The sequence below is a fragment of the Arachis ipaensis genome, chromosome B05 (genome assembly GCF_000816755.2).
Source record: "Arachis ipaensis cultivar K30076 chromosome B05, Araip1.1, whole genome shotgun sequence".
Classification (NCBI taxonomy): domain Eukaryota; kingdom Viridiplantae; phylum Streptophyta; class Magnoliopsida; order Fabales; family Fabaceae; genus Arachis; species Arachis ipaensis.
In genome coordinates this window covers 10,682,353-10,735,877 of record NC_029789.2, presented here as the reverse complement: position 1 = coordinate 10,735,877, position 53,525 = coordinate 10,682,353, and the positions used below count along the sequence as shown (strand labels likewise).

The 53,525-nt window shown below is 36.3% G+C and overlaps 4 protein-coding genes across 6 annotated transcripts; 1 reads left to right on the top strand and 3 right to left on the bottom strand.

Annotated features, from left to right (window-relative positions):
• Window positions 1,112-2,302, bottom strand: LOC107640129 (probable DNA-3-methyladenine glycosylase 2). Its single transcript, XM_016343678.2, has one exon. The coding sequence runs from the start codon at window positions 2,130-2,132 to the stop codon at window positions 1,284-1,286; it is 849 nt and encodes a 282-aa protein (XP_016199164.1). The 5' UTR covers window positions 2,133-2,302; the 3' UTR covers window positions 1,112-1,283.
• On the top strand, window positions 23,585-28,134 carry LOC107642876 (sugar transporter ERD6-like 6). Its single transcript, XM_016346375.2, has 18 exons — window positions 23,585-24,075; window positions 24,154-24,216; window positions 24,305-24,394; window positions 24,474-24,533; window positions 24,617-24,682; window positions 24,777-24,842; window positions 24,949-25,024; window positions 25,890-25,954; window positions 26,084-26,176; window positions 26,318-26,398; window positions 26,472-26,556; window positions 26,640-26,686; window positions 26,774-26,836; window positions 26,978-27,037; window positions 27,133-27,198; window positions 27,298-27,357; window positions 27,462-27,576; window positions 27,784-28,134. Exons 1-18 carry the CDS (start codon window positions 23,863-23,865, stop codon window positions 27,894-27,896), a joined length of 1,482 nt encoding a protein of 493 aa, XP_016201861.1. The 5' UTR covers window positions 23,585-23,862; the 3' UTR covers window positions 27,897-28,134.
• LOC107642877 lies at window positions 29,390-35,164 on the bottom strand. 3 transcript variants are annotated; one of them, XM_021123018.1, is made up of 5 exons: window positions 34,921-35,164; window positions 31,243-33,120; window positions 30,402-30,491; window positions 30,261-30,328; window positions 29,390-30,148 (listed from the first exon to the last, which is right to left on the bottom strand). In XM_021123018.1, exons 2-5 carry the CDS (start codon window positions 31,504-31,506, stop codon window positions 30,016-30,018), a joined length of 555 nt encoding a protein of 184 aa, XP_020978677.1. In that variant the 5' UTR covers window positions 31,507-33,120; window positions 34,921-35,164; the 3' UTR covers window positions 29,390-30,015. The 3 variants fall into 3 exon arrangements, with proteins under 3 accessions (XP_020978677.1, XP_020978678.1, XP_020978676.1); XM_021123019.1 differs by having other exon boundaries at window positions 34,933-35,164; XM_021123017.1 differs by having other exon boundaries at window positions 31,243-35,164.
• On the bottom strand, window positions 51,405-52,067 carry LOC110271912. Its single transcript, XM_021123597.1, has one exon. The coding sequence runs from the start codon at window positions 52,065-52,067 to the stop codon at window positions 51,405-51,407; it is 663 nt and encodes a 220-aa protein (XP_020979256.1).

The window sequence follows — 53,525 nt, the reverse complement described above, 5'->3', positions numbered from 1 at the left end:
AATTTTTATGTAATATATTACTAATAATTTTTATATTTATATATTATATATTTAAATCCTCATTTTCTTGTATTACACTTGTCTAACCTTCATGGAAATTAAAAATAAAAAGCGATTTTTAGAGGCAGAAAGCAGAATCAAAGAGAAGGAAATTGAAAAACATCTTAATCAAATGCAATGGTTAGGGGTTTGGGGGTCACATCAGGCAGTGCGCGCGGGCACGTGGGTAAATACAAATAGCATGATTATTAATTTTGTAATAAAATTAAAATAATACAAATAAAAATAAATGTGCCATTTTTTTTTTAATTTTAAGTGCTTACAACATTATTCTTTAAATAACAAGTATATTAAATTAGTAATTTAAATGATTAATTTAGTAATTATTTAAAATTTTTATTTATATAATATATTAAAAATACAGATAAAATATATCCTAAATTCGTACCTTATTTTATCTAAATATATCTGTTCTAATTTAAATTCCTAATATTTATTAATAAACTAATCATTAGGCCAATCCAACTTAATTTGCAGACGTTGAAATCTTATTAACGCACACATATCATCACCACTTAGCAATTTGGCTTTATAGCTTTATTTCTGTAACCACTAGCCACTAATAGTGTCATTGGCTAAGCTTTGCAATAGGCTGCCCTAAAGTAAAGATTCTTTAATTTGTTATAACAACATTACGTCAAACTGTAACCTTAGATATTGCATCACATTCACATGCTATAATAGTGTTTGTACGGGGCAATGGCATTTATTCGGGTAACGCAGGAAGGACGTCCCACGTCCGTAATATACGAGGTTCATGCGTGCATTTAACCCTTAACTTGATCATTCTTGCTCATTGCCAGTTGTCTCTATTTCTTCTGCGGCTTTGCTTGTGTAACGTAAATACGTAAGACAAAGATAGATTAGCATTTTGCAGCATCAAGTTTATTGGCACGCATTAGTATTGTTATCATTAAAGCAAGAGAACAAAACTTTAAAACATGAATGAATGATGCATCATCTTTTGTCGTCTATTGCTTTGTCTCATAGTGCTAAGCTCTACTCTATCTATCCCAAGATATAAAGTGCCCCATGTCATGCCTTATGATCCTCACCTTTTGTCTTTTTCTTCCAATTAGCACAGTGAGTAAAGAAAGAGAATATGTTTCATTACTGGGACATAATAGAACAATAAAGCCTTCATTAGCTTCGTACACTTTAAGAAGGCCCAAGTAGTTTCATTAATGAGGCCCAAAACAAAAAAGAGCAAAAACTTATTAAAGTCAAAGTAGGGATGTTGGTGGTGGCAATGGCAATATTCCTTTTGCTTCAACAAGCCTATACATATACCAAGACCCAACAGACCTATAGGGCTTCCACTTCTCGCAAAGCTTCTCCATTTGCGAAGGCTGAGGCAATGGCTTCAGCCCATACAACCGCTCCACACCTCTCCTAACAACAAGGTCTCCAACTGGCAGAACATCGGGCCTGTGAAGTGTGAAGATCATGAACATGTGGACCGACCAAGGCCCAATTCCCTTCACCATCGTCAGCTTCTTGTAGAGAGTCTCGTCGTCCATTTCCAGTATGGACGAATCCGACAAGAGCCCATCACGGTACTTGCTTGCCAGATCATGCAGGTAGGTGGCTTTGGGCCCTGATATCCCGACTCCGCGGAGCTGTTGGGCCGAGAGAGCCAGGACGGAGTCAGGCCCAACTGAGTGTGGGCCGCCGCAGAGGGCGACGAAACGGTCCTCGATGGATTGGGAGGCCTTGTTGGAGAGCTGCTGGGAGATGATGCTCTTGACGAGGGAGAAGAAGGGAGAGCGGTGAGTGTGGAAGTGCGGCGTCGGGAAGGCGTCGATGCAGGCGGCGAGGGTGACATCGGCGGCACGGAGGTGGTGAAGTGCGAGCTCCATTTCCCCTGTAGAAGTCAACGGTTTCGGAGTAGGTAGTGGTGGTGGTGTTGAATCTTCGGGAATGAGGGTTTCTTTGTTCTTGTTGTTGTTGGAGGAAGAGGGGAGTCTTGGGATCTTTTTGGCGCGAAATGGGAGTTTGGAAGAGGAAGCGGTTAGGGATTCTGATTTGGAGACGGAAATGCTTTCTTTGGTTTGAGATCGAGTTCGCTTCATTTTTTTCCTCCTGAAAAATGTAGGGGTGAGTTTTCAGAAACAATTGAGAAAAAGGAACAACAGAATGAGGATGAGTCAACACTACCTTGCAACCAAAGGTCTTTCTATTTCTATTTATGGGGATAGGCTGTTGGTATTCTATGCACAAGGCAACTTTTCTTTGTCCATTATTTTGCTTTCTTGAAAAGATTGTTAACTATTAACATTGATTTTTTTTAATTAAAGATTAAAAAATTGTTTATATTTTTAAGGTGAAATTACTTGCAAAATCATAATAAGGGGGGAATCAACAACTGGTCTTTTCATTATCTAGGAAATTCTTATATTTCCAACAACTGCAATTTTTAAGTTTTATTGTGCTGATAGTAAAACTATATAAATATGTATTACGATTCAGTCTATTCTAGTAAAAGTATTTTATTTTTATAATTATCAACTCAAAAGTACAGGAATACAGGATTAACTATTAATTTGGTATCCGAAAGATTAAACTATTGATAAAAAAATTTATATCGATAAAACAGTTGATAAATAATTTAAAAATATGACAAAAAAATCAATAAATATTATATTTTTTAGGGTAAAAAACCAAAATAAGCCATGATTAGTTTAATATTACACGAATAAGCCAAAAGAAAAATTGATTCAGCAATCAACTAATGTGCATTACTATGTAATTCGAATCACCACGTTTCGAACTCCATTTGAATGTAATTCGAATTAGTGCAATTCGAACTACTTAGACCCATGCATTCTACGTAATTCGAATTTGTGCAATTCGAATTAGCTTCACTTAATTCGATACAGGCTGATTCGAACTATGCACGTTTCGGCACTAGTAGTAATTCGAATTGGGGTGTTTCGAATTACACTAGATTTTCCTATAAAAGGAGTTCGAATCCATCCCATTCGAACCACTTCTCCACTCTCAGACCCCACCAAATCTCAGAGAAAACGACCCAGTTTCGCTCCGATAAAGGCTGGAGCAGAGTATTTAGCTGATGGAGGACGATCCAGGTAGACTATATCGATTGGATGGAGTGTCTCATATTGTCGGGGTCATCAACGAGGAGGTTAGTATTTTTTTTTTGGTGGTTTATTTTTGTGATGCTGCACGTGGTTTTTGTTGGTGGTATTGCATGTGGTTTGTTGAAGTGGTTTTGTTTGTGGTTTGATAGGCGGTTTAATTTAGCAGTTTTCGTTACTGGCTTTGCATGTGGTATTGGTAGTGGTTTTTGTTCAGTGGTTTTGCATGTTGTAGCGGTTTAAGTTAGCGGTTTATGTTAGTGATTTTTTGTTAGTGGAATTGTCAGCGGTATTGTATGCGGTTTATGTAAGTGGATTTAAATGCGCTTCTGTTAGTGGTTTATTATATTACTTTTGTATGTGGTTTATTATATGGCTTTTGTATGTGATTTATTATATTGCTTTTGTATGCGGTCATTGTTTTGACAGCCCCAGCGTTGCATCTCGAGCATGCGGCGGCAGCAGGGCATGCCACTCGATGAGAGATACGTTCCATACTGCAGATGGCCGGATTATACCATCTTGCGAGACTGAACGATAGATGGTTCCGATTATATGAGGGTGATGGGGACGGCCGCCCTGGAGGAAGACGACGAGGCCACGGAGGCAGACGGAGAGGGCGTGATGCGGCCGACGATCACGGACACCATGGTCATGACGACGACGACGATCAGCACGGGCCTGTGGGTGGGGACGCTGGAGGGCATGCTGCAGTAGGGGGTGTTAGTCCCCATCATGTAGGGCATGGAGGTGAGTGGTACGGCTCCGGTATGGGTGACGGGACAGATCAGGGTGATGGTGGACTTGGTTCAGGGCCGCTAGGCGATTATTTTGTTGGTGTCCCTGCCGATGATCAGACACTTCAGGAGAGTACGCCTTGGGTTAGCCCGGGTTCGATGTTTTCAGACTTCTTGGCAGCTGATGGGCTTGATGTGGCATACAGCGGTTCACACTTTCTAGATGAGCTTACTGCCATCGTGCAGGAGGATGATGCGGCCCGTCGGCGTGGTCAGAGTTCCGGCACGCCTGCACCTTTAGCTGTCGATCTTAACGAGCCTCCTACGGTGCCAGCTGCTGACCCTTTTGCATTGGGTGGTACTCCTCCTTTTGCCTATACTGCTGCGTCACATTCAGGTGCCGGGTCGTCTGGGGCCTCCGTCCAGCCTAGGCCACCTGCACAGCCTGTCCCAGACGAGGAGGATGATGAGATTGAGGACAAGGAGCCGCTTATCCGAAGAGGCCAGAGGACACGGATACCCCGTTGTTGCTTGATAAACCACTATTTTATGGTTTATCTTGTGGTCAATTGAGTGGATTTTATCAACTCTTTACCCACTTATTCATACTATTTGCATGGTTTTACAACTCCTTCATGATTTTGTGCTATGATTGAAAACATGCTTCTTTGATCTTATATTTGCTTATTATTAATCCTCTCTTATTACCATTAGATGCCTTGATATGTGTGTTAAGTGCTTTTAGAGATTATAGGGCAGGAATGACTTGGAGGATGGAAAAGAAGCATGCACAAGTGGAAGGAGTACAAGAAGTTGAAGAAACTGCAAAGCTGTCAGCCTGACCTCTTCGCATTCAAACAGTCATAACTTGAGCTACAGAGGTTCAAACGACGTGGTTCCAGTTGCGTTGGAAAGCTAACGTCCGGGGCTTCGATTTGATATATAATATGCCATAGTTGCCCTGACGCTAGACGACGCGACCGCGTGCTCCATGCGGACGCGTCGCAGTGACGGAAATTCAGCATGTTGAATTCGCAACCAGCGAATTCTGGGTTGTTTCTGACCCCGTTTTCGGCCCAGAAAACACAGATTAGAGGCTATAAAGTGGGGGAATGCATCCATTCATAAACAAGCTTTCAATATTCACAATTTTAGGATTTAGATGTAGTTTTTAGAGAGAGAGGTTCTCTCCTCTCTCTTAGGATTAGGATTTAGGATTTCTCTTAGTTTTAGGAGTGGCTCTCAATCCCAGGTTCTTTATTTTTATTTATTTTCCCAATTTAATTTATGAACTCTTTCATGTTACATATAATTTTCTTAATTAATGTTATTTGAGGTATTTTAGATTTAAGATTGCTTTGCTCTGTTTAAGATTGCTTTCAATTTAATTTAGATATTTTTCTCCCTTTTTGGCTTTGGTCAAGTGATTGGTAGTACTTGAGTTATCAAACTCAGCAAGTGATTGAAATTGGCAGATTCTGCTTGAGCTAGGATTGCTCTAACACTAGTCTCTCCACAGGAGTTGACTAAGACTTGAGAATCAAGCTAATCAGTCCACTTAACCTTCCTTTGTTTAATAAAGGCTGACCAAGTGGGATTAAAACCCAATTCTCTTCACACCTGATAAGGATAACTAGGATAGGAATTCCAATTCTTATACCTTGCCAAGAGATTTTATTATTATTATTTTATTTTACTTGTCATATAACATATTCCCTCCTTACTTCCAAAACCCCAATTTACAAACTCATAACCAATAATAAGAACATATCTCCCTGCAATTCCTTGAGAAGATGACTCGAGGTTTGAATACTCGGTTATCAATTTCAAAGGGGTTTGTTACTTGTGACAACCAAAACGTTTGTAAGAAAGGTTGATTGCTTGGTTTAGTAACTATACTTGCAACGAGAGTTTACTATAACCTCTAAACCATCAATCTTCAGTTCTTCAAAATGGCGCCGTTGCCGGGGAATTGCAAACGTGTGCCTTATTATTGGTTATTGTAAATATTTGCTTTTTACTTGTTTATTTGTTTTTATTTTTGTTTTTATTTTTTTATTTTTCATAAATTAAGAGGTTATTGGTTTTTATTTAGTTATTAAAAAAAAAATTTTCGAAAATTTTTTTTAGTGTTCATCTTGATCTTCAAGTTGTTCTTCGTGTTCATCTTGACCTTCAAGTTGTTCTTAGTTGTTTTCTTCGTTTTGATCTAAAAATTTTAAGTTTGGTGTCATTTTATTGTTTTTCTCTTTCCTCATTAAATTCAAATTTCAAAACTTTAAAATTCAAAATTTCAAAATTTAAAATTTAAAATTCAGATTTCAAAATTTAATTTTCAAATTCAAAAATTTAAATAACCTTTTAATTTAAATTTATTTTTATTTTCGTTTTTAATTTTTATTTTGCTACTATGAACTCTCACCCCTTTGGCTATGAGTCTGGTTACAATTATGTTGCAGGAAGAAAAAATTACAATGAGAACAGGCATCAAGGTTGGAACAATCAAAGATGGGAGGAGCCACAAGGATTTGATCAACCCTCATGGCAACAACCACCTCCAATGGACTATCAACTACCACCACCATATGCCTATAAACCCCCTCCTCAACACAGCTTTGAACCACCATACTCACAAGCCACCTACAACCTTTCACCTCTATATGACCCTAACCCGTATCCACCATACCAACCACCCTATGAACCAAATGAACCCTCCTATCCACCCCAAACCTCCATGGAGAAAGCACTTGCCGATCTAAACTCTACTATACAAGCTCTCGCCGCCCAAATCATACCACCAAATACCTTTAACAATCAACCCTCAAGCTCTAGTGCACTTCCATGTCAACTACAGAATGATCTCTCTATCCCATCACCACTATCCATGGAAGAGCACCCACATCCATCAATCCAAGAGCAACATAATCTCAATGATGCTATTGGAATGGAACAAGAGAGAAGGGATCATCTTCGCGAATCCACACTTCATAAGGAGCTAGAGGAGGCCCTAAAGGTGAAGGTAGTAAAAACCCTTGAAGTCGAAGGAGTGGTTGAAGAATTAGTGAAGGAAGAATCAAGGGATAATCTCAAGGAAGCAGCGGATCGATTTCATGCAACTCTATATCAACTAAATCAAGCGATAAGTCAATTAGGTTCCCGACGCTCGGACACTCAAAGTGCTCCCATGGCTTCATGTGGGCAATCTAATGAAGAACGTAGCATGAAGGAGATATTAGAAACTCCAGTGAACAGTACGGAGCATGACTTTGTACTGGAACAAGTGGAGGAAGCTATAATTATCGAAGAAGAAGAAGTGGTTGCAGACTTAGGAGATGCTGAATCTCCATGGAAAAGTCAAGACATAGAACCTCCTTCCAAGACGATTGCATTTGATGTTAAGGAGGGTGTACAACCTCCAAGGCATATCACAGTTGAAGACTTGGAAGAGGTTGATCAAGAGATGGAGATTCAAGAAGAAGAAACACAACCTCTCATGCCTTTAGAAAGCAATGAAGAGGAGATTGAATTGGAAGAAAGCTACCAAGAGGAAGAGGTTGAAATTAAAGAAGCTTGCAAAGAGGTGGTAATTATCAGAGAAGAGCACAGGGGAGTGGAGCTTGCAATTTCATTAAAAATACCTCCCTCTAAGTTGCCATCATCCTTCACAACATTCAAGTGGGTAAAATTCATATCCCTTAGCTTTCTAATTTCACTTGAATATGGGCTACTAGAGACGGATGGTCAACTTAGAGCTCTTTGTGGCATTAAGAGTAAGAGGAAGATGGTCAGTGGTAAGAACTGTCCTGCAAAGTTCATTATGGTTGGAAGCTTTAAGTTTAAACGCAAAGGTTGGTGTAGAGCTCAATTGAATGGGTCTAGGAAGTTGTTTGGACGCTTCAGTGAGAATTCTAAAGCTGAATCACCCGGATGGAATCATGATAATCAACTTGAAGACGGGTGCAAAAGCAAGATTTGGGACCCCGGAGTTCATTCTGGCAATCAACACTCTTGGGGCCTTGTAACTTGCTTTAACTTACTTGAAGGCTTTCTGCGCCTAATTTGGGACCCCGGAGGTTACTGGAATCACAAACATTAGTGGAGATTCTTGGATGAGTTCAAGCACAAGCCACCATAACAGGGAGCTCACCAAATGTCCAACTTAAGGACTTTAACTAAAAGTGCTAGGTGGGAGACAACCCACCATGGTATGATCGTTTCTTTTTCAATTTTATTTCATGTTGTTTGTTTTTATTTTATTTTAATTTTCATTGAACTTGGAAGTTTTCATAGCATTCACATTAAGCATTGCATTCTGCATATTGCATTAAAAAAAAGAGAAGCACGCACGCGACGCGGCAGCGTCGCTGACGCGTCCGCGTCATGTGGGAAAATGGCTCCCACGCGACCGCGTCCCTCACACGGCCGCGTGACCTGGAAGTCGACGTACGAAAGGTGCACGACCGAAAGTTGTGCGAGAGTGGTGCTGGACTGGTGCTGACCGCACACGCCTTACCACGCGGACGCATGGCTCATGCGTCCGCGTCATATCCCCATGATGGCCACTCACGCGATCGCGTCGACCACGCGACCGCGTCACCCTGGATTTTGGCAATACCAAGTTTCGAACAGAGAGTTGTGCGACCGCGAGGCTGCACTCGCGCCACTAGCACAAATCAAGTCACGCGATCGCGTAGACCTTATTGCGCACCACGCGACCGCGTCACCCACGCGACCGCGTCACTAGCGTCACACAACCTATCCAGATTAGTGCCAATTTTCTTATCTTTTCTTCTCTAATCCTAATTTCTTCTATATTTTCTTCTTTCTTCTTTCTTTCTTACTTTATTTCTTCCCCTTCTCATTCTTCTTATCTTTTATTTTATTTTATTTATTTGTATACTTTCATTCATTGCATATTTTTATTTTTCTAAATTTATTATTTTATCATTGGTGTTCAAATGTTCTTATTCAACTGTTACATCTTTTCTGGTATTTTTTTGGTGCTTAATGACTTGTTTAATTCTGATTGAGTAATATTATTTAAATCAATGCCAATCTTTTATATCTGTATTACTTTTGCATTGACATGAATTTATATTATCTCTCCTTCCCCACTCTCTTCCCCATTGTTGTACATTTTGTACCACTGGCATGCCATGGCTTCTATTATTTTCTCACTTGCATGTTGTAGCTACCATGTAATTGAGACCCTTATTATTTGGCATTAACCCACCCATGCTGTATTTATTTTCCTATCTTTATTTCTGGGTTACTCTTCTTCCCTTTTTCTTTCAGGATGGCCACCCGGAAGAGAACCGGAAGACGTTTACATGGGAAGACAGGCAAGTCAATCTGCACAATCTATAGAAAAAAGCATCAGTTGAAGCCACCCGTCCACTTGCACATCTTAGCATGCACCGAGGACGGTGCAATCTTTAAGTGTGGGGAGGTCGATACCAATCTCCATGGGTTAGTACCTTTCTGTTTCAACACCAATGTTTAAATTTTCTTTGTTAAATTAGTTATTGCATTTGCATATTTGTTTGATTTTGTGCATTTAGTTACTACTTGGTTAAAGTAATAAATTTTTTTTAAGACCCTATTTTTGAAAAATTTCACTAATTTAAATTGAAAAATTTTTGTGTTAAATTTGTTTGAAGTTGTATTTGGAACATGGTTTTTGAGTCAAAGAACACACAACCTGTGAGATTTTGAGCTTATTTACATGGTTACATTATTTAACCATAAATTTTTATTCCTGTGTGTTTTCTTCTCTATAATTGTAATCTATATTTTATTCCAATCTATATGTCCATTATTTAGTGTATTTACATGCTTGCATATGATTGAGGCCATTGTTTGATTTTAGCTCACTTATCCCAAATAAGCCTACCCTTTAAATCACTCTTGTCAGCCACTGAGCCTTTTAATCCCCATTTGTTCTATATTTTACCACATCACTAGCTTTAAGCGGAAAACAAATTAATTATCCCAATTGAATCTTTGGTTAGCTTAAGATAGTGTGTTAATTAAGTGTGGGGAAACTGTGGGAACTTGGGTTAATAAGGAAATGTATCATGTTTCTAATTTTGAATATTGGAAAATTTGGGTACCTACTCATGTAAAACAGAAAATTAAAAATTCCATATGCATTGATATGTTATTCTAGTTTTTATGTCTCTCTAAAAAAAAAGAGAAAAAGAAAAAAGAAAAAAATATATAATATAAATAAATAAATAAGGGGACAAAATTACCCCAATGTTAAGTTAATAAAAGATCAATGCATATGTGATAAAATTAAAAAAAAATTGATACATGAGTATGTAATGTAAAAGTGAAGACTATGGGTAGCTAGGCATGATTTTAGAGTTATATAGAGTATATGTATGTTAGGTGAAAGTTTAGGTTAATTAAAGATTCAATTTATAAAGCTCACTTAGCCATATACATATACCCTTACCCTTACCTTAACCCCATTACAACCTTGAAAAGACCTCATGATGTTTGCATTGGTATATTAAATATTGTTGATTGGTTAGGTGAAAAACAAATTTTAGAAAGCATGACTAGAGAAGAGTAGAGTGATTGACCCTATACACTTGAGAGATTAGAGTGATATACACTACTGATGGTTTCAGTGGCTAAGAGAAGGGGGGTTGAATCTTAGCCCCCTTTTTGCTTAGAAACACTTGCTGGCCTTTGAAATAACTTCAGGAGACTTTTCTGTTTTTATCTCGTCCCTAGCCACAAGACTTTTTAGTTTTGTCTCGTCACTTAGCACGAGATATTTTTGGTTTTAGCTCCTGTGCAGTAGAAACAGAAATGGAGTAGTAGAGAAAGAAGATTACACCCAGATATATCCTGGTTCAGCTGCTAAGTGCAGTGCAGCCTACATCCAGTCTCCATCACAACAATGATGGAATTTCACTATAATCAACTTGATTACAAACTGTAAAGTGCTAACCCAACTTACAAGGGGATTCCCACAGAATCATGAAACACAACATAGATGAACAAAAGAACGCTAAGACATCTATGGCTTTTTCTTTTAATTTTGCACTCTCTGCCTTTTTCCGCTCTATGGCTTTTTCATACAAACCTCACTGTTTGCCTTTTTCCATGAGACTCAAGACATGACAAAATTAAACAGAAAAATTACAAAACTGAATACATTGAAGGAGAAGAGAAAATTGTTAGCTCAGGTAGCTCTGAGAATTCTGTGCCTTGCACTCTCAAACTTTCTCCTTGCTCCAAACAGTGGCTGTTCTCTCTTTTTATAGAAGAGGAAAGCCTCCACCTTTGAAGCCAAAAACCAAGCCAACTTCTTCTTCTCCAAGAAACAGAACCGGTTCGGCCAGAGAGAGAGAAGAGATAATCCATGCAATAACCAACATGCAATTACCTCTAGTCCTTTCTTGGTTATCACTCTTCATCAATCTGAGCTCTCCATCCTTGGCTTGCTCTCCAAGATGGATTTCTGGCCCTTGATGCTTCATGATGATGATGACTTCATCTGCTCCAATCTCTGCCTCTTCTATCACTTCGCCACTCTAGCTACTTCCTGTGGTGGTTGAGCAGAATCAAAGACAAGCCATGCCTCCAAGAATTTCTACCTTGCTGGCCGAATCTTCTTCTCCATTTTTGGTATGGAGAAGCTAAGATCTCATCACAAAATCTTACTACAAGTGATAAGAATCTCAGCCACTATATTTTTTATGTTTTCTTGCCATCGTTGTGATGGTCTTGTAGCTTGCCTTTCCTTATTTTTGATAGCTCAAAGTCTCCATGGTTTGCTGTGTAAGGACCGAAGAGAAGGAAAGAAATGTGAGAGAGAGAGAAGAAAGAGAAATTTGAACATTAACTCTTGGATTTTGATAAAGCAAATTAAATGTTCACTTCCCTTTGTTTCTTGGTGGCGTGCAGCATTAAAGAAGCCATCAAATTAATTGACAATTTCTCTCTCATAGTTCCCAAGGTCTGTAATAACTCTAATTAATAAAATTTGGATTCCATCAAAGGATAAAGGTGATATCCGTTGGAGCATGCAGCAACATAATCAAAGGAATGGGTTTCTTTTGTTGAATGAATAATAACAATATTGTGCCCCATTTCCTTTTAATTTCGGACCAAGCATATTTGGTCTCATACCAAGACTTTTAATTGGGCTTTTATCACAATTGCTGGCCCAATTAATAATACCATTATTTCAGCCACCATGATCTCAATAATTTAACATCAAGGCTGAAAGAAAATTATTCCAATGGGCTTGTTTAAATTTGTTCTTCTCTGTTCGGCCCATAAAGGAAACTGCACAGCAAAATTATTTTAATTAAACATATATTGATCAAGAATAAATTAATAATTTTGCTGTTAATAATGTTTGATCATCATCAATTTAATCAATCTCCCCCTTGATGACAAACATTATTAAAATTGAAATGGAAAGAAATTTAAAGATTTGAGTATAAAGTACTCCCTTTGAAGATTTGAATTTCTCCCCCTTTCTAATTGTCACGTGGCTCCCCCTTAATATATGCTGTTTTTACCAATGGAAGCACTAACCTGTAACAATTTTAATCAAGCCTCAAGTAACAATGTTATTCAACATATTAATTTTGAAAATGTTGAATGCTTGATTTATGAGCAGAATTGGATGATAATCAAAACTCATTTGTTATCAATAAATTGATTTTCTGCTCAAACTATAATCAACCAAAAAGTCTTTTGAAAATAAATTGCTGTTTAAAATATTTTCCATTCAAATAAGAGCAAAGTAATTATGATAAGGAAAATATTTTTAATCAAGCTTGATCCTTTCAAACCATAGCAATTTTCAAACTTCATGTTTATATCACAGTTTAAAGGAACTGCCAAAGACAATTCAAAACAGCAACCTAAACAACAATAATTTTATCAAGGTAAGTCAAATGTCACACAACAAACATTTTACCAATATAAATATTAAATTACAAACTTCAAAGCTTCAAGCATCAACTCAAAACAGCAAGCATCAATCAGATACATTATTAACATCAAACACATAACAAAATATTGAAACTTAAAACGAGAGAGGTCATGAATCCAAACAAAAATTTCATCCATGTTTTGTTAATTTCAATTTTCAGCACTTTCTCCCCCTTTTGGCATCAAGGGGCACTACAAAATAAATGAGAACAACATACAAAAGGCAAAATATTTGTTTTTCACCAAAACACAATGGTCCAGTCAGCACACATGCATTTGAGCAAATGACAATCAAAGCTTAACTCGAAATTAATCCACTAACACAGAGTGTTCAAAACAGAGCCAGATCAGAGCATAAAACAAAGCAAAACAAGTTAATGAAACATAACAGTTTTAATTCAGCCATTTTTCTCTTCTCCTCCTTTTGTCATTAAGGAGGGACCCTGCAAAGCAATGCAATCCATAATAATTCAAGCATAAAACAAAACAGCATCGAGTTAAGTTTGGTACAGTCATCCAAGACACATGAAAATAGTTCCCCCGAGTCAAATACACATAGAGCAAAATAACAGAGCATTCAGCAGCAGCAACAGGTAACCAAAACTCAACATGTTCAAAAATATTTCTTGCCAAATAATTCAATCAAGCAAAAATATCCAGCAACATAAAGTTCAGCCAACATATCAGATCAAATAAAAATTGGCAGGCAATAATCATCAGAAAATTCAGAGTATCATTAGATCAGTCATTCTCTTTTTCTACTATCCTCCCCTATTAAGATATGATGTGATAATCTCCAAAAATTATTATTATTATTATTATTTTAATTTTTTTTAATAAAAATATGATGAAGAACTTAAACGGGCCAGAGTCATGGAGTGGGTAAAAGAAATTGGTTGGGCCCATGATTATTAATATCAGAATCTGTCTCCCCCTGTATCAATGCCAGTTCATCACGTCCTCAATTTTTTCTCCTGATTTCCTATGAGACAAAAACAAACAGAATCAAAAAATTTACAAATTCTCAACAGAACTTAATTCTATCATTCCCAAACTATTTCTCAAGGTACAGAATCTGTCTTCACAAAGGGGTTTTGTAAAAATATCAGCAATTTGGTCTTCAGATTTTACAAATTGAATATCAATAGTACCCTTTTGCACATGCTCTCTAATAAAATGATATTTTATCTCAATGTGATTGGTTCTTGAGTGCAAAACAGGATTTTTTGAGATGTTTATAGCACTCATGTTATCACAAAATAAGGGAATACTATTGATTTTTAATTTGTAATATTCTAATTGTGTTTTTAACCAAATTAATTGAGAGCAACATGCAGATGCGGATATGTATTCAGCTTTAGCTGTGGATAAAGCCACTGTGGCTTGCTTCTTGCTTGACCACATATTGAGTGAGCTTCTAAGGAAGCAACACATGCCTGATGTGCTCCGTCTATCCACTCTATCTCCTGCATAATCTGCATCACAAAACCCTACTGCACAAAATTCATCAGATTTAGGATACCACAAGCCATAATCACAAGTTCCCTTAATGTATCTAATGATGCGTTTAACAGCCGTAAGATGGGATTCTTTTGGGTGAGATTGAAACCTTGAGCATACACCCACACTTTGAACAATATCCGGTCTAGAGGAGGTAAGGTACATAAGTGAACCTATCATTCCTCTATACCTTGTTTCATCCACATCTTGGCCATCATCATCCTTTTCAAGTTTTGTATTAGGATGCATTGGTGTACCCATTGATTTGGAATTTTCTAGGACAAACTTTTTGATAAGTTCTTTTGCATATTTTCCTTGGTGAATAAAAGTACCACTAGGAGTTTGTTTAATTTGGAGGCCAAGAAAGAAAGTTAGCTCTCCCATTAAACTCATTTCAAACTCGCTAGTCATGAGTTTTTCAAACTCTTCACACAAGGATACATTGGCCGATCCAAATACAATGTCATCAACGTAAACTTGAACAAGGAGTATATCATCATTAGATACTTTAATAAATAAAGTAGTGTCGGTGGTACCCCTTTGAAAATGATTTTCCAACAAGAAGCACTAAGCCTTTCATACCAAGCTCTTGGAGCTTGTCTAAGACCATAAAGAGCCTTAGTTAACTTGAAAACATGATTTGGAAACTTTTTATCCTCAAAACCGGGGGTTGTGCCACATACACTTCTCTATCAATAAAGCCATTAAGGAAAGCACATTTAACATCCATTTGAAACATTTTGAAACCCTTATGGGCAGCATAGGCAAGAAGCAACCTAATTGCTTCCATTCTCGCTACCGAAGCAAAAGACTCATCAAAATCTATACCATCTTCTTGATCGTAACCTTGGGCCACTAATCTAGCCTTGTTATGAACAACTTGTCCATCCTCACCAAGTTTATTTTTAAATACCCACTTAGTACCCGTAACTTTCTTACCATCTGGATGAGGTACTAGTGTCCAAACCTCATTCTTGTCGAATTGAGCAAGCTTTTCTTGCATTGCTTTAACCCATGATGGATCTTCAAGAGCTTGTTTGACATTGTTGGGCTCCATTTGTGACAAGAGAGCAAAATTGCTTGGTTCGGATTGTCTTTTGGTTGAGGATCTTGTTGTTACTCCTTGAGAGGGATCACCAATTATGAAGTCATGAGGATAACCCCTCATAGACTTCCATTCTCTAGGCTTCCGAAGTGGTGTTGAGCTTTGATGAGTTTCTGGTGGTCTCACTGTTTCAGTTTCTCGTGTCTGCTCAGGAGATAAAATGGAAATATCTCCTCCAATCTGACGAGACAAGACTGGACTGGCAGATTCTTCATTTTGAGCAGATTTGAGATTTTCTTCACTTGTTCCAGCCTCTTCACCATCTGAATCATTATCTATCACAGCACTGGGAATTAAGTTAGAATCACAAAAAGTAACATGTATGGATTCCTCTATAGTTCTATATTCCTTGAGATAAACTCTATAGGCCTTGCTTGTGGTGGAATATCCAACAAACATTCCTTCATAAGATTTTGGATCAAATTTTCCAAGGTTTTCTTTATTATTAAGTACAAAGAATTTGTATCCAAAAACATGAAAGTACTTAAGATTTGGAGGGGTTCCTTTCCATAGCTCATAAGGGGTTTTCTTCAACCCTTTTCTAATGATTGTCCTATTCAAAATGTAACAAGCTGTATTCACAGCTTCAGCCCATAAAAATTTAGGAATCTCATTCTCACAAAGCATAGCCCTAGTCATCTCTTGAAGGCTCCTATTCCTTCTTTCAACCACCCCATTTTGTTGGGGGGTTCTAGGGCATGAAAAGTTATGAAAAATTCCTAAGTCATCACAGAATTTTTTAAAGTCTTGGTTTTCAAATTCTCTTCCGTGATCACTTCTTAAATGGGCAATTTTTAAATCCTTTTCATTTTGAATTTTCTTGCAAAGAGTGGAGAAGGCATGAAAGGCATCATTTTTATGAGCAAGGAAAAGTACCCAACCAAATCTAGAGTAATCATCTACCACCACAAGACTATAGTGTTTACCTCCTAAACTTTGAGTTCTTGTTGGTCCAAAAAGATCAATATGTAACATCTCTAATGGCATTTTGGTTGAGATTCCATCTTTAGATTTAAAAGAGGATTTTACTTGTTTGCCCAATTGGCAAGCATCACAAGTAAGATCCTTATCAAATTTGATTTTTGGAATTCCTCTAACCAGATTTTTCTTAACTAGCTTAGAAATTTGGTACATGCTTGCATGACCCAACTTTCTATGCCATAGCCATTTTTCAGAATCAAGAGATGTAATGTTCTTTTAGATCCTCAAGAGTCAATCCATACACATTATTACATCTTTTAGCTTCAAATAAAATATTCCCAGTTTTCTCACAAACAACTAAACAAACAAACTTCCTAAAAATAACCTCAAAGCCTAAATCACACAATTGACTAACACTAAGTAAATTATGTTTCAAACCATGTACAAGAAGAACATTATTTATACAAGATGAAAAATTTTTACCAACTTTCCCAACAGCCACTATTTTTCCTTTTGCATCATCACCGAAAGTGACAAGTCCTCCATCATATTCATCAAGCTTTATGAAGAAGGTTGTCTTTCCGGTCATATGCCTAGAGCATCCGCTATCCATATACCACATATTTTCTTTCCGTTTGGATGCTAGGCACACCTACAAAACAAGCTCAAGTGACCTTAGGTATCCAAATTTTCTTGGATCCTTTCACGTTAAACCATCTCCTATGTCCTAAGCCATTGTAATAAAAAACAACTTTATAAACTTTATCACCAATCATTCTTTCACCAAAAAAATATTGAATAGGAAAGTATCCATTTCGATTGCATAGTCTACAAAATCTTGGAGTTGCTGTTTTGTTAGAGTAGGTGGGGTCTTGAAATCTTGTATCATTAGAAGATGATGCAGAGTTTTCAAAATGAGATTTTTCAGCAGATTTATAAAACCCCAACCCAGCCTTGTCATAAAGAGGCTTTTGACTAGCCAAGATTTGATTCAGATTTTCAGAACTTTGGGTGAATTTGGCTAAGTCTTCCTTAAGCCTTTTAACCTCTTTAAGTAATTCTTCATTTCTTTTAAAACAATCTACATATGCAAGAACGGAATGATCACTTTCACAGCTCTTAATTTGGGCTTTTAACTGCTTATTTTCTTCAACAAGATCACAAGCAGTTTCGGCCTCCCTTACTTTTTCTTTAAGAAAACTGTTTTCAGCTTTAAGAATGGTGATTTGTTGTTCAAGTTCTTGATTTTCCAGCAGAAAGCATCTTATTTTTTCAGAAAGGTGGTCTATCATAAGATGAAGATCTTCAGTGTTAGGAATATGAAAGACTACCTGATCTATGTGATCTTCCATGAGACAAGGTTGTGACTTGGTCTCGGATTCTTCATCATCATCATCTGAGTCATTTTCCAAATCTTCCCAAGAGATAATTAAAGCTTTTGTTTCCCACTCTTTTGTGAGACATCTCAACACTCTTCTCACTAGCACAGATTCAGGATACTTGATTCCCATAGCATCCAAGCCAACAATGATGGTGTTGAAGCGTTCAAACATCTCATCAATGGATTCTCCTTCCTTCATTGCAAATATTTCATACTCTCTATTTAACATATCAATCCTGGTCTTTTTCACAATGGTTGTTCCTTTATGAGTAACTAGGAGTTTATCCCAGATTTCCTTTGCTGTTGTGCAACGTGATACCCGTCGGTACTCCTCAAAGCTGATAGCACGGTTGAGCAGATTGATGGCCTTGGCGTTGAGTTCCACCTTTTTTCTATCTTCATCCGTCCAACTTGCTTTAGGTTTAAGAGAAACAACTCCTTCGGCACTTGTAACATTTGGATATTGAGGCCCTTCCAAAATGATCTTCCACAGTCTGTAATCCACTGCTTGCACAAATATCTTCATCCTCTCCTTCCAATAGGTATAATTTTCCCATTGAAAAGAGGAGGTCTGTTGCTTGATTGTCCTTCGGTCAGATTGTAGGACACCACATTTGAGCCACTGTTTTCTGCCATGAGGATCTTTACTCCAAGCTGCAAAGCTTGATCTTTTTGAGACCAAGCTCTGATACCAATTGATGGTTTCAGTGGCTAAGAGAAGGGGGGGGTTGAATCTTAGCCCCCTTTTTGCTTAGAAACACTTGCTGGCCTTTGAAATAACTTCAGGAGACTTTTCTGTTTTTATTTCGTCCCTAGCCACGAGACTTTTTAGTTTTGTCTCGTCACTTGGCACGAGATATTTTTGGTTTTAGCTCCTGTGCAGTAGAAACAGAAATGGAGTATTAGAGAAAGAAGATTACACCCAGATATATCCTGGTTCAGCTGCTAAGTGCAGTGCAGCCTACATCCAGTCTCCATCACAACAATGATAGAATTTCACTATAATCAACTTGATTACAAACTGTAAAGTGCTAACCCAACTTACAAGGGGATTCCCACAGAATCATGAAACACAACATAGATGAACAAAGGAACTCTAAGACATCTATGGCTTTTTCTTTTAATTTTGCACTCTCTGCCTTTTTCCGCTCTATGGATTTTTTCATACAAACCTCACTGTTTGCCTTTTTTCATGAGACTCAAGACATGACAAAATTAAATAGAAAAATTACAAAACTGAATACATTGAAGGAGAAGAGAAAACTGTTAGCTCAGGTAGCTCTGAGAATTCTGTGCCTTGCACTCTCAAACTTTCTCCTTGCTCCAAACAGTGGCTGTTCTCTCTTTTTATAGAAGAGGGAAGCCTCCACCTTTGAAGCCAAAAACCAAGCCAACTTCTTCTTCTCCAAGAAACAGAACCGGTTGGCCAGAGAGAGAGAGAAGAGATAATCCATGCAATAACCAACATGCAATTACCTCTAGTCCTTTTTTGGTCATCACTCTTCATCAATCCGAGCTCTCCATCCTTGGCTTGCTCTCCAAGATGGATTTTTGGCCCTTGATGCTTCATGATGATGATGACTTCATCTGCTCCAATCTCTGCCTCTTCCATCACTTCGCCACTCTAGCTACTTCCTGTGGTGGTTGAGCAGAATCAAAGACAAACCATGCCTCCAAGAATTTCTACCTTGCTGGCCGAATCTTCTTCTCCATTTTTGGTATGGAGAAGCTAAGATCTCATCACAAAATCTTACTACAAGTGATAAGAATCTCAGCCACTATATTTTTTATGTTTTCTTGCCATCGTTGTGATGGTCTTGTAGCTTGCCTTTCCTTCTTTTTGATAGCTCAAAGTCTCCATGGTTTGCTGTGTAAGGACCGAAGAGAAGGAAAGAAATGTGAGAGAGAGAAGAAAGAGAAATTTGAACATTAACTCTTGGATTTTGATAAAGCAAATTAAATGTTCACTTCCCTTTGTTTCTTGGTGGCGTGCAGCATTAAAGAAGCCATCAAATCAATTGACAATTTCTCTCTCATAGTTCCCAAGGTCTGCAATAACTCCAATTAATAAAATTTGGATTTCATCAAAGGATAAAGGTGATATCCGTTGGAGCATGCAGCAACATAATAAAAGGAATGGATTTTTTTTGTTGAATGAATAATAACAATATTGTGCCCCATTTCCTTTTAATTTCGGACCAAGCATATTTGGTCTCATACCAAGACTTTTAATTGGGCTTGTATCACAATTGCTGGCCCAATTAATAATACCATTATTTCAGCCACCATGATCTCAATAATTTAACATCAAGGCTGAAAGAAAATTATTCCAATGGGCTTGTTTAAATTTGTTCTTCTCTGTTCGGCCCATAAAGGAAACTGCACATCAAAATTATTTTAATTAAACATATATTGATCAAGAATAAATTAATAATTTTGCTGTTAATAATGTTTGATCATCATCAATTTAAATTAGAGTTTTCCAAACTCATCAACTACTAGTAAGGGTTCAAGGCTTAATTCTATGTTCCCTGCTTTCATGAGCTATCTTCTTACAAGTTTACTTGCTTTTTATTGTATGATTTGAATTAGTGAAATCTGATTTATGTTTGTCTTGGAGAACTTGTTTGCTTTTAACCAAATAGGTAGAAATATCTTAGCATATAGTTGCATTAGATAGGTTGCATTTCATACATTCTATCATTCCTCTTCATCTTTATAGCTTCTCTTGAGCTTAGCATGAGGACATGCTATTGTTTTAGTGTGGGGAGGTTGATAAACCACTATTTTATGGTTTCTCTTGTGCTCAATTGAGTGGATTTTATCAACTCTTTACCCACTTATTCATACTATTTGCATGGTTTTACAACTCCTTCCTGATTTTGTGCTATGATTAAAAACATGCTTCTTTGATCTTATATTTGCTTATTATTAATCTTCTCTTATTACCATTAGATGCCTTGATATGTGTGTTAAGTGCTTTCAGAGATTATAGGGCAGGAATGACTTGGAGGATGGAAAAGAAGCATGCAAAAGTGGAAGGAGTACAAGAAGTTGAAGAAACTGCAAAGCTGTCAGCCTGACCTCTTCGCATTCAAACAGTCATAACTTGAGCTACAGAGGTTCAAATGACGCGGTTCCAGTTGCGTTGGAAAGCTAACGTCCGGGGCTTCGATTTGATATATAATATGCTATAGTTGCCCTGATGCTAGGCGACGCGACCGCGTGCTCCATGCGGACGCGTCGCAGTGACGGAAATTCAGCATGTTGAATTCGCAACCAGCGAATTCTGGGTTGTTTCTGACCCAGTTCTCGACCCAGAAAACACAGATTAGAGACTATAAAGTGGGAGAATGCATCCATTTATAAACAAGCTTTCAATATTCACAATTTTAGGATTTAGATGTAGTTTTTAGAGAGAGAGGTTCTCTCCTCTCTCTTAGGATTAGGATTTAGGATTTCTCTTAGTTTTATGAGTAGCTCTCAATCCCAGGTTCTTTATTTTTATTTATTTTCCCAATTTAATTTATGAACTCTTCCATGTTACATATAATTTTCTTAATTAATGTTATTTGAGGTATTTCAGATTTAAGATTGCTTTGCTCTGTTTAAGATTACTTTCAATTTAATTTAGATATTTTTCTCCCTTTTTGGCTTTGGTCAAGTGATTGATAGTACTTGAGTTATCAAACTCAGCAAGTGATTGAAATTGGCAGATTCTGCTTGAGTTAGGATTGCTCTAACACTAGTCTCTCCACAGGAGTTGACTAGGACTTGAGAATCAAGCTAATCAGTCCACTTAACCTTCCTTTGTTTAATAAAGGCTGACCAAGTGGGATTAAAACCCAATTCTCTTCACACCTGATAAGGATAACTAGGATAGGAATTCCAATTCTTATACCTTGCCAAGAGATTTTATTATTATTATTTTATTTTACTTGTCATATAACATATTCCCTCCTTACTTCCAAAACCCCAATTTACAAACTCATAACCAATAATAAGAACATACCTCCCTGCAATTCCTTGAGAAGACGACCCGAGATTTGAATACTCGGTTATCAATTTCAAAGGGGTTTGTTACTTGTGACAACCAAAACGTTTGTAAGAAAGGTTGATTGCTTGGTTTAGTAACTATACTTGCAACGAGAGTTTACTATAACCTCTAAACCATCAATCTTCAGTTCTTCATTGCTTCACTGGTTCGCATCTTTTTAGATGATTGATGTATCTTGTATGGCTTTTTTTCATGTTCGTTGTTGTATTTTAGCGAACTTTATTATTATAGTTTGACTATTTATGTTTTGGTTCGTTAGAACTTTATCATGATGTTGTACTTTGAAAACGGCTTTTCAATGCTACTTTCAGTAACTATGTTATTGTCCCCCACATGTATGCATTTAATTTGTAGAATTTTTTTTGCCTTGTGTTTTCAACAGACTTCTCGAATAATTTTTTCTCTTAATCGATCCTCTGTGGTGAACCAACAATACAAAACGTGCACATCCTCACTAATTCGAACTAGCACAATTCGAATTGACCAATGTGTAATTCGAAACACCCCAATTCGAATTACTACTAGTGCCGAAACGTGCATAGTTCGAATCAATGAGATTCGAATTATATAGGATTGCAATCTCATGCTAATTCGAATCAGCCTGTATTGAATTAAGTGAAGCTAATTTGAATTGCACCAATTCGAATTACGTAGAATGCATGGGTCTAAGTAGTTCGAATTGCACTAATTCGAATTACATTTAAATGGAGTTTGAATCGTGGTGATTCGAATTACATAGTAATGCACATTGGTTGATTGCTGAATCAATTTTTCTTTTAGCTTATTCGTGTAATATTAAACCAACCATGACTTATTTTGGTTTTTTACCCTATTTTTTATAAATAACAATAACCTTTTATATTTAGTAAACGATTTATCTATTAGATCTAATTTTTTGCGACAATATTTGAATAAATATTTGAAAAATATATAAAAAAATTCAAAATAAAAAATTTATAAAAGATAAAATTTCAAAAATGAAACGATTTTATTTTTCTAATTATGATTTACAAAAATTTGCATCAAAATTTAATATTTAAAATTATTTTTTAAAATATATATTTAATATCTAGTTTTTTTTATCATTTTTTAAATTTTTTGAGAACTTATTTATCGTTAATATCTTGCAGGATTTGTTTTGTCTGTTATGCGAATTTTTTAGCACCATTTTAATAATTTATTCTAGTATATAAATTGAATAGAAGTGAACTTGTCAAGAATCTTTTATTTAGATAATATAGTATATAGAATGAATTTCTTGAAGTTATGATATCTCAAAATATTTATTTTAAAAATACAAGAATTATATTTTTTTTATTTGAAAAAAAAAATAAATGTGGCTTTAAGTACAGCTGAAGGGTTACATGAATTTCTCGTAACTTTACTTTCTTATTTAATTATGGATAAGATTAAAAGATTAGCAGAATTTATTATTTTTTATTAATAGTTAAACAACAATATTTAAAAGTGTTTATTACAAATATGTTATTAAGCTATTAAAATAAAAATATTAAAATTGTGGTGAGAAATATTGGTCAATATAAAATAAAATTGTTGGCCTTAATTAATACTTTTTTTTTTAGTTTGGTCGAATTAATAAGTGGTAAAATTGGATGGAATGGTAGTAGGGTACCAGATTGTTCTAGGTCCAAGTCAAATTAAGGACACTGAATATAAAAATGAAGCAGCTTTTAAATAATGTTATCCCATGTGTTTAATTAGGATACTTAATTATTAGTGGGTCCATAATTAATTGGATGGATCTAATCTTCACAAAGCCAGCAACTCCTCGTGACATATCACCAGAAAGATGGTTTGTCTCTTGTATTCATCTTGCATAAACCGAAACAGGACATGATTTGATGATGGTGAAATGAAAATGACAAAGGCAACAACCGTGTTAAGCTTTTTGTAGTTTGTGTGTCAATGTGTGTCAATGTTTTGTTGTATGACTGTCACTTGTCAAATAACTTGATTGTTACAAACATCACACACAGCAGTTATAGATTGTTGATAGATCCAGTTTCCACATTCTTAGTATGAGAGAGGCGAAAGAAGATAGCAGTAGCGGTGAGGATGGAAACAAGGAGCTTAGGAAGCCATTCCTCCACAATGGGAGTTGGTACAAGATGTTGGGTTCTAGACAGTCCAGCATCATAGGATCTTCAATTCAGGTGGTGCGAGATTCCTCTGTCTCCATTCTCTTCTGCGTCCTCATCGTTGCTCTGGGTCCCATTCAGTTTGGTTTCACGGTACATAAACATTCACCATCAAATTCTGCTCACTCTTTGGTATACACTCCGTAATGTTCTCCTTTTCGCATTGTACAGTGTGGATATTCTTCCCCCACTCAGGAAAGTATAATTAGTGATCTCAAGCTCTCACTTTCAGAGGTTTGGTTGGTTCTGTTTTCTTCTTAGATTTTATTCGGATCATGAAGACATCTAAACCGTTTTGCTTACTTGTGCTGTGATGGGGCAGTTCTCTTTATTCGGATCATTATCCAATGTGGGGGCGATGGTGGGAGCTATAGTCAGTGGTCAAATGTCTGAATACATTGGTCGCAAAGGGGTAAGAAACTAAATCATTATTCTTCGAGGTTGACTTTATACAGGAATGAATTGTGATGCTTTTGGTATGTTGAATGCAGTCATTGATGATTGCTGCAATCCCAAATATAATAGGATGGCTCGCAATCTCTTTTGCCAAGGTAAGTGTTAATAAGCAACTAAGTACTAACAGATTGGGGTTTAATACTTTAATGGATGTATTAATTTGTTGTTACTGATATAGGACTCGTCTTTTCTGTTTATGGGGAGATTATTGGAAGGTTTCGGCGTTGGTATAATATCTTACGTGGTAATCTTGATGTCCCTTTCACCTTTTTCTTGTTTGGACTTTGATTTCTAAGTGAAATTAGTGTACTATGAGTTTTCCTTTAACTTGTGTTTAGGTTCCTGTTTATATAGCTGAGATATCACCTCAAAACATGAGAGGTACCCTTGGATCGGTCAATCAGGTACCACTTACTTTTGCTTCTCAAAACTTCACTTCTTTTTTCTCACCTCTTACATTTATTATATATTATTATTTGAGATAAAAGTTGTGATATACTTGTTGATCAGCTCTCTATCACAATTGGAATAATGTTGGCATACCTCTTAGGCCTTTTTGTTAACTGGAGAGCACTTGCAGTTCTAGGTAAATTTCTAAAATGAATTCTTTTCTACCTTCTCTAAAATAAAGGATAATTTATTACTTGTAACATATTTAATTATTATTAGATAAAATAGGTTGATTTATCATACTTAATATTAATTCTTAATTTAACCTAAATTATAATAACTTAACCAATTAACCAAAGTATAACCTTTTTTAAACAATTTATAAGAATTATTAGAGAAGCTCCATTTTGTAATTATGACGAGCGATTAAATAAGGTCAAATTTGTTATTCTTTGTGATTATGAATCGAAGATAATAATACAATAGTCGATTAAAAGCTGAGTTTGGTTATTTTGCAACCGAAACAAAATCTGTTCTAGTATTTTACATTTTTTATTCTTCCTCTTGCTCCCCTTAATAAATGCATTTATTCAGTAAATTTTTAAATGTAAAGTCGTTTAAAGTTTAATTTCAACGGCAAAAAAATAGTGATGAGATTCCTAGAGTGAGAAATGCATTTAACTAACATTAGTTATAATTAGTTTATAAGTTCTTTAATTTGATCTTTGGTCGTTATCACTTTTTTTTTTTTAATTACTAAATGTGCATGATATTGCCAAATAAAATCATAGGGAGCTTATGATTTATGTTTAATACTATAGCTATATTTAAAAAAAAATTCAATTATCATAACTTAGGTTAAATTAGGAGTTAATGTTAATTAGGACAAGTCAACTCATTTCATCCAACAATAATTAGACATATCATAAGGGTAATTTATCCTTTATTTTGGAGAGTTTTGAGTAAAATTGACTAATATCTAATTATTTGTCATAATTCCAATCATGCCGAAAACTATGCCTTGTAACAAAGAGCATTTTTTGTTCCATTTTCAATTGCAGGAACTTTGCCTTGTACAGTTTTAATACCCGGATTATTTTTTATACCGGAATCTCCCCGATGGTTGGTATGGATCACATGTTGTCTGTTATACTAATTGAATTTTCGCAATCCTGAAAAAGGAAAGAAGAAGACAGTGTTATGCTCTAGATGAATATATTCATTTATTTTCTTCTGGATTGTTGTGGGAATTTAGGCCAAGATGGGGATGACAGAAGAGTTTGAGACTTCTTTGCAAGTGTTGCGAGGATTTGACACAGATATATCTATTGAAGTACACGAAATTAAGGTATTTTCTTACATCATAAGATTAAGATTCATGTGCATGCGTCACAGTAATAAGAGCATATTCAAAATATGGCTTTAGTCTTTTAGACTCAGTATACTTGAAGAACAAGAATAACTGCTGAACACACTTATATTTGTGTAGAGATCGGTGGCGTCGACCGGAAAGACACATACAATCCGGTTTGCAGATCTCAAGATGAAAAGATATTGGTATCCTTTAATGGTATGCTGTGTTTGTTCCCTTGTTCTGTGTTTGTCCCTTCCCTGAATATTCAAAATCTTATATATACTTGCAGGTAGGGATTGGATTACTAGTACTCCAACAATTGAGTGGTACCAATGGGGTGTTGTTCTATTCAAGTACCATCTTTGCAAACGCAGGTTATGTATCTTCTCTATGTACTCATCATCTCTTATTAATTGTAGGCCTGTTTCCTTCACTATAAAGTATTATTTTGTAACAGGAATTTCATCTAGCAATGCTGCTACAGTTGGACTTGGAGCTATTCAGGTTAGATACTAATTATTCATGTAAATATCAAATAAGAGATACAATTATCATAAATCATTACCAGCTTTGAATTCTCATGTTCATCAGGTCATAGCTACTGGACTGACTACTTGGTTAGTCGACAAAAGTGGCCGGCGGCTGCTTTTAATAGTGAGTAATTAATTGATCCTTCAATATTTTCATACTCTTTATTGTGTTATGATATGCATGATATGTGATTCTATATTTCTATTTCCTTTCTTTTCTTTTCTTCAAGGATATATCTCACATCTGTTATGCTCTGATATGCAGATATCTTCATCTGTAATGACAATTAGCCTTCTTATTGTTTCTATAGCATTCTATCTGGAGGTTGGTACTAGTAACTATATAAGATTGTGATTCGATTTTCATCATTTTATTGGGTATGTTTTTAACTAACTAGTTGATTTTATTGAAATTGTCAGGGGTTCACATCTGTGGATTCTCATCTTTACAGCATTTCAGGAATAGTTTCTGTTGTTGGGTTAGTGGTAAGCATGTTTTGTTGGCTACATTGAACATTTAAATTTATTTTCATTTGATATAATGTGTTTCAGTTTTTATCGGCTTGATCAATCATTTCTTTGTAGACTATGGTGATTGGTTACTCTCTAGGTGTTGGACCTATTCCTTGGCTTATAATGTCTGAGGTACATAGTAGGGTAGCTTAGTAATAATGTAAATAATTCTTTTTTTAAAAAAAAACTTGAGACAGAGAATGTCACATTAATATGTTTAATTATGATTCACTCAGATACTTCCAGTGAATATAAAGGGCCTTGCAGGGAGTATAGCCACTTTGACAAATTGGTTGACTTCCTGGATGATCACAATGACCGCAAACTTGCTTTTGACATGGAACAGTGCAGGTTTGTGACTTATGCATGTTTTAAGGTGTAATTCTCAGTATTAAGGTGTAATTCTCGTATGTATACCGAGGTAGAGCAATTTTCTTCACGCTAATTCATCATCACAAAATAATAAAAAAAAAATATAATAAAAAAAAAATCATTGTAAAACAATAGAGTATATATTTTATTAATTAAATTACTAATTTTGTGGGTATTAACAAACAGGAACATTCGCAATCTACACCGTGGTAGCTGCTTTTACTGTTGCTTTTTCGGCAATATGGGTTCCTGAGACTAAGGGAAGAACTTTGGAAGAAATTCAGTTTTCTTTTAGATAGTTGGAATAACGTGCCTAGCTTCTTGTTATACTATTTGTTGGGCTACTCGGGTGAACTCTCTATTGGAGAAACTTAAGAAAGAAAGTAAGTGAGAGAACACAAAATGAGAAGACACCATATCTAACTCAAAATCTTAAAATATCAAGTTAATGATTCTCTCGTCTTATAAATTCCTTGTTTCTTTTTGTTTTCTTCCATGTAGAATTAATTTATTATACTTTTCATATTTGCTGCTTAACCGTTTCTATATTTTCTACAAAATTATACGTGATATTTGTAATTTTCAACATAGTTATATAGATCATGAAATGAGAAAACCATACAGGGACATTATTTGAAAAGAGAATTTACTAAACATTAAAAGTACAAAGAAAATGCATTTAGGTAGATTGGAATCCTCCAAAACAATGTTTAAAGTGGTAGCTAGATGCATGAAATATGACAACTTTGGACAAGTGATCTCAATCCCATTTATTTGAACAAGTTTAAAGAATCTCAATGGAATTTATTTAACTGTCTAGCTTGTTCAAGAGCCACTTTAATCTCTAAACATAGATAGAGCCGAAGATAGTTGTGAAATGGAAGATTAATTAGGAGTTGGGAATAAGAGGGAAGAAAGAAAATGGTTGAGAGGTATTGAATGCACAGGATCTCTCCATATGAACCAAGTGACCCGTATTCTTTATGCCTTCAAATGTTGTCTTATTTTCCAGCAGTATGTATGTCATGTCATGTACATACATGTTACCATGTCTTTTCAATCACCAGCTAATGAAGGAGGGTAAAACAATAATAAAAGTATACGCAGGCTCTATGCATATATGATTCTTACTCTTTCATGTTGTGTGCAAGCTCCTTTTTGAAGATCTTATCATTCTCACCCCACAAAAGATGAATTCGCTGCATGCAAAGGAAAGAGAACATGGAATTTATAGAGGGGTTAGGAGAATGAGAAATGAATAAAGAAGATTACCTGAGAAAAAATTGGGATGTTGATGTGTTTGTAGCTAATGAGTAAAGCCTCCAAGAGCTCACATCTTTTTTCCTTGTTGCTGAACATCACTTGCGAATTCATCTTATGTTATGCGTTGTCCTTTTCTTTTTAAGTTTTTCACTTTATATATAAACTTGTTCCGCACAGGAGCAAAAACCAAAAATGTCTCGTGCCAAGTGACGAGACAAAATGAAAATGTCTCGTGGCTAGGGACGAGCTAAAAACGAAAAAGTCTCCTCTGAATCCATCAAGTGTTAACAAACAAAAAGGGGCTAAGATTCAACCCCCCCCCCTTCTCTTAGCCACTGAAACCATCACGTTGTCCTTTTTTTTTAAGCTTTTCACTTTATATATAAACTTGTTCCAGACTTCATTTATACTTAACACTTTTTTCCAACTATATAATTTAACACAAACTGACACATATTAAAATAAAAAAAATGATTATTTGCATAATTAATATTTATGAATATATTTTTAGTTTAATTTGTTTCGAAGGTGTATTTTATACTTTAATGTGTATTTTATATGGTTGTGTTAAAAAACTAATCAATTTGTCATGCACAAATCGTATTGATTTTTTTTAAATCACAGTAGTGATCACTGTTTGCAATTTGGAAGTTGTAAGGTATTAGAAACCAGAGAGAGAACATCTAACTCAAAATCTTAAAATATCAAGTTAATGATTCTCTCATCTTATAAATTTCTTGTTTCTTTTTGTTTTCTTCGATGTAGAATTAATTTATTATAATTTTCATATTTGCTTCTTAACCGTTTCTATATTTTCTACAAAATTATACGTGATATTTGTAATTTTCAACATAATTATATAGATCATGAAATGAAAAAATCATACAGGGACATTGTTTGAAAAGAGAATTTACTAAACATTAAAAGTACAAAGGAAATGCATTTAGGTAGATTGGAATCCTCCAAAACAATGTTTAAAGTAGTAGCTAGATGCATGAAATATGACCACTTTGGACAAGTTTAAAAGATCTCAATCCCATTTATTTGAACAAGTTTGAAGGATCTCAATGGGATTTATTTAACTATCTAGCTTGTTCACGAGCCACTTTGATCTCTCAACATAGATAGAGCCGAAGATAGTTGTGAAATAGAAGATTAATTGGGAGTTGGGAATAAGAGGGAAGAAAGAAAATGGTTGAGAGAGGTATTAAATGCACAGGGTCTCTCCATATGAACCAGGTGACCAGCATTCTTTATGCCTTCAAATGTTGTCTTATTTCCCAGCAGCCTGTATGTCATGTCATGTATATATATGTTACCATGTCTTTTCAATCACCAGCTAATGAAGGAGGGTAAAACAGTAAAAGTATACGTAGGCTCTATGCATATATGATTCTTACTCTTTCATATTGTGTGCAAGCTCCTTTTTGAAAATCTTATCATTCTCACCCCACAGAAGATGAATTCGCTGCATGCAAAGGAAAGAGAACATAGAATTTATGGAGGGGTTAGGAGAATGAGAAACGAATAAAGAAGATTACCTGAGAAAAAATTGAAATGTTGATGTGTTTGTAGCTAATGTGTAAGGCCTCCAAGAGCTCACATCTTTCTTTCCTGTTGCTGAACATCACCTGTCAATTCAACTTATGTTATGCGTTGTGATGAGTTTGGAAAACTCTAAATTAATATGTGTGATGACTAAACATTATTAAAATTAATTAATTGCAAAATTATTTGATCTGAATTTTTATTCAATACATTGATGATTATAATTTTGCTGCAGGTTTAATCATGGGCCGGAAACAAATGTATTGTGCTAAGCCCAATTTACACTCAGCCTTGGTTTTAATAACAAAAATAAATGTGGCTGTTTTAATGTTACTTGGGCCCAAATAATTTTCTGCTCTAAGCCCAAGTGGGTTACATGCTTTCCACTTGCTTTATGCATGTTCCAAATTTTATCAGGAAAGCAAATGTTATTAATGGGCCAAGATCAAATATTGTTGCTACCAAGCCCAATGTTGATGAATGTTTCCATGCCTTATTCGAATCCATGAAGCAAATGAAATGCCTAAATGCTTCCAACGGAGCTCAGAGAGAGAGAGAGAGAGAGAGAGAGAGAGAGAGAGAGAGATTTCAGTTTTTCATTCACACACATTGAGATTTATTTGTACAAGATATTTATACTCATTTTCAGCTTTTAGTTTTACTGAGCGCGAGAGTTAGTTATAGGAAGTTTACACTCTTCTAATTTTTAACTACTCCTTGTTTCTAACTGCTTTGCTGAGTTAGTTTTTGATGTATTCTTATATTCTTCTCTAACTACACCTACATCAACCCTGCTGCTTCATGATTTTCATTTTGCTTTGGAGGTGTACTTACATTAACCCTGCTAATGTGGTCTCTTTTAGCTACTCTGATTTTGGCTCTGAGCCTTAGAAAATTTGATGCTGAGAGTGGCTCTATTAGCATGTCAGAAATCTGATCTTGGGATAGAATATGCTGGATGGTGATTTTCTTTTGCGTAACATAGTCTCTGATAAAATGTTGATTTAGTTCAAAGTGCTTGCTTTTGTTGTGCAGTACAGGATTAGCAACCAGTAGTACAACACTTTGGCTGTTGTTATAGAGACTCAATTTAACCATACAACATGCATTTCAATCAGGAGGTTCTGAATCCAAATAATTTTCGTGAGCCCTGCTGCAAGGCCTCTGTACTCTACTTATATTGAACTCTTTGAGACCGTTGTTTTCTTTTGGCTAGACCAATAGACAAAGTTCTCTCTTAGTACACACAAAATCCACTAGTTGATTTCTTATCATCCATATCACTTCTCCAGTCGGAGTCACAAAATCCGTAGAGTCTATAATCTGTTGACTTATGGAATCGGAGACCATGATGAATAGTCCTGGAAAGATATCGCAATATTTGCTTTACTGCCTTTCAATGGCTCTCAAGGGGATACTGCATGAACTGGGAGGCTTTGTTGACAACATTGGAGATCTCAGGGCGGGTGATTATAGCTTACTGAAGTCAACCTACAATTGATCGATACAAGGCTGGTTTGGGGAAGGGTTCTCCTTCATGAGCTGAGAGTTTCAAGTCAGAGGTCATGGGGGTAGGCATAGGTTTTGCAATGGACATCTCAGCTTTATGGAGAAGATCTTTGATATATTTGGTTTGTAAAATGTGAATTTCTGCTTCATTGTGTCTCACGACCTCTATTGCCCAAAAAGTAGCTCATTTCACTAAGGTCTTTGAGAGAGAAGGTGGAGTGTAACTACTTGAATTTCAGAGTCAGAGGAGACAGTGACCAGAATGTCATCAACATACACATGGATGAATGTGGCTAAGGTGGCTGTAAACTTGGTGAAGACGATGGTAGTGTCTAATCTGGTGTTGTGGAAGCCAAACAAGTGAAGGGTGTATTGTAATTTGGTAAACCAGACTCTTAGGGCCTGCTTTAAGCCATAGAGGGATCTCTGGAGTTGGCAAACATGTTGAGGATGAGCAGACGAAGTGAATCCCTTAGGCTGGGTATAAAGACCTCTTCCTCTAGATCACTGTTGAGGAACGCGTTATTGAAGTCATACTAGCGAACTTTCCATCCTTTTGCAAGTGCAACACTTAACACGACCTTGACAGTGGCTAGTTTAGCCATGGGGTTGAAGACCTGATCAAAGTTGATGCCTTCTTTCTGATGGAATCCATTCGCGCCAAGTCTTGCCTTGTACTTCTGCACCATGCCGTCAGGATACTTCTTGATGTGGAATACCCACTTACAGCCAATGACAGGGGCTGTGTGAGTGGGCCTGCCTGTGAGCCACCATGTATTCTTATGAATTAGGGCTTTATATTCCTCTTGCATCGCCTCACGCCAGTGGGAACTGCTCAATGACTCAGCCATGGAGTTAGTCAACCACCACCACAAGAGCACGATCACAAACCCGAGTGCACGAGTAAGAGTCTGCGTCTGCTGTCGCTATAGGAGCACGATCGCACCGGCCAAAATCGCCAGTCGCCGTAGTCACAAGAGCCAGAGTGCACAGAACCCAAGTTCCCAGACTAGAATTGGCATCAACCACTACCATAGAAGCATGATTACGCAGGTGAATCCCCTCTCTAACTACTGTAACATATGTTTTTGGCTTAAAGATCCCTGATTTGCTCTTGGTTTGCATTGAGTGGACATTTGATGTAGGGACTTCCACAGACGATTATGGCAGCAGCACTTCGACAGACAGTAGTGGCAACGGTTCCTACAAAGATCTCAATTCAACACTTGCAAGGGAGTTCTAATAAGGGGAAACATCAACAATAGTATCAGAAAATGCAGGATAAGACACAGACGCAAGAAGTAATGACTCAGGTATGCAATTAACAATATTGGAAGCATTATATAATGGATGTATGGAATTAGGTGTTCGATTGTGGGGTGGGGAACAGGTAGGGTGGGTCGAGGGCTGTTGTGTAGGTGTTGAGGTTGTGGGAAGATGGGAGTGATGGTCAAGGGAGAGGCTAAAAGGCTGAGTTGAGGACTGCTGTGCTTGTTGCACAACTGAGGATATAGTGAGGGTGGTATTAGAAGGGAAAGTAAGAGAGGATTTTGGTTGGATTGGGCTATAGATGGTGATGACGGGGAGTGATAGAAGGTATTGAAGAAGTGGGGATATGGGAATTCGAATTCGTTGAAGATGATGTTTCTGGATGTGAATTCCTTTCTTGATGGAGATAAACATTTATACTCTTTCTGATTTCCTGTGTACCAAATGAATATGCATTGGTGAGACTTGTGGTTGAATTTGTGAGGGTTGTAGTGTTTGAGTAGGGGGTAGCAGGCACAACCAAATGGTTTAAGGAACGAGTTGTTAGGTTTGCAGCCAATGAGAAGCTCGAGAGGTGATTTGTAGGAGAGTGTTTGGCTAGGCAGTCGTGATGAGATAGATCGCAAAGAGGGTGGCATCTCCCTAGAAAGATAGAGGCAGAGAAGCTTGGGCCATTAGTGTGAGGGTGATTTCAGTGATGTGGCAGTGTTTTCTTTCAACAGTACTATTTTGTTGGTGGGATTATGGGCAGGTTAGTCTGTGATGGAGTATTGGAGTCGAGATAGGCTTTGAATGTGGCTGAGAGATATTCACAAGCATTGTCTATTTGGAGGGATTTGATCTTCAGACTTATCCTATTTTCAATGAGCGCTTTAAATTTCACAAAAGCATCAAAGGCTTGGTCTTTTGTCTCTAACAGATAGGTATAGGTACATCTGGTACTTGAATCAGCGAAACAAATATAGTATTTGTGGCCAAGTCTACTGTGAACAGGGGCTGGTCCCCAAATATCTGAGAATACTAATACAGCATGCATGACAAAGAGTAGGAATGCAATTTTCTTTATTTATTGATTCATGAAGAATATTACATTCTTTTGTGACAAGGCTTACTATTTTGTCACCTGGGTGACCAAGCTTTTGGTGCCACAGCTGCATAGCAAGGTCATTACTTTTACATGTAATGTTTGCATGTACATTTTGAGTGTTTTGTGTTCAGGGTAGGTTTCTATAGAGATACTGTTATTTAGACTTTTATCCTCATTTGTGATTGCTGCAGTGTTGGAAACACTTTGCACAACCATGCGTTTAGCATCAAATTCAGAAGTGACAACAATATGTTATGGGAGCTCAGAGGTCACAGGGGAAGGTATGGCTATATTGCTATTTTTTGTAGGTGAAGGCGGTTCTTGAGTAGTGGTGTTCAAACATGTTGGTATATAGAGAGGTGGAGGGTTGGTGTATGTTGTGTTGTGTCTTGCATTTACTGAAATTCCTTCAAACTTGTAGAGACCATCCTTAAGAAGTCCTTGCAATAGTCTTCCTGGTTATCTAACATTGCACATTGTATATATAAGGCCAAAATTCAAAGAAAACGCAATTGTTCAGGGTAAATTTAGCTACACTTATTAGATTCTTGGAAATGTTGGGAACATGGAGTAGGTTTTGTAGCTCAAAAGGTCTATTTGATGGAATGCATGCATTATAGAGCTTCCAATATGTGTAATTTTCATACCTTGGCCATTACCTCCATACACTTTTTGATCCATTATAGTTTGTCCTGCGTTGAGGTTGTTCTAATCGAAGGTGATGTGATGCGCCAGAGTCTGGGTACCATCCTATCTCTGGGATTGCAGAAGGCAAGGCAAGCGTGAAGGCTCTGAGCAACAGATGGATGCGAGCTGGATTGTTGTGAGCTTTGTGGTGCTTGTCTAGTGTTGTGAAATTCCATAGAGGGAAGAGGTGCTACATTTAGTGATTGCTGTTGTGGATTAGTGAAGTTCTGGTTGAAACGGTGGTAGTATTGAAGTGCAATGTGCCCTATCTTTCCACCCACTTTGGCATTGGGGCCTGTTTTCTTGCCACCACGAAGATCTACCACCTCTTCCTCTAAAACCTCTGGTACGTCCACCTCTAAAGCCTCCTCTGAAGGTTTATGAACTATTGCAATTTTCATAGTTTTCTCCTTGCCTTGTGTTGTTTGGTGCATCGTTCTTTTGAGTGAGGTTTGCTTGGATAGATCTAAGCTCTACTTTTCTGAACCTCTCAATTAATTTTTCTTGTGTTTGCAGCTATGATTCGAATTCACTTTCATATATTTGATCTATTCTTGCATTAGTTATGGTGATGAAGGCACTGCACTCCTCATCCAAACCTCCAAGCGCTGCCTCAATGTATTCCTCCTTTGATAGTGGTACTCCAGGAACGTTTAGAGAATATGCAACTTGGTTTATCTTTGCCATATACTCTGACACTGAGGAGCCGAGCTTCTTGAATGCCTTCAATTGTGCTTTTAGTTGCTTAATTTTTTACTTTACACATGCAGCAAAGTAATCTTCAAGAACATTCTAGATCTGGTAAGAAAACTCACACTCTACCACACGATTGACAAAGGTTGCTTCCATGGATGACGTGAGCCATGCTACTAAGCATTGATCCTGCACTTCCCAGGCAACATATGCTTGATTTTCTGTTTTGGTAAGTTCAGCTTCTGAGTTGAATCTTGAATGAGTTTTTCATGGATCTAAGTGATTTTGCAGTTTATTAACTTTGATGCATGCTAGGGCTTGCTTCCTCCAAGCTTTGAAATTGTGTTTTGAGTTTAATTGATGAGAACGTAGCAAAGGTGTTTTGGATGAAGAGAGTCGTTGGAGTTCGTGGAGTAGCACTTTCATGGCTTCAGATAGGGCTGAAATCAGGTTCTATGGATCAAATAGCTCTGACACCATATAAGGCATCAAAAACTGTTGGAGAGAGAGAGAGAGAGAGAGAGAAGAGAGATGAGAGAAAATGATGGAGAATTCTGTTAAGAGATTTCAGTTTTTCATTCACACACATTGAATTCTATTTGTACAAGATAATTTAGCTTTGCTGAGCTGGAGAGTTAGTTACAGAATATTTCTACACTCTTCTAATCTCTAACTATTCCTTGTTTCTATCTGTTTTATTGAATAATAACAAAATAAAAAAATCTATAAAAAAATTCTTATAAAAATATAATTTATTTTTAAAAATTATATATTTTTTAAATAAATATTTAATTATCTATAAAAAATTTATTTTCATCACTTTTTCACTCTCCCATGCACTTTTTTTCATAACTACCTGTTCATATCCTAACCCAATAATAAAACCAAGTCCAAAGTATATAACCCCAATGCACAAAAGAAAGGCCCACAAACCTTTCTTCATCTGGCCAACCTACACGAGAAATGGATCCATTGATCCGTCATAATCTTAACTACACCAATAGATCCGCCCAACAATTCAAATATGAGACTTTAATAACCCCTAGATAAAACATAAAAGGAAGAAATAACTACCCACCAGAGTAGGAAGGGAAGTTACAAGAGTGATGATAAATCCATAATTCTCACTATATAAATACTGCTCAAATCTCAGGTATCTCTGAATCCCAATCTACTAAAAATCTGCCTAAACCTTGCTAACTTAAGCATCAGAGTACCTTGTAGGTACCACTCCCATTCTCACTCGTAGACCTCAGATGACTTCGCCCCATTGAAGGAGACGTCAACACCACCACAAAAAGCGTATGAATCTCACGTTTAGACCCAAATTACCAATTTCAGGTAATCCTTAGAACATTGGCACCATGCCGGAGCCTAGAGTCAACACCCAATCATGGCAGACAACTACTTAGAAGACAGACGAATGACATCTGAATTAGAACCCCAAAAAGAAGAACAGATTAACGATGACCAAGTAATTGTTCTACCTCCTCCTCACCAAGAGGTATGGGGACTAATAAAGGAAGAGATTGAAACGACCCAAGAAAAATAGGATCAAAAGTCCATAGACCTAGAACTTCAGGAGACAGAAACACAACGAAATTAATGAGGTTGGTTCAAGGACATCAAGATCGGTTGGAACAACTCGAGATTGAGCTGGAACGACAACGTGAGTCTGAAAGATCCCTATGACATGAAGTACAACGACGAAGGGAATTGAAAGAAAAACTAGAAAGGTTGGAATCCAACCTCATGGGTAGGAGATCCTGAATTGATCGAGAAACTATGCCTTTAGGGAGTGAAGATCCATTCTCAAAAGAAATCATGCGAGCTAAAGTTTCTAGAAACTTTAAAAGTCCAGATATAGACATCTACAATGGAATGAGAGACCCACAACACCACCTAAGTGTAAGACCCTGGATTTCTAAAAAAAAATAAAAAATATAAATTTATTTATAATTTATTATATTTAATTAAGATTATATTTTTAAGAGATTTTATATATAAATTAAGTAATTTCTTATTTATGATTTAAAACTTTAATAATTGAATAATAACAAGGATTTTATATACCTTAAGTTGAATAATTAGATTTTTAACTTTATTTTATGATTATAAAGAAAATTGATTTTTATTATTTTTAATAATTGAATTAGAGTATTTATTTGAAAATAAATAAAGTTGATAATTAAATAGTACTTTTATAGGTATTATTATTGAATTAAGATTGGTTTTTAATTATTCTATTACCCTTAATTCTATTAAAATTACCTAAACTACCAAAAAATTTCCAAATTGAAAATCCTAACCCTAATCCTTTTACCCCACCACCTCACCCAGTGCCATCCCACCCCCATTTCTCCCTCTCAGCTACAACACACACACACAAAACCAAGGATGCGAGAACCGGATCAATCAATAAACCAATGAGGTGACTGGTTTACTGGTTCAATGGTTCGACCGGAGTTCAACCGGTTTAATTAAATATTAAATAAAATTATTAAAAATTTAATATATAATTTTAAATATTTAAATTTCAATAAAATTTAACCTAATAAAATTTAAAATTTTAATTTATAACCTAATAATAAAAAATAACAAACAAATCAATAATAACCACTAACCATTGAGTCTGCAAACATAATCATAATTTAAATTTGGAACAAACATAATCATAATTTGGAACAAACAAACAGAATTACAAAAATATATGAAATCAAACAAACAGACTATGAAATCAAATTGCAGTAACAAATTAAAAACAGAAAAAAACATAATTTAAAACTTACAAAAACAGAATAAAAAAACCTGATTAATTCATTTAATTAACAAAATAAAAAAAAGCTAAAAAGCAGAAGACAGTAGCACTCAACATAAATTAAATGCAGAAGACAGCAATGAAAAAACAACAATTAACCCAGACAAACAAGCAACAATTAACATAATCAAATCCAAAAACCAGCAATTAACTCCCAAAAATGAAAACTGAAGCAGGATAGGGATCTGCTTACAAACACAGAAATTCATAAACTCAAGCTAAGCAGAAATCAGCAAACTCAAAATCAGAAATCAGAAACCAAATAAAAGTACAATAAAACAAGCAAAAGTAAATTGACGATCGACGGCGAATGAGGAATCTAAGTGACGGCGATGGAAGAGGGAAAGTGAGCTCGGGCACAGAGGGGATTGAAGACAGGCTTGACGCGCGAGAGAGAGGGATTGACGATGAGGACGGACCGATGGAGATACGATTTCAAGGTGGCCAACGACGACATAGACAGAGGCAGTGACATCAACAGCGAGCATACCAAGCGACGCGAGGTGAAGTGATCCAGGAGAAGAGAATCACGACGGCGGGGCTCGATGCTGGTTGAGGAGAAGAGTTCGTCAGTGACGGCGGCACTGGTCGCTGGCTGCTGCTACTGGAGATCTGGGAGAAAGAGAGCAGCGCCGGCTAGGGTTTTGTGTGGAGATCAGAGACAGAGAGAGAAAGAGAGGGGTTGGGTGGTGACTGGGTTAGTGGGTTGTGGGTGTGTGCGAGAGAGAAGGGAGGGGGTTTTATACTTTTATATATATTTTATTATTATTTTTTTGAATTAAAAACTGGTAAAAAACCGTCCGGTTCAAGTAGTTCATCGGTTAACCACCAGTTTGACCGGTTTTTCACCGGTTTTTTGTCAGACGATTTATCACTTCAACCGAACTGACTATAGGACCGGTTCCCGATTAATCTGGTTGAACCGGCCGGTCTAGTTTGATTTTCAGAACACTGCACAAAATAAAAGAAAAAGGGAGAAAACAAATGGAATAGGGAAAAAGACATGAGAGACAGCAGAAGAGAGATGGAGATCAAGGGAGTGAGGAAACATAGGAGAACCAGAGAAGACACAGCGCCGACGAGGAACCCGCGCCGCCACCGCACCGCGTCACGCCCTGGAGCCCACCGTCAAACCCGTCATCGCTGCTGAGCCACCGTTGGAAACAGGACTGTGAAGAGAGCCGTCAAGGCGCAGGTGAGAGATGCGGTGAGAGAGATAGCTCGCGTTTCCTGCGCCGTCATCAAGGTCTTCAATGTCGTCGTCAATGGAGGTCTGTTGCTGAGGAGAAAAACGCGACGAAGAAGGGAGACTGAAGCTGATGCACGCGGAGGAGGGAAAACAGCATCGCGGATTGGAGCTGGATCTTTCTGCCACCGTTTCGTCACTACCGCGACTGGGTTGCCGCCGCCATCGCTGTTGGGTCTGACCAGAGAGAGAGGTGACGGTGGTGGATGTTGGTGCTGTTGCATGTTAGAAGGAAGGGCCGGTACATTGTCTCAAAGCCACTGCGTCACCACCAAAGTTTCCTGCTGCCGTTCCACCTGCCGAATGTCATCACCGGAGTTGCAGCCGTTTTGTTCTTTGAGTTCTTCTCCGAATACAGTAGGTTGTCTTACTCTGAAACCTTTATAGTCATCGTTTTGTTATATATTACTGAGGTTTTCGTGACATTAAATGTCTCAGGGTTGAGTTACTATTGTTGTATGGTGCTTCTATGGCTACCACCGTTACGGAAAACTGTCGATTTGATGTCGTTGATTTCGGGCTAAGAGAAAAGGGTTTTTAGACCCGTTTGGCTTTGTGGTTTTCGACTGTTTGAGGTAGGGATTTTTATTAAAATCTATTTTATATTACCGAATTGTTATAAATAGATATGGACATGAAAAATGTATTTCTATGATTATATTTGTCTTATGGATGTGATTGTTCGCTTAATTGAATTACTGACTGCTTGAGTGGTGTGCGGTTGTGGATGAGAAATTGATACTGAAACTAGATCGGCATTGAAAATGATTTTATTTTGGAAGTGATTTGATTTTGAATTGGCTTGATTTTATAAATAATTTAATATTGGAGCTGGCTGATTTTGAAAAACACCTATTATTAGAATAGGTTGAATTTTGGTAAATGATTGAGATTTGAAAATAAATTTGATTTATTGGAAATAAACTGAATTAGAGAAATAAATTGATTTTGAAATAGTTTGACATCGAACCTGATCTGATATTAAAACTGGTTTAAAAATTAGAAAGGATTTGATATTTGATAATTGTTTGATATTGAAGTTGTTTGAGAACAGGTTGAAAAATGTGGTTTTGATGGGACCCGTAAGGATGGCATAGTCCGAATTTTACAGAAGATGTTACCTAAATTTTTATAAAAATTGGAGATTTCTTTTAAAGTGGCTATTTAAAAAGATTAAGATTTAAGGATTATATGACTTGTTTCGGAGTTATTAGGAAAAAGATTATGTTTTGAGTTTGAATTCTTAATGAACGGAATGGGAGGAATGATGAGGATTGAATTTAAAAGAAGAATTATGAGATTTGATTTTAAAAGTATGATTTTTTTAATGAATTGAATGATATTGAGAAATGGATTTGAAAATGAAATTGAATTTGATTAAGAGTTGAGACCCCAGGTAAGAGGCAGTGGCGTTGTCCACTTGCTCCGGGAAAGAGATGAGAAATAAGAATGCAGAAAACTGTGTTTGATTATAAAATTGAATGAATATGGTAAATGAGACATGGTTGAGGATGATTGATGACAAGTATATCTTTATTTTCTCTCTGGTTGTAAGAGTGATAGGGCACCTATTTTCTCTAATAGTGACAGGATACATAATCCCTCTAATGGTGACAGGGCACATATTCCCTCTAATGGTGACAGGGCACGTATTCCCTCTAATGATATTAATGCACAACAGAGAGACAGTGTCCAGGTTAGTTACCGGACATGTCAGGTTTGGCTATATAACCGACAAATGAGCTCATCAGCCATAGAGTAGACATGCATCATATGTATTTGCATGCTTTGTTTGGGTTTGAATTTGTTTTGGTTTGCCTAACTGTTTAACTGTCTTTAACTGCTATCCGAGCTACTTGCTGTAACTGCTATCTATACCTGTGTTTTCTTTGTCTATTTTGTCTGTGTTTATTCTGGTGTGGCGCTTTTGAGATTGAGTTTTGGTGCTGAATTGATGATAGTGTTGGTTGATTGCATGATTGGTTTCTGATTGAGGTTTAGTAAAGTATGAAATATCAAGCTGGTTCAGCATAGGTTTAATGAACCTATGTTTGGAACAGGTTGGTCATTCATACAGTTAGAAAACTTTTAAGATTCTTTTATAAGAAAAGTGAGTTTTGGATCTAGATACTTAACTGATTTCTTTTAAAAAGGCTTTGAATTTTTGAGTAGTTAAACCGTCGATTTTTAAAAGATTCACAAGACATCGATAATCACTGAGTTTGAAAAAATAGATTTCCCTTTAAATATCTTCTTATGACATTCTAAAACTCCGTGGTGAGACCGTGTGGTTAGGTTCTCATCCCCTATAGCTTTATCTTTTCAGGAGACGAATGACAAGGCTCACGAAGAGTTTTATTGCGTTTTGCTTATTTGATGTTGTTGTTTTAGTTGTTATTTATTTATCCCTCACCATCAATATTTTATTTTGTAAGAGGGATATGAATTGTATGTTTTGTATGTATACTAAATTCATAAGCTACTTATGTAAACAGTGTTGTATATATGTACGTGTTTGTTGGTTTGCAAGATAAAATATTTTTTTAATTTTTTTCAAAGAAAACAGCGATACAGTTTCGAGTCAAAGGCTCTTATTTATTATTAAGTATATGAAGTCGTCGTAATACTTCTTGCTATCAGAGTGGCACAGCCAAAAGCGTGACATTCTGATAGTGAGGATGTTACACTAAGCAATTTCAAAAGTTGCATGTATTTGGTCGATGCCTCTGATGAAACTCAGTGCAAAGCCTTCCAACCACTAGGGGTGTGCATGGCCCAGCCCGGCCCAAAGACCCGGCCTGACCCCAAACACTTTATGGGCTAATTTGGTGTGATTTCACCGGGTCTAGGGCCAGATAAGCGTCTCAAAAATAGACCTGGTCATTATTTTGGGTCGGGTCCGGACCATAGTTCAGGTCACCCAAACTCGGCCCAGTGGCCCAGTCATCATACACAATTAATATTTTGTGTTATTAGTGATGGATGATGATTATTCTTATGTGGAATTTAAGTATTGTAAACCTTAATATTTTGTGTTATTAGTCATTATAAGACTATAAGTTAATGTTTTATGTTTAAAATGCATAAGACTTTAGAGTAATGCATAATATTGTGTTATTTGTATTGATTTAAATATTTAGTGTTATTAGACAATATTAGTATTGATTATGGTTATGCTTTAATTTTAGAGAAAAGTTGGTTCTTGTTATATTTTTATAAGTGAATATTTTCCATGTCAAATAATGGTTAAAGTCTTGGAAATTTGGATATTTTCACATGCTAGCTTACAAGAAGGTATCAAGGTAATGTAATGTAATGTTAATGGCCCAATTTTCACCCGGTATAATCGTGGCCCGAAAGTGTATAGGTTTCATCGGGTCTAGGGCCAGGTTCAGGTCTAACAAATAGGCCCGATATATATTTCGGGTCGGGTCTAGGTCACATCAAACCTGGTTTCACCCGGCCCATGCATACCCCTACCAACCACATTGACCAAGGCAACAATGAAGTGATTCGATAGTTTTCCACCAAGGTCGGTCACTTGCTTCGATGACTTGGCCAAGAGTTTCCTCACTTAATTCTCCATTCAAATTGATAAAGCTAAACATACTCCAAGCCTCATATGTGTCAAACAAGAGGTTAGAGAATCCCTCAGGTCCTACATAGAAAGGTTCAACAAATCATGTTTGGAGATTCAAAACTTGTCCACTAAAATAGCTATCGTGGGGATCGTTAATGGCCGTAGAGAAGGTCCCTTCTCAAATTCCATATCAAAAAGGCACATGAATTCTTTGTACGAGGTTCGAGAATGAGCTAAGGAATACATTAACCTGTAAGAAACCACTCAATTGAGGAGGCCTGCTTCAGGACTAAACAACCAATACCAACCTCGAGATAAAGAAAAGGAGCCAAAAAAGAAATAAGAATACAACTTAAAGACCTCGGAGATATCACTCTTACACTCCATTGCGAGTCTCCTTGGTTCACGTCTATAGAGAAATATGCCATACTGAAAAGATATCACCTCCCAATTTCATTTGAAGCAAGAAAGCAAAAAATCGGTCTGAAAACTGTGAATACCATAATATTTAAGGCCATTCAACCAATGACTCCTACGACTTAAAGAACATGATAGAAAAACTAGCCAGAGAAGGGCAACTGGATAAATATCTCGCTGGGAAGATGGATGAAACCAATAAAAGAAAAAAATACAATGAAGACAGGGAAAGGTGAGAAAGACCAGCAAGAACACCTGAAAGGCACATTTACATGATTGTTGGTGGATTTGCAGGAGGAGGAACAATTAAGTCCTCCTATAAAAGGCACTTGAAGGAAGTCTACCAAGTTGAGGAGAATGAGAAAATACCTAACCCTCCTACGGCAACTTCCTTCAAAGAAGACACTAGGGGAATTATGCCCAGACATGATGATCCAATGGTTATAACCGTGATCCTAACTAATGCTAATCTCCATAGGACCTTGGTGGATCAAAGAAGTTTAGTTGATATCTATTTAAACAAATCTTTGATAAATTAGGGCTGGAGGAAAAAGATTTGAAAGCATTCCCAGACTCTCTTTTTGGGTTAACTGATTCACCTATCCAACTTCTGGGGTACATCACATTGTACATTAATTTTGGTAAAGGTTTAAAATCACATACCATAAATGTTGATTTCATTGTAGTAGACATGTCATCATCATATAATGCCTTGTTAGATCATACAATCTTGAAATTGACTTGTTATTGTAGTTTCAACTCCTCATCTTTGCATGAAATTTCTGACTCCGAAGGGGATAGCTACTATAATAGGAGATTAGAAACTGGCCAGAAGATGCTATAATGAAATCCTAAATCTATGGGGTTGCCCAAAGGGAAAGGAAATAAACTTAATAGAGCTCGGCGGTATCCGCGTTCGAGAAGATTTGAGACCCCAACCTAAAGGGAGGACATAACAAGTGAAAATAGGCGACAAAGTTGGAAAAACTACTAATGTGGGGACCAATTTAAATCAAAACATGAAAGGTGATCTCATCAAGCACTTACAAGGTAATTCTGACCACTTCGCATGGAAAGTCTCTGACATGCCCGGCATCCATCCCGGCCTCATGTCCCACAAAATTGCCATATACCCAAGCTTACCACCTATGCAACAACGACGACGAAAGGTCACTCCCGAGTGAGCACAAGTCATGGAGGATCAAGTTCTAGCACTCCTGAAAGCTAGATTCATAAGGGAACTAAAATACTCCTTATAGCTAGCCAATGTAGTGTTCGTTAAGAAGCAAAATGAGAAATGAAGGATGTGCATAGATTGTACCTACCTCAATAAAGCTTGTCCTAAAGATCCTTACCCTCTGCCCAACATTAATATTTTAGTCGATTTAGCCTCAGGGTAGAAGTTTCTTTCCTTCATGGATACCTACTAAGGATATAATCAAATCCTGATATACGAGCCTGACCAAGAGAAGACATCCTTTATTACGCCTAGGGCCAACTATTGTTATGTAGTTATGCCCTTTGGGTTGAAAAATATTGGAGCAACATACCTGTGACTGATGAATAAGGTATTCCAACCTCACTTGGGAAAGCTAATGGAACTCTACGTAGATGATATATTTGTCAAAACCAAGGAAAAACTAGCTTATTATCCTACTTATCAGAAGTATTCCACACTATAAGATATCACATGATTAGATTAAATCCCACTAAGTACACCTTCGCAGTAGAAGCAGAAAAATTCCTTGGGTTCATGCTTACCCAAAGGGGCATTGAAGCTAACCTAAACAAATAGACAATCTTGGAGATGAAAAGTCCAAACTGCTTGAAAAAAGTCTAGCAGTTGAATGGCAAATTGGCGCTCTGTCCAAGTTCTTGGCTAGCTCCGACCTAAGATCACTGCCACTATTTGCGATCAACAAAAAGGGGCACAATTTTCAAAGGACTCAAGAATGTGAACAAGCTTTTCAAAAATTTGAAAAATTCTTGAGCTAGCCACTGAGGAGGGAGAATAACTTGTGCTATATCTAGCCGTTGCTATCTGGGCTCAAAAAAAGACTACAAGAAGTAAAAGGAGCATGGGCTAAAGAACAACTATAAGTACTATAGGCATATTGGACCACTCCAGAGTCCAAAACTGGAGAATCTCCCTTCTGACTTGCCTATAGAATGGAGGCTATGATCCCCATTAAAGCCAAAGAAAAAATTCCAAGGATGAGATTTTACAATGAAATCGGTAATGTTCAAGCCCCAAATGAAGAACTCGACCTCCTTCCAAAAGTCTGAGAACAAGCTCGGATAAGAGAGGAAGCGTTAAAGCAAAGAATGGCTACAAGGTATACAAGAAATTTATAAGGAGGAACTTTGCCATGAACAACCTCATCTTGATAAAAAAAATGACATTGGAGCACAGAAGTCGGACGAGGGAAAGCTGACAACAAATTGAAAGGACCTTACAAGATTGCTGAAGTCTTAGAAAATGGTTACAATAAAGTGTCCGACCTAAAGGGTGACGCGATATTATAGCTAAGAAAGCGCACCTTGCTCCCTGATGTACTCTTTTTCCTGACTTCATGGTTTTGTCCCAAAAGATTTTTCTGTAGAGGGTTTTAACGAGACATCATAGCAAGGACTAAAAGTTAGAGTTATAAAAACTCTTGGTAGCAACTAGCAAATACATTTGTAATATATTTTATTAATAATATGTTCTTTACCAAATTATTCACACCAATTCATGCTCCAAAAAACACGAAAATCATGATCGGCCTCAAAGTGGTCGGCTAGATAAAACGACGAGGTCCGAGTTAGTGTGTGATTCATGCAAGCGAATTACCTTTAAAATAGCTTGGATGTAAATGAGTTGTGCAGATAATGCCAAAGTAAATCACAAAAATGTCTTAGCATGATAAAGCGTTATTATGAAAATGATGCAAATCATAAAAATAGTAAGGAGACAAAGAAATTAGCAAAAATCAAACATTCAAAAAGCCCAAAATAGGCCAACAAGTGTTCAATACTACAAAAAATTATATTGTAAAATAAATTAAAATAAAAGAAAAGCTAACCCTTAGGGAAAGCTTTGATACCAACAGCTCGAGAGACCTCCTCGGAAGAAGCAAGCTGAGAAACCTCAAAGACAGGGGCAGCTTGTACGACCTATTCAACAGGAGCAGCCTGTACAACCTCTCCGACAGAGGCAGTCAATTGGATAACTTCAATAGGGACAACAGAAGCTTTGAGGATCTCGGAAGGAATGGCATCCTTGTCATCCTCAGGAATGAGAAATATCTCGCCATCCACCACAAATTTATCAGGATCGATGGGAGAAATATCCACCTTAAGAGCAAGAACCTTGAACTGGGCTTTCAATTTTGCCACAGTATCATCCAAGTCCTTCACAACAGCACGCTCCAATTTCTCGTGCTCCTGTTTGAACTCCTCAAAGTTGGCCCTCCAAGTCGAGCCTCTCCCCAAAGACCCAAACATAGCTCTCTCCCACTTTATTTCTTATGGCCTTCTCTTTGTCTGCCCTCTCATTGGGCTGTTTCACCATATTCCGAAGAAAAGCAGCATCCAACTTCAAAGTAGTCCTCTCAGCCTCCAACTTGGATTTGGCCCTCTTAAGCTCATCCACCTCCATGCTAAGGTCGGATACTTCCTTTTGAGTGGCATTAAGTGGAATTTGGCGAAGCTTTTTGAGAAGGGTCGTGCACACCCCAGCAGTTCGGATACCTCCCTTTGTCAGATCCTCTAAATTCTTCTCTATGGTAGTATCATCCATATCAATGGAGCTACTAGGCATAATATACTTTTTAGCAAAAGCAATAGCGTCAAAGCCCTACTCGTAGACGCTACCATATTTGATGGAAGGAGTTTTCCATTTCTGAGAAGATCTATAGGCCGACAACTTAAGAGGCACTACGGGAACTACTGGGGCAGAAAGAGGGCATTGTTTGAGAGGAGAAGGCTACGTAGACTTTTTTATTGATAATAGGTCGAACCAGTTTTTAGAGAAGGGGTTGAGCTACCGCCTAACTTCTTAGCCTTCTTAACTTGGCTTATCGAGCATCCTCGTTCTTCTTTGCTTGTTTAAGTTGTTATAGGCAGTTGAGCCACTAGTAATTTTGACTATAATAAAAAGAAATATGGACCTAGTAATTACAAGACATGCATATGGAAAGTTATCTACAAAATAAAAGCTATTTGCCTAACTCAGTTAGTAGATAGCTCGACTTTGCTACCAAAAATTTCTTTGTGTCTAGATAGGGAGATCAACCCCAACATTCATGGAATAAGGTTACTATATCTTGCTCCTCCTCGTCAAGTTCCACAAAACTATACTTCACGACTACAAACACCTCATCCCAATACAAACAAAACATATAATCATTTTGCTCATTCTGATAAAAAGGTCGGACACCCTTGATAGATCGAACCTTAAAATAGTAGTTCTTAAAGTCATGGAAGAATTCCTCAAAAATGGAAAAAATTCTCCGATCTTGAGTAAATCAGAAAGAAGTCCATTGTTCTTTCTTAGAGCTAAAGGGTTTGTTTAATTGAAAAGAATAAAAGAAAACCTCTAGGGACAAAGGCAGGTCAAGTTCTTGACAAATCAATTAGTAAACTTTTAAGAAACCCCACGAGTTTGGGTAAAGTTGGGTAGGAGCGACTCTAAAAGCAAAAAGGACACCCTACTCAAAGTTGGTGAAAGGACTCTTCACACCTAGCCTAATAAAGAGACACTCATACATGAAGAGAAACTGCTCTTCCAACCTGTTATATCGGGCATAGAAAATCCTCTTCTTGGGATCAGGGGCCTTTAACACATACTTCTCAACTTCTTCGTGTTCCTTACAAATCCTATGTTTAAGTAAAAAATTTTCTAACATCTCACTATCTACTACAGACACAGCAACTAGGACTATGCTATCTACCCAGTCTAGGTCAGAAGGAATATTAGAAGGCATAACTTGTACTACTGAATGAGACATACAGAAAATATACCTACAAAAAGAAATGCAACTAAGTTACTACAAAATCGGACAAGCAATAAGTTGGACAACATAGGAAAAATATCCAAGCAACCCTGACCGTTCTCGACAATAACAGATGCCAAATGTATGGCCTTAGTTCGTAGAGTTTCAAATGGCACCATCATCAAAAGCAGCAACGGTGCCATTTAGGGGAAAGATAAAATCCCAAAAATCACATATTACAAAGATCAACCAAAAACATCAAGCATGCTATCACAAGAAAACAAAGATTCAAAGAAAAATGTATCCAACAAAAGGCTCAACGAAAATAATATCTTTTATCATCACAAGTAGACGCATCAAGATTTTAAAAGATATTTTTTTAGAAGTTTCAAAAATCACATTTTGCAGAAATGACAAATCGTAACTATTAAATATCTCAAAAACTCAGACACATCATGCAAAAAGAAATTTATAACCACATACTCGAACAAGCAAAACCATAAAAAAATAATGAAGAAAAAGGAAGTGCCAACTTGGATAAGAGAGAAGGGATAACAAAGAAGCACACACACACACCACATGACTCAGAGAGATGACAGACCCACAAAATTGCAAGAAACAACTCGTCAGAGGGAAAGATACCAACAGAAAAGAAATTGAAAAGAAAAATGGTGCCTCAAGAACGTGATAGAGAAAATGAAGGGGTTTTGTGAAAAGGAAATGAAAAGCGAAAAAGAAGAAGGAGGAGAAGAGATGAGGTTATATAGCTTCGAATAGGGACAAATTATCCAATTCACCCTGTTTTAAAAAAGCTTTTAATACTCTGCACAATTACCAAGGTAACTGAAAAGACGCGCAAATGGTTACAAACATATGAAATGTCACATCAATTCAAAATCATGTTGAGATAGCCGACCTCTTCATATGAGATTGCGTCGAGAAAGTCGACCTAACCAACTTGTGCAAATAACAATAGTGACTCAAGAAGCAACTCGGCTGAATGGCCGACACTGACTTGAACAAACTCAACATCGAGCAGTGGCACTATTCATACCCTGACCCAATAATAAAACCAGGCCCAAAGTAGACAAGCCCAACAGACAAAAGAAAGGTCCAGAAAACCATTCTTCATCTGTCTGACCTACACGGGAGCGGATCCACTGGGCCTTATGTCTGACCCACGAGTAGAATCTTAACTGCTCCAACAAATCCGCCAACAATTCAAATATGAGACCTTAACAACCCCTAGATAAAAAGAAAAAATAACTTCCTACCAGAGTAGGAAGGGGAGTTACAAGAGTGAAGATAAAGCCATCATTCCCACTATATAAATACCACCTCAGAACTCATGTATCTCTGAATCCCAATTTACTAAAAATCTGCCTAAAATCCTTACTAACTTTAAGCATCATAGTATCTTGCAAGTACCATCCCATTCTCACTCGAAGACCTCGAATAGCTTTGCTCCATTAGAGGAGACGTCGACACCACCACCAAAAAGCGTTTGCATCTCACGTTCAGACCCAAATCACCAGTTTCAAGTAACCCTCGAAACACCACTGTTTATTTCCTTTTTCTTTTTCTTTTGTAGGAATGATAAGTGAATGATCACTTTATTTCACATATATACAAAAAAAAGTAGAAAATCCATAAAAAAAAAATTAACTATCCTATTGTTTGCTTGATGTTTTGCCCAGGTTGGCTGTAGGTGGGACTATGGGTGTGTTTGGTTTAGCAATAGAACGAACGATATAAAATACGTTCAATCTTCTTGAACATTAGAAGCAACAAATTGTAGCTTTTGCGTTCAATTGTTAATTTGGAGAAGTAATTGAAGAAATTTATTTTTTTCTGCCAATTTTATCATTCAATCTCATTTGTTAGAGGAGATACCAAGAACAATCATCAATCATCAAAATTTTTGTATTTTTTTTCATGGTTATGCTTTACAAATAATTTTTTTATGCTATCATTTTTAGTACTTTTTTTAAGTTTCAACTTTTTTATTAATTTATTTTAATATTTATTATTCATATAATTTTTTTAATTATTTTTGTTGATACATATTTTGTATGAAATTTTGTTATTTTTATAATATAAATTATTAATTTTATTAGAAAGACCAAATTAAATACTAAAATAAATACTAAAAAATTATGATCAAGAGAGTACTAAATTTCAATCCATAAATTTAAGTTCTTTCAAAAAAATAGCCAAAAGGGTTAAAAAAATATTATTTTAGATGATATAAATTCATGTTTTTTTAATAATTTTTATCTAAACGTGATTTTGAACAGAGAAATGTTAGGAGGTCATCAAACTTTATTATTATTTTTTGCCATCACTTAATTATTAACTCAATTCTTTTAGTCTAGTTCTTTTAGTTTAGTAATCTAACAATATACTTTATCACATACTTTTAAACATTGATGACTAATTGATGGCCAAAAATAATAAATTCTGATGGCCTCATTCCTTTTTTAAATAATGAAATACAAATAACATTTATTTTACTATAATTCATTTTGATACAAAATTACCAAACATAAATTATATAACACCAACTCACTTTTTATCAAAATCAAATTTGTAAAATCAATTTGATGCAGATTCTTATTTATAAACTTTAATCTGTCAAATTGATGATTGAGCAGTATTGAGCAAGTTTACTGCTTCAAATAAAATGTAACAAAAGTAAATAAAAGTAAATAATATTATTGTTGAATAACTTGAGCACAAACCTTGAGAAAGTCGTTGTGAAATCGATTAGGGAATGAAATGTTTTTGTGAATCCCTAAAGAGAGAAGGCCCTTGACTCCATCAACAGTGGATGGCATTAACATCTCTGAACACGAAGAAAATCCAACACCGTTCACTATCTCCATAATGATGGACTCTTTGATGGCCACAACGGCGCCAGAGATGACCATGCCATGCACCATATCAGGATACATTTCCGCCATCTTAAAGGCCACCATCCCACCATAGCTGAACCCAACCAGCACGCACTTCTCCACCCTGAGCTTCCCCAATCCCACGGCTAAACACTCCGCTTGAAACTCTAGCGATCGGTTAGGACTGTCGGTGAAGGAGCCGCCAAAAAAGAGAAAGTCTGGTACGTAAACAGCATAGTGTTTGGATAAGGATGCAACTTGGAATTGCCAGGTCATGATTCCATCTCCGCAGAAGCCGTGGAGGAGAACTACTACTGGCTTCTTGGACTTGGAAACGAGGTTAGGACTAGAGATGGCATATGAAGGAACCCAGAATCTCATGTGTGTTTCCGGGTGTATCTCTACTGTGTAGGGTTTCACCCCGGCCGTGATTTTCATGAGCCATTGCAGAAAAGAACAGTGAGCGGCTACCAGGTTCACCATTTGATCTTCTAACTAGTACATAGAAAATACTAAAAATAGCACAATAGATTTATTAGCAGAATTTTAAACTATTTCTTATCAACAACAGCTTTTTACAATAGAAAAAGTACAATAGAAAATAAGAAATCAAATAATACTAAGAAAATGGTTTTTGTAGTGCTTAAAAATTTGATGTCTAATTACCAAAAAAATAAAAAATTAATATTTTTCAATTTTTATATATATTTAAAAAGAATAAAAAATATTTCAAAATGAATTCTTTTGATTTCTCTTTTCATTTGCCAATGAGTTACAAATACTCCAGTAAGGCCTATCTCAACATTTAATAGTAATGCTAAAAAATAACACCGTTATAAGGTTCATTTTTCTCATATTCCATTTTTATTACATCAATTAATGGCAATAATAAAATGTGAATTTAAAAATTTTGTACGTGTTATTTGAATTATTTACAATTAAATCAATTTAATAACTTAGTTTATTTTAATTTTTAGATTTAAGTATGTAGCTTTAAGAATTTGGATGTGTAATTTTTAAAATTTAAATATTCAGTTTTGTAATTTTTAATGTGTAATTTTTATATTTTTAATTTTTATATTTTATCTCCATTGTGTAGGTTTCACCCCAGGCGAGATCTTCATGAGCCATTGCAAAATTGAACAAGTGAGCGGCCACCATTTGAATAAATAGTAGTTCTCAATCTTGGCAGCAATATGGTTAATTAGTAGTTTTTTTAAGGGTTAAGTGTAGTTTTTGGTTTTTAAGGTATTTTTTTTGTTTTTATTCTTTTTCTGCGTATAAAATCGTCCCTAAAATTTAAAATTAAGTTTTAAAATTATCCTTTTTACTTAAATCTTAAAATTTTGGATTAAATTATATATAACAAAAAAATTTATAAAATAAAAAAAAAAGAAAAAAAAAGAAAAAGAGAGTATTTTTGTTCTTGCAAAGGGAGAAGGAAAAAAAAAGAAAAAAAAAGAAGAAGTTATCTACGATTTACCTATGCCTTTACTTCCGCCACTATTTCTGTACGATTTTGGTCCCTAAAGTAAGAACGATTTTAAGATTAAGTTAAAGTTTAGGGACGATTTTGTATGTAAAAAAAGATTGAGAACAAAAAAATTTTCAACCTATACCTTAACAACTAAAATCATACTTAACTCTTTTTTTTAACTTTGTAACCAAACCATCTCCCTTTTTTTACTGATTTCTCAAATTAAGTGGAATAAATGCTGTTGGAAAATTGAGATTCAAAGAAGAACTTTTCTAACACGGAAAAGTGCTAAAATTTTTTTTTTTATAGTTTGTGCAATTAAAATAGACTACTTTAAAAATATTCCAAACAACAAATATAATGATAAAAATTAAATAATCAAATATTAAAATTTCTATCATAAAAAAATTCCTAAAAAAAGAGAAAAAGAAACCCACAAGACTTAATTCAATAAAATCTTTTAC

What these genes read in the sequence shown, in the direction of transcription:
- LOC107640129 (XM_016343678.2), bottom strand. Translation starts at nt 2,132, where the DNA reads ATGAAGCGAACTCGATCTCAAACCAAAGAAAGCATTTCCGTCTCCAAA.
- LOC107642876 (XM_016346375.2), top strand. Translation starts at nt 23,863, where the DNA reads ATGAGAGAGGCGAAAGAAGATAGCAGTAGCGGTGAGGATGGAAACAAG. An exon ending in GATATTGGTATCCTTTAATG is followed by an intron (nt 26,399 to 26,471) that starts GTATGCTGTGTT and finishes ATATACTTGCAG; the next exon opens with GTAGGGATTGGATTACTAGT. An exon ending in TACCATCTTTGCAAACGCAG is followed by an intron (nt 26,557 to 26,639) that starts GTTATGTATCTT and finishes ATTTTGTAACAG; the next exon opens with GAATTTCATCTAGCAATGCT.
- LOC107642877 (XM_021123017.1), bottom strand. Translation starts at nt 31,506, where the DNA reads ATGGTTAAATTGAGTCTCTATAACAACAGCCAAAGTGTTGTACTACTG. An exon ending in ACCACATTAGCAGGGTTAAT is followed by an intron (nt 30,492 to 31,242) that starts GTAAGTACACCT and finishes TTGAATTGACAG; the next exon opens with GTGATGTTCAGCAACAGGAA. An exon ending in ACATTTCAATTTTTTCTCAG is followed by an intron (nt 30,329 to 30,401) that starts GTAATCTTCTTT and finishes CTTTGCATGCAG; the next exon opens with CGAATTCATCTTCTGTGGGG.
- LOC110271912 (XM_021123597.1), bottom strand. Translation starts at nt 52,067, where the DNA reads ATGGTGAACCTGGTAGCCGCTCACTGTTCTTTTCTGCAATGGCTCATG.